At 45.1% G+C, this 72,089-nt stretch overlaps 1 protein-coding gene across 2 annotated transcripts; it reads right to left on the bottom strand.

Annotated features, from left to right (window-relative positions):
* Nucleotides 1–20,475: 20,475 nt before the first annotated feature.
* LOC125519103 (rRNA (cytosine-C(5))-methyltransferase NOP2C) lies at nucleotides 20,476–47,963 on the bottom strand. 2 transcript variants are annotated; one of them, XM_048683985.1, is made up of 12 exons: nucleotides 47,717–47,963; nucleotides 45,244–45,568; nucleotides 44,437–44,584; nucleotides 44,128–44,265; nucleotides 40,693–40,755; nucleotides 38,560–38,681; nucleotides 31,993–32,230; nucleotides 31,456–31,649; nucleotides 23,698–23,798; nucleotides 23,036–23,117; nucleotides 21,465–21,529; nucleotides 20,476–20,836 (listed from the first exon to the last, which is right to left on the bottom strand). In XM_048683985.1, the coding sequence occupies exons 1-12, from the start codon at nucleotides 47,896–47,898 to the stop codon at nucleotides 20,722–20,724; spliced, it is 1,773 nt and encodes a 590-aa protein (XP_048539942.1). In that variant the 5' UTR covers nucleotides 47,899–47,963; the 3' UTR covers nucleotides 20,476–20,721. The 2 variants fall into 2 exon arrangements, 1 of the variants encoding a protein (XP_048539942.1); XR_007288189.1 differs by lacking the exons at nucleotides 20,476–20,836; nucleotides 21,465–21,529; nucleotides 23,036–23,117 and adding an exon at nucleotides 24,043–24,296.
* Nucleotides 47,964–72,089: the final 24,126 nt, after the last annotated feature.

The raw sequence follows: 72,089 nt of genomic DNA, 5'->3' as shown, positions 1-72,089 counted from the left end.
TTGGATATCCTAGGCTGCGCACCACCCCCCCTTGGCCCTCCTATATATAGTGGGGGAGAGGAGGGATTTCATATCTCAGCCTTTGGTGCTTCCTCTCTCCCCGTTACGTCTCTCTCGTAGTATAGGCGAAGCCCTGCTACTGTGACGCCCTGCATCCACCACCACGCCGTCGTGTTGCTGGATCTTCATCAACCTCTCTTCCCCCCTTGCTGGATCAAGAAAGGAGGAGACGTCATCCGTTCTGTACGTGTGTTGAACGCGGAGGCACCATCCGTTCGGTGCTAAGATCATCGGTGATTTGAATCACGTCGTGTTCGACTACATCATCCCTGTTCTTTGAACGCTTCCGCTCGCGATCTACAAGGTACGTAGATGCATCTAATCACTCATTGCTAGATGAACTCCTAGATGGATCTTGGTGAAACCGTAGGAAAATTTTTGTTTTCTGCTACGTTCCCCAACAGTGGCATCATGAGCTAGGTCTATGCGTAGTTCTCTTGCACGAGTAGAACACAAAGTAGTTGTGGGCGTTGATTTTGTTCAATATGCTTGCCGTTACTAGTCTTATCTTGATTTGGCGGCATCGTGGGATGAAGCGGCCCGGACCGACCTTACACGTACTCTTACGTGAGACAGGTTCCACCGACATACATGCACCAGTTGCATAAGGTGGCTAGCGGGTGTCTGTCTCTCCTGCTTTAGTCGGATCGGATTCGATGAAAAGGGTCCTTATGAAGGGTAAATAGCAATTGGTATATCACGTTGTGGTCATTGCGTAGGTAAGAAACGTTCTTGCTAGAAACCCATAGCAGCCACGTAAAACATGCAAACAACAATTAGAGGACGTCTAACTTGTTTTGCAGGGTATGCTATGTGATGTGATATGGCCAAAAGGATGTGATGAATGATATATGTGATGTATGAGATTGATCATGTTATTGTACAAGGAATCACGACTTACATGTCGATGAGTATGACGATCTACAAGGATGATCATGGAGCCCCAAGATGGAGATCAAAGGAGCTATGTGATATTGGCCATATCATGTCACTATTATTATTTGATTACATGTGATGTTTATCATGTTTTGCATCTTGTTTACTTAAAACGACGGTAGTAAATAAGATGATCCCTTACAACAATTTCAAGAAGTGTTCTCCCCTAACTGTGCACCGTTGCTACAGTTCGTCGCTTCGAAGCACCACGTGTTAATCGGGTGTGATAGATCCTTTCGTTCACATACAACGGGTGTAAGAAGTTTTACACATGCAAAAACACTTAGGGTTAACTTGACGAGCCTAGCATGTGAAGACATGGCCTCGGAACACAGAGACCGAAAGGTCGAACACGAGTCGTATGGAAGATACGATCAACATGGAGATGTTCACCGACGATGACTAGTCCGTCTCACGTGTTAATCGGACACGGCTTAGTCGACTTGGATCGTGTAACACTTAGATGACTAGAGGGATGTCTAATCTGAGTGGGAGTTCATTAATAATTTGATTAGATGAACTTAATTATCATGAACTTAGTCTAAAAATCTTTGCAATATGTCTTGTAGATCAAATGGCCAACGTAGTCGTCAACTTCAACGCGTTCCTAGAGAAAACCAAGCTGAAAGACGATGGCAGCAACTATACGGACTGGGTCCGGAACCTGAGGATCATCCTCATAGCTGCCAAGAAAGATTATGTCCTACAAGCACCGCTAGGTGAAGCTCCCGTCCCACAGAACCAAGACGTTATGAACGCTTGGCAGACACGTGTTGACGACTACTCCCTTGTTCAGTGCGGCATGCTTTACAGCTTAGAGCCGGGGCTCCAAAAACGTTTTGAGAGACATGGAGCATACGAGATGTTCGAAGAGCTGAAAATGGTTTTTCAAGCTCATGCCCGGATCGAGAGATATGAAGTCTCCGATAAGTTCTTTAGCTGTAAGATGGAGGAAAATAGTTCTGTCAGTGAGCACATACTCACTGTGTCTGGGTTACATAACCGCTTGACTCAGCTGGGAGTTAATCTCCCGGATGACGCGGTCATTGACAGAATCCTCCAGTCGCTTCCACCAAGCTACAAGAGCTTTGTGATGAACTTCAATATGCAGGGGATGGTAAAGACCATTCCTGAAGTATTTGCAATGCTGAAATCAGCAGAGGTAGAAGTCAAGAAGGAACATCAAGTGTTGATGATGAATAAAACCACTAAGTTCAAGAAGGGCAAGGGTAAAAAGAACTTCAAGAAGGACGGCAAGGAAGTTGCTGCGCCCGGCAAGCAAGCTGTCGGGAAGAAGTCAAAGAATGGACCCAAGCCTGAGACAGAGTGCTTTTATTGCAAAGGGAAGGGTCACTGGAAGCGGAACTGCCCCAAATACTTAGCGGATAAGAAGGCCGGCAACACCAAAGGTATATTTGATATACATGTGATTGATGTGTACCTTACCAGTACTCGTAGTAACTCCTGGGTATTTGATACCGGTGATGTTGCTCATATTTGTAACTCACCGCAGGAGCTGCGGAATAAACGAAAACTGGAGAAGGACGAGGTGACGATGCGCGTCGGGAATGGTTCCAAGGTCGATGTAATCGCCGTCGGCACGCTACCTCTACATTTACCTACGGGATTAGTGATAAACCTCAATAATTGTTATTTAGTGCCATGTTTGAGCATGAACATTGTATCAGGATCTCGTTTAATACGAGATGGCTACTCATTTAAATCCGAGAATAATGGTTGTTCTATTTATATGAGAGATATGTTTTATGGTCATGCACCGATAGTCAATGGTTTATTCTTAATGAATCTCGAGCGTATTACTACACATGTTCATAGTGTGAGTACCAAAAGATGTAAGGTTGATAATGATAGTCCCACATACTTGTGGCACTGCCGCCTTGGTCACATAGGTGTCAAACGCATGAAGAAGCTCCATGCAGATGGACTTTTAGAGTCTCTTGATTATGAATCATTTGACACGTGCGAACCATGCCTCATGGGAAAAATGACCAAGACTCCGTTCTCAGGAACAATGGAGCGAGCAACCAACTTATTGGAAATCATACATACTGATGTGTGCGGTCCAATGAGTGTTGAGGCTCGCGGTGGCTATCGTTATGTTCTCACCCTCACTGATGACTTAAGTAGATATGGGTATGTCTACTTAATGAAACACAAGTCTGAAACCTTTGAAAAGTTCAAGGAATTTCAGAGTGAAGTTGAGAATCAACGTGACAGGAAAATCAAGTTTCTACGATCAGATCGTGGAGGAGAATACTTGAGTCACGAATTTGGCACACACTTAAGAAAATGTGGAATAGTTTCACAAACTAACGCCGCCTGGAACACCTCAGCGTAATGGTGTGTCCGAACGTCGTAATCGCACTTCATTAGATATGGTGCGATCTATGATGTCTCTTGCCGATTTACCGCTATCTTTTTGGGGCTATGCTTTAGAGACTGCCGCATTCACTTTAAATAGGGCATCGTCGAAATCCGTTGAGACGACACCGTATGAATTATGGTTTGGGAAGAAACCTAAGCTGTCGTTTCTAAAAGTTTGGGGATGCGATGCTTATGTCAAGAAACTTCAACCTGAAAAGCTCGAACCCAAGTCGGAAAAATGCGTCTTCATAGGATACCCTAAAGAAACTTATGGGTATACCTTCTACCTCAGATCCGAAGGCAAGATCTTTGTTGCCAGGAATGGATCCTTTCTAGAGAAAGAGTTTCTCTCGAAAGAAGTAAGTGGGAGGAAAGTAGAACTTGATGAAGTATTGCCTCTTGAACCGGTAAATGGCGCAACTCAAGAAAATGTTCCTGAGGCACCTGCACCGACTAGAGAGGAAGTTATTAATGATGATCAAGATACTTCTGATCAAGCTCCTACTGAAATTCGAAGGTCCACAAGGACACGTTCCGCACCAGAGTGGTACGGCAACCCTGTCTTGGAAATCATGTTGTTAGACAACAGTGAACCTTCGAACTATGAAGAAGCGATGGCGGGCCCGGATTCCGACAAATGGCTAGAAGCCATGAAATCCGAGATAGGATCCATGTATGAAAACGAAGTATGGACTTTGACTGACTTGCCCGTTGAACGGCGAGCCATAGAAAATAAATGGATCTTCAAGAAGAAGACAGACGCGGATGGTAATGTGACCATCTATAAAGCTCGGCTTGTCGCTAAGGGTTATCGACAAGTTCAAGGAATTGACTACGATGAGACTTTCTCACCGGTAGCGAAGCTAAAGTCCGTCCGAATCATGTTAGCAATTGCCGCATTCTACGATTATGAGATATGGCAAATGGACGTCAAAACGGCATTCCTTAATGGTTTCCTTAAGGAAGAGTTGTATATGATGCAGCCGGAAGGTTTTGTCGATCCTAAGAATGCTGACAAGGTGTGCAAACTCCAACGCTCGATTTATGGGCTGGTGCAAGCATCTCGGAGTTGGAACATTCGCTTTGATGAGATGATCAAAGCGTTTGGGTTTACGCAGACTTATGGAGAAGCCTGCGTTTACAAGAAAGTGAGTGGGAGCTCTGTAGCATTTCTCATATTATATGTAGATGACATACTTTTGATGGGAAATGATATAGAACTCTTGGACAGCATCAAGGCCTACTTGAATAAAAGTTTTTCAATGAAGGACCTTGGAGAAGCTGCTTATATATTAGGCATCAAGATCTACAGAGATAGATCAAGACGCCTCATAGGTCTTTCACAAAGCACATACCTTGATAAGATTTTGAAGAAGTTCAAAATGGATCAGTCCAAGAAAGGGTTCTTGCCTGTTTTGCAAGGTGTGAGATTGAGCTCGGCTCAATGCCCGACCACGGCAGAAGATATAGAAGAGATGAGTATCATCCCCTATGCCTCAGCCATAGGTTCTATTATGTATGCCATGCTGTGTACCAGACCTGATGTAAACCTTGCCGTAAGTTTGGTAGGAAGGTACCAAAGTAATCCCGGCAAGGAACACTGGACAGCGGTCAAGAATATCCTGAAGTACCTGAAAAGGACAAAGGACATGTTTCTCGTTTATGGAGGTGACGAAGAGCTCGTCGTAAAGGGTTACGTCGACGCTAGCTTCGACACAGATCTGGATGACTCTAAGTCACAAACCGGATACGTGTATATGTTGAATGGTGGAGCAGTGAGCTGGTGCAGCTGCAAACAGAGCGTCGTGGCGGGATCTACATGTGAAGCAGAGTACATGGCAGCCTCGGAGGCAGCACATGAAGCAATATGGATGAAGGAGTTCATCACCGACCTCGGAGTCATACCCAATGCGTCGGGGCCAATCAAACTCTTTTGTGACAACACTGGAGCTATTGCACTTGCCAAGGAGCCCAGGTTTCACAAGAAGACAAGGCACATCAAGCGTCGCTTCAACTCCATTCGTGAAAATGTTCAAAATGGAGACATAGAGATTTGTAAAGTACATACGGACCTGAATGTAGCAGATCCGTTGACTAAACCTCTCCCTAGGGCAAAACATGATCAACACCAGAATTCCATGGGTGTTCGATTCATCACAATGTAACTAGATTATTGACTCTAGTGCAAGTGGGAGACTGTTGGAAATATGCCCTAGAGGCAATAATAAAAGTATTATTATTATATTTCTTTGTTCATGATAATTGTCTTTATCCATGCTATAACTGTATTATCCGGAAATCGTAATACACGTGTGAATACATAGACCATAATATGTCCCTAGTAAGCCTCTAGTTGACTAGCTCGTTGATCAACAGATAGTCATGGTTTCCTGGCTATGGACATTGGATGTCATTGATAACGGGATCACATCATTAGGAGAATGATGTGATGGACAAGACCCAATCCTAAGCATAGCACAAAGATCGTGTAGTTCGTTTGCTAGAGCTTTTCCAATGTCAAGTATCTTTTCCTTTGACCATGAGATCGTGTAACTCCCGGATACCGTAGGAGTGCTTTGGGTGTATCAAACGTCACAACGTAACTGGGTGACTATAAAGGTGCATTACAGGTATCTCCGAAAAGTGTCTAGTTGGGTTGACACGGATCGAGACTGGGATTTGTCACTCCATATAACGGAGAGGGTATCACTGGGCCCACTCGGTAATGCCATCATCATTATGAGCTCAAGGTGACCAAGTGGTTGATCATGGGATCATGCATTACGGTACGAGTAAAGTGACTTGCCGGTAACGAGATTGAACAAGGTATTGGGATACCGACGATCGAGTCTCGGGCAAGTAACATACCGATTGACAAAGGGAATTGTATACGGGGTTGATTAATCCTCGACATTGTGGTTCATCCGATGAGATCATCGTGGAGCATGTGGGAGCCATCATGGGTATCCAGATCCCGCTGTTGGTTATTGACCGGAGAGTCGTCTCGGTCATGTCTGCTTGTCTCCCGAACCCGTAGGGTCTACACACTTAAGGTTCGGTGACGCTAGGGTTATGAAGATATGAATATGCAGTAACCCGAATGTTGTTCGGAGTCCCGGATGAGATCCCAGACGTCACGAGGAGTTCCGGAATGGTCCGGAGGTAAAGAATTATATATATAGGAAGTGCTGTTTCGGCCATCGAGACAAGTTTCGGGGTTATCGGTATTGTACCGGGACCACCGGAGGGGTCCCGGGGGCCCACCGGGTGGGGCCACCTGTCCCGGGGGGCCACATGGGCTGTAGGGGGTGCGCCTTGGCCTTCATGGGCCAAGGGCACCAGCCCTACTAGGCCCATGCGCCTAGGGTTTCCACCACGGAGCAGTCCAAGTGGTGGAAGGCACCCCGAGGTGCCTTGGGGGGGAGGGAAACCCTCCCCTGGCCGCCGCACCTAGGAGATTGGATCTCCTAGGCTGCGCACCACCCCCCCTTGGCCCTCCTATATATAGTGGGGGAGAGGAGGGATTTCATATCTCAGCCTTTGGTGCTTCCTCTCTCCCCGTTACGTCTCTCTCGTAGTATAGGCGAAGCCCTGCTACTGTGACGCCCTGCATCCACCACCACGCCGTCGTGTTGCTGGATCTTCATCAACCTCTCTTCCCCCCTTGCTGGATCAAGAAAGGAGGAGACGTCATCCGTTCTGTACGTGTGTTGAACGTGGAGGCACCGTCCGTTCGGTGCTAAGATCATCGGTGATTTGAATCACGTCGTGTTCGACTACATCATCCCCGTTCTTTGAACGCTTCCGCTCGCGATCTACAAGGTACGTAGATGCATCTAATCACTCGTTGCTAGATGAACTCCTAGATGGATCTTGGTGAAACCGTAGGAAAATTTTTGTTTTCTGCTACGTTCCCCAACATACCCAAGGGGAGCAAACTTCAAGCTTGTAGGGTATTCGGATTCTGATTGGGCGGGAGACAAAGTGGATAGGAAGTCCACTTCCGGAGGGTGCCAATTCCTTGGTTGCTCTTTGGTAAGTTGGTCTTCTAAAAAGCAAAGTTGTGTGTCTCTATCGTCCACCGAAGCAGAGTATGTAGCGGCCGGTAGTTGTTGTGCACAACTCTTATGGATGAGGCAAACTTTAAAGGATTACGGTGTCATTTGTGACAAAGTGCCTCTTTGGTGTGACAATGAAAGTGCCATCAAGATCTCTCTCAACCCGGTGCAACACTTCAAGACGAAGCATATTGAGATTCGATATCACTTCATCCGGGATCACATTAGGTGAGGAGAGATCGAGCTCAACTATGTCAACACTCATGATAACCTTGCAGATATTTTCACGAAGCCCTTGGATGAAGCAAGATTTCGCGAGTTAAGGCATGAGCTAAATATCATTGATTCGAGCAATGTGACTTGAACCCTTGCACACCCCACCACACTCAACTTGTTGTCTAGTTTAGATGTAGGCATGGACATAGGGGGTGTTGTTCTCTCAATGAACTCTCCCTCCCCCCATTATGCACAAATTGATCAAGTCTTTCACATTAGCCATTGTTGATGGTACTTGCGCTTCAAAGACGAGTTTTGGTCATGGGCCCAAGGTTAAAATATTCATGGCGCCATACCTCTTGACTCAAACATAGGTGGCCTCGGCCACCGCCCTCTCTTGAAGAGGTGTGTCTTGGCCTTTTGCTGGTGTGTTCTCTCTTCTTCTTGCCTTCTTTTTGTTTTTCTTTCGAGCTAAGCCGTGTTGTTTAGTTGCCGTGGCGTGCTGGGCGGTACTACCGCTGGTGGAGCGCGGTACTACCGCTTATAAGCGGTACTACCGCCCCCCAGCGCGGTACTACCGCTGAGGGACGGGACCGGGGGGTTATATCGGGGCAGGGGGACGTTTCTTCTCCCCCATACCCATTCGCTTTGCCCCCTCGTTCCTCTTCCTCTCTCCAGCCTCGCATCGCCGCGGGAGGACTCCGGCGGATCTTCGTCTCCGGGGCGTCCCTCTCCATTTCCTTCGGTGGAGTCGATCCCCACCTCGTTCTCTTGCCATGGATGCCGGTATTGCCCCTGTTCCTTCTCTCCTTTTGTCTCGTTTTCATATTTTGCGTCTTAGGGGCAATGGTGGTTGCATCTCTAGATTTTTGGCTAAATCTAGGCTTGAGTAGGTTGGAGAAGGCAACTAGACTATCTAGATTAGAGTTTGGTAGGAATATTTTTGAATTTGGCAGGCCGGTAGTGCCGGATCTGACCACGGTAGTAGGGAACTGTTGTTTCCCCGCCTCGAGCGGTACTACCGCTCTCTTTGGAGCGGTACTGCCGCTTGGGCAGTACTGCCGCATGCATGGCGCGGTACTACCGCTGCCTGCCAAGTTCCATCATGTTCCTGCCATACCTTGATCCTTTTGTTGTGTTTGTTGGCTTATGCTCGTTCTTTCTGGTTGTTTTGTGTTTTCTTGTGTTTGGTTCCAGGTGATGATCATCCTGAGCAGCAGGTCCGCTGTGTCAACCCCGGGCGTGCAACGTCAACGCGCTACCACACCTCTGAGCCAGCAGGTGGTTCCTCTAGCACTCAACCGCCACCAGCAGGCGCATCCGCAAGTGCACCTCCACCACCTCAGCAGTCGAAGAGATCCGCCAGCAAGCCAAAGGGAAAGACTGTGACTGAGATGACTGCCAAGGAGTTTGGGAAAAGCGTCGCCGCAACCCCTATGAGGCGGACCAAGATCCCACTTTGGTCAACCGCCCATTCTGGAACCGCTTTCAGTTTGCCATCTATTTTGATGTGATCAAGGCCAGGAAGAATCTCTATGTTGATGTTCGCTCCATCGACACTGATGCCATGTAGAAGGACCCTGAGTACTTTGGCAAAGCCCTTCAGATGTGTAATCAGCTGAACATTCTCAGGATCATGCAGTTCAACAAGGATTTCGATGCAGACTTGGTGGCCCAATTCTTTGCTACCGTTCATCTTGGAACTGATGCTGACTGGACTCTGACTTGGATGACCAATGGCAAGTTGCTTTCCGTCAAGTGGAAGGCCTTCATGGAGTTACTTGATGTGGAAGATAACGGGCTTGAGACTCCAGTAGGCTTCCGCCCTCACCGCAATGCTACATCCACTCACAAGCAAGCCCTTTGGCCCTACTGCACTGTGAAGGTTCACCCAGTGACCAAGAAGGAAACCTATGAGCTGTCTACGTATATGTACGTTCTTCATCGTGTCTTCCGTGAGATTCTCTTCCCTCGCATCGGGAATCTGGATCAGGTCCACTCCTATCTCATGGACATGCTTCTTTTCTGCCAGCATGAGAAGGAAGCAAACACTGGAGAGAGCCTGGACATTTCTCATGTTATGTGGTCTGAACTTCTCTCTGCCATTTCTGAGCGCAAGTGCCCGATATATGGTCCATTCATCATGAGGCTCATTGAGAAGGCCTGGGCTCGTGTCTATCCCAGAGTGTTGCTGGAAACTGGAGACTTGGTTTCTCATGAGATCAAGCGTCTGAAGAAGAAGGACAATTGGGGCACCCCAGCGCCTAAACCCGGGGGTCCATCTACTGCTGCTGCTGCCACGAAAGCTAAGGGTGAGGCTGCAACTGATGATCACGAGGAGGACTTTGGAACCGCTAGTGCAGAACCTTCTTGGGCAAAGAAGCTCAAACGCAAGATGAAGAAGCTTTTCTGCATGGAGTCTCATGGTCAGTACATGACTCATGTGGCTGAGAAGCAGGCTAGGGTGCGCCACAAGGAGCTCATGCGTCACCTGGGTGCGACCATTGTCAGCGGTTCTGAGGGATAGATCACTGAAGAGGAAGAATGGATTCACCAGCATTGCCCTTGGACTGATTCAGACGCCGAGCAGTTTCCGACCAACGACGGAGATGCAGATGATCACGCTGAGATGTGATGTTCGAGATCCTCAACTGGCCATCACCTGGAGCCGTAGCAACGCTCTTTGCCCTTTTGGTGTCTCGATGCCAAAGTGGGAGAGAGTTAGGGATTTGGGTTGTTGCTGTGTTGCGAGTGTGTCTTTGTGTCTTGTGTTTTCTCGTGTGTTCTCTAGTTGTCTTTGTTTGGTTTGGTTTGGTTTGGTGCCAGTGAGACCTAAGTTCTAGTCATATGGTGTGAGACATATGCTCCCTATCGCTACCTTATTACTTATGTCTATTCAGTACTGTAGTATCTTATGAGTTGCATGCTTATCCTGTGTTTTACCCTTCTCTCTTATATCATGTGCTTAGAATTGTTGGAATATAAAATATAGGGGGAGTGTTGATCCGGATGTGTGTGTCTTGCATTCCAAAGGCTCCACTAACTAGGTGCACACATTCAGGGGGAGCCCGTCTATATTTTGTAGTTCCAAGTATCCTTACTTTTATATCTTTTTTTGTGCAAATCCCTAGTTGTCATCAATCCACCAAAAAGGGGGAGATTGTCGAGGCATCTCTCTCTCGATGTGGTTTTGGTGATTGATGACAACGTGTTTGCGGACTAATCATGTGCTTTGAGCGTTTCAGAGATTCATCCTTGGCACGAGACGATTTCTTCCCCTCGGAGTGTCGTTCAAGACGGTGTAACTCTTTCATTTCTCTTTCGGTGGTCTAGTTGCGTAGAGGGCACCGTACTATCAAGAGGGGGTCCGCTGTGGTATTGCTTGGGTGGAATCAACACGTATACTTCCGCTTCTCACCCTCAGAGCTCTTCCGCTTCATGGATAGATCTTTTCTCTCTTGTGTGTCTTGTCTGGGTCCCCGCGGTAGTGCCGTGCTACCCAGCGGTAGTACCGCTGAGGGGTCACAAGCGGCAGTACCGCTTCGCAGCGGTAGTACCGTCGGTGACTCCGCAGTTGTACTACCGCTGGCCTGCCTAGCTCCTCCTCGACTTCCGCTTCAACGGAGAGATCTTTTCTCTCTTGTGTGTCTTGTATGGGTCCCAGCGATAGTACCGTGCTACCCAGCAGTAGTACCACTCAGGGGTCACAAGCGGCAGTACCGCTCCGCAGCGGTAGTACCGCCGGTGACTCCGTAGCTGTACTACCGCTGGCCTGCCTGGCCCCTACCGCCTTGACTCGAGGGCTCTTTTTCTCGTGCCGGGATTTGCGGCACTAGTTGCGGTAGTAGAGGTGGTAGTACCGCTTCTCAGCGGTAGTACCGCCCTTACCACCGCGGTAGTACCGCTCTGGGTCCAGGTCCCCGCTTCTCTCCTCTGCGCGGCAGTACCGCTAGTTGGTACGGCAGTACCGCTGGCTCAGTGGTAGTACCGCCCCCCAAGCGGTACTACCACCCTCTACGGGGCTGTTTAGTGGGGCAACGGTTGGATTGTTGCCCCCACTATAAAAGGGGGTCCCCTTCTTCCCCGTTAACCTACCTCTTCCCTCTCAAGCTCCATTAATGCTCCAAGCTCCATTTTCACCCGATCTATCTCTCTAGCCAATCAAACTTGTTGATTTGCTCGGGAGTGGTTGAGAAGGCCCCGATCTACACTTCCACCAAGAGATTTTCGATTCCCCCACCTATCCCTAGCGGATCTTGTTACTCTTGGGTGTTTGAGCACCCTAGACGGTTGAGGTCACCACGGAGCCATAGTCCATTGTGGTGAAGCTTCGTGGTATTGTTGGGAGCCTCCGATTAAGTTGTGGAGATTGCCCCAACCTTGTTTGTAAAGGTCCGGTCGCCACCTTCAAGGGCACCAATAGTGGAATCACGGCATCTCGCATTGTGTGAGGGCATGAGGAGAATACGGTGGCCCTAGTGGCTTCTTGGGGAGCATTGTGCCTCCACACCGCTCTAACGGAGACGTACTTCCCCTCAAAAGGAAGGAACTTCGGTAACACATCCTCGTCTTCACCGGATTCACTCTTGGTTATTTCTTACCTTTACTTGTGCAAGCTCTTTAGTGTTATTTCTCTTGCTTGCTTGTTTGTTTGTTGTTATTGCATCATATAGGTTGCTCACCTAGTTGCACATCTAGACAACCTACTTTGATGCAAATTTTAATTTGGTAAAGAAAAGTTAAAAATTGTTAGTTGCCTATTCACCCCCCCCCCTCTAGTCAACCATATCGATCCTTTCACAAGGAAACAATGTAACGAAAACAGAATCTGTCAAAAATAGAACAGTCTGTAGTAATCTGAATAATGACTATACTTCTGTAACTCTAAAAGTTCTGAAAATTTAGGACAATGTGGAAAATTGTGCATCAATCATGTGTAAAACAACCAGTTCAAAAACACTTTCCAGTGAATTTAAGGGCCAGTTCTTTTGTAGCTTCTAGCAGCTTATTGTCAAAATAAGCTAGAAGCTCAAAAGAACTCATTTTGGAGAAGCTATCTTAGCTTATTTCCACCTCCCCCTCCTTCATAATGGAAAAAGCTAGGGGAGGATAGCTTCCCGCAGCTTCTCATTTAAAAACGAAAGGGTATAGCTTGTTGCCATTATTGTTTCCCCCGAGGAAAATGATTCGCTCGTCCTCTTGCTCGCTCGTCTTGCACAGGAGAGGCGCTCACAACGACAGAGAAGCTAGGGTTCCTCCCTAGGCCAGCAGCCGCCGCCGGCCGCCGTCGATCCCATCCCTCCCTCCGCCGCCGCCACGATGGACGGCGGGTTGGCTACCCACCGCTGTTGCACCTCCCTCTCGCGCCTCACTAGGCAACCCGTCTTCCCCATCTGCTTCCAGCCTTCATGATTGCTCCGGCCGACACCCCACTCCGGCAGCCTCTGCCGCCAAGACATGGACGAAGAGTAGCAACTCCAGCGCCCTATTCTACCACTCAATCCGCAACATCCTTCATGCAGGAGCAGCAACTCGTCGGAGCAGAGGCTCCTCTGCCTTTTCTCCCCACAAATTTTTGCTTTTCCCCTTTAGATTAGATGTACTCCCGGATGTGCTGCTGCTAGATGTTGATGTGTGATGCTAGATGAAGCTGATTAGGTGTTAGTAGCCCTCATGTGGTCAATTTGATAAACAAATTTCAGTTTGGGATGTACTACTATATTTTGTTTTTCCTCTAGATTAGATTACCTCTGAACTGCTAGATGACGTTGATGCACTGGTAGGTGAGTATTATTTGTATTTGACAGTAGGCCTGTTTCAATAAATACGAATAAATTCTCTATTTCAAAGAATATCATTAATGAGACAACATTACACTTCAAGGGCATTATAGACTTTTCACTGGCTATACCACAGATAAGCTGCATTGAAAAGAACTCGCTAGCTTATTATCCGGGGCTTATTTCCACAGGAGCTTATTTGGGACTTATTTCCACAGGAGCTTATTTCCACATCATAGCTCAAAAGAACTGGCCCTAAACAATTCTGCTACTAGGCGCAAAAGTTTTTGTTTTTTCACAGAATCAAATCAACTATCATGCAAATCATCCCAAAGGCTTTACTTGGCACAAACAGTAATTTAAACACAAAAACACAACCATAACAGTAGCATAATTGTGTGCACACACGAAAAACAAAAAAGGATAACTATTGGGTTGTCTCCCAACAAGCTCTTTCTTTATATCCATTAAGATGGGCTTGAGATCTTACTGATGCTCACATGAAAGATAATAATTGAAACACAAATTAGAGCATTATGTAGCAAGTGAAAAACACATTTAAGTCTAACATACTTCCTATGCATATGCATTTTATAAGCAAATAAATTATCAAGACAACAAATATCTAGCATATGCAAGGGAGAAGAATAAAACATTGACGATCTCAACATAATGAGAGGTAATTTTGTAACATGGGAATTTCTTCAACCATATTTTCCTCTCTCGTAATAATTACATGTAGGATCATATTCAAATTCAACAATGTAGCTATCATAAACAATATTCTCTTTATGATCCACATGCATATTTTTTTATAATCTTCCAAGATAATGGGATTAACGTTAACTAAAGTCATGACCTCTTCAAACCCACTTTTATCGATAATTTCGTGACATCGAATACTCTCCAAATATGTGGGATTCTTTTTTCCTAAAGTTGACACTCTTCCAAACCCACTTTCAATATTATTGAAAACATTATTATCAATTTCATATTCATCATGAGGCTTAAATAAATTTTCAAGATCATAAGAAGCATCACCCTAATTATGATCATTACAATGAGTAGTGGACATAACAAAATCATCATCCCCAAGCTTGGGGTTTTGCATATCGTTAACACAATTACCATTAATAAAATTTATAATAACATCATTACAATCATGTTTTCCATTCAAGGCGCTATCGTGAATCACTTTATAAATTCTTCTTTTAACACTTCATCACAATTTTTAGATTCACGAATTTTAAGCAAAATTTCATAATGATAATCTAGTGCACTCAACTCACTAGAAATTGGTTCATCACGATTGGATCTTTTAAAAATATTAGCAAGAGGAAGAGGATCCATCTTATTTTTCTTATTTCTTTTCTGTTCTTTTGAGTGTTGTCATGAAGACAATAAAAGCACGCAAGCAAACGAACAAAAGGCAAGCGATTTTTTTTGTGTTTTTTTGTAAGAACATTTTAGAAGTGGGGGAGATGAAAATAAGAGGAAAATGACAAATAATGTAAATGCAAGGAGATGAAATTTTATGTGATGGTACTTGATAGGTTTTGGTGATGTCTCCCCAACAACGGTGCTAGAAATTTTTCCTGCTATTTGTGAGCTGCGTTGGGATTTCCCCAAAGAGGAGACGATGATGCAATACAGTAGAGATAAGTATTTCCCTCAGTTAAAAACCAAGGTTATCAATCCAGTAGGAGAACATCGCAACACCTCGTTAGCAGTACATACACACAAGATAACAAATACTTGCACCCAACACAAACAAGGGGTTGTCAATCCCTTGGCGGTTAATTGCAAGGATCAAATCTCGTAATGATGGATAGATAAATAAAATACAAAATAAATTAGAGTAAATAAAATTACAACAATGTATTTTTTGGATTTTAATATATGATAAAGATAAGACCCATGGACCATAGTTTTCACTAGAGGCTTCTCTCTTGAACATAGCATACGGTGGGTAAACAAATTACTGTTGGGCAATTGATAGAAAAGCGAATAATTATGACGATATACAAGGCAATGATCATGTATATAGGCATCACGTCTGAGACAAGTAGACTTACTCCTGTCTGCATCTACTACTATTACTCCATACATCAACCGCTATCCGGCATGCATATAGAATATTAAGTTCATAAAGAACGGAGTAACGCCTTAAGCAAGACGACATGATGTAGACAAAGTAAACTCAATAAATATGAATAAAACCTATCGTTTTATCCTTAATTGCAACGATACAAATATGTGTCATGTCCCCTTCTGTCACTGGGATTAAGCACCGCAAGATCGAACCCAACACAAAGCACCTCTCCCATTGCAAGACAAATCAATCTAGTTGGTCAAACCAAATCAATAGATCAGAGAGAAATACAAAGCTATCATAATCATGCATAAAAGAGTTTAAAGAAGACTCAAATAACATTCATAGATAATCTGATCATAAACCCACAATTCATTGGATCCCAACAAACACACCACAAAAAATGATCACATCAAATAGATGTCCAAGAACATCAAGGAGAATATTGTATTGAAGATCAAAGAGAGAGAAGAAGCCATCTAGTTATGATGTAGAGGCCCTCCGTGATCGATTGCCCTCCGACAGAGTACCGGAAAAGGCCTCCAGATGGGATCTCACAAGAACAAAAGCTTACGACGGCGAAAAAAGTATTTTGGGTGGCTCTTTGTTGGTTTCCCGATTTTAGAGAATCTACAGAGCTGAAATTAGGTCAAACGGAGGAACGAGGGGCCCACGAGGTCCCGGGCGCCCATGTGGCTCATGGCCCACTCCTTTGCCTTCTAGTCTCTTCCCGAAGCTTCTAGTGTCTCTTATGTCTAGAAAAAATCGTCAAAAAGTTTCGTGGCATTTGGACTTCGTTTGGTACTGATTTCCTGAAAAACCAAAAACAGGCAAAAAACAACATCTGGCACTTGGTGCTAAGTTAATAGGTTAGTCCAAATATATATATATAATTTCATAATAAACATCTAAGATTGATACTATAATATCGTGGAACAATCAAAGATTATAGATACGTTGGAGACGTATCAACGAACAGCAACGCCTCGACATGACAAGATGTCGGGCCCCAACAATTCATTGTAAGCTGCTAACTCGTAGCACACTAGGCCGACGGTCAGCGCGCCCTGATGGAAACACCCAGCTAGTCCCCCCACCACCACCCCGAGCACATGGGTGAGTCCACTTGGACAAACTCGTCGTAGGGGTGGGGATGACCGACACGGGAGGTGGCAGCAACATCCAAAGAGCGGTAGGCGCTATTCCTCACGCAAGGACAGCAACGGCCAGTCATCGGTGGCTCGGATCCAAGCACTCGCGCAGTCTTAGCATGGGTACAACCCTCTAGATGAGCTGCGTCTAGGGTGCACCTCGTTGAAGGAGGTGATGAGTCCAATTTTGCATCATATTTTACTTCTTGTTTTGCATTGCAGTTATAGGATTTGGGGGATTTTATTGTGTTCGTACATCCTCTTTGGTTGATTCTATCGGGATCCTAATGAAGGAGAATATTTGAGGCGTTAAAGAAGAGAACCTCATTATGTGGTTAAAACCGCACTAATTAGTGTGATAATAACCTACCAAACGAAGCAACAATGAAGTGGTAGGAAAAGCTGCAGCAATGGAGCTTTCGGAGGCAATACGGTGTCTAGTACGAGCGCGCCTGATGTACCAGCTCACATACCACGAGGCGCCCCCATCCCCTGACCGACTACTTCAACCCCGTGCCGTCGGATCGCGGATAGGAGACACAAATAGATCAGAATACGCACCAAAACCAATAACCCTAGCCTTCGAAGGGGCAATCTGCATAACTACTCTGCCATGCCATCAACCTGGTCGTGGAGACTCCAATATCAACAATCGTCATCATCATCACCCCTCTATTAATCTCTTTGAAGTACCAAAACCCTAGGTGGATTCTTACATGTTTTACATTGATCATGTATTCATCCATGATTGCCATGATTATGCCTATGATGCTTGTTGTATCTATGTCTGAGTAACTCCCCTAATTCTCGGGGATATGAAGGAACCCTAGTATGTTTAGGTGATGAACGATGATAGGATATGAAATCCTGTTTTGTATGTTTATGTTAATGTTCTTCCAATGTTGTGTAAGGTCAACCACTCGACATTTTCCTTTATGGATGGAAGCATATTACTATCATTGCAAGATGGTGGGTTGAGGAGGTACTGTAGTGACAGAAGCTAGCTCCCTCCTCCCTTGATCTCTTGATAGGTGATTATGGAAAACCTCTTTTAGCTACATCCACGGAGAGACCCTTAATCACTATTGTCGTAACCTAAATGTAGGGAGGAACAGTGGTGGCGTATGTGATATGTAGGGTTGCTACATGTATGCATGTATATGTACTTGGCTCCACCCACTCATAGAAACATGTGAAGTGGGTTGGTGATCTGAACCTAGAATTACCCAAAAAGTCACATGCCTGCTTTATAGATAAAGCATCGACCATCATACAACTCGACACCACAACACACACACTCAAGGCAAGATACAAGTGTGTTTATGAACATCTACACTACCCCATAATTCATGGAGGAAGGAACTATCACCGTGGTTGCCCTGTAAGTATTTGTCCGACAAATTTGGACATTTATTGAGTTTTACTAATCGATGGAAGGGATTGGATTGTTGTTAGGGTTTCTAAATCTATCAGGTGTGCTAAATTTTGTTGGGGTTTTCTTGTACTTGTAGATTTGAATTGGCAGTTTCCTTATCTGTCGGTCGGGCGTGGATTTGATACATTGAGCACATTTGCAAGGGAATTGACCGGTTTGTAGTGCAAAAAGTATTTTTCATTGTTGCTGGCTAGCTTCGTGTTCAATCCCACATACCAAGAACTAATGGAGCACCTTGAGGCCAAAGTGAAAGATGAGGGCATGAGATCTCACCTTCTGATTGATCATTTGTTACCCACCATAGCCGTAAGGAAGGCATATGTTGCGCCTGAGAAATTTCCAGGTGAGACACTCATCGACATTCCTTCCTTCCTAGCTAGCTAGCCATGAACAAAGATACTATTTGAACCGTACGCTAGCAATATTTGTTGGACTGTGTACTTATACTAACATAGGTTTGGTTAGGATATGGAATATGTCATATATTCCGATTCGTTGCGGCCAAGATAACGCTGAAAGCTCACATCTCACAGACACACGCAACAATACTTAAACTAACTATCAATTATTGTGTCTGATCATCGCTTGAGCAGGCGTGATAGTGGATGACATGAGCAAGCATTTATTCTTCTGTCCTTCCAAGGCGTGCAAGAGTAGAATGAGAAAACGTCACAAGATAGATGGTGTGACGACGTAGCACAAGACCGGCAATAGACTGGCATTGAAGGCCAACAACCTGACTGGTAAGAATAAGGTACTGGTGATCTACGCCAAGTCTGGTGGCGAGCAGGACAAGACCAAATGAGTGACACACAAGTGCCACCTCGGTAACGTCGAGGCAAAGGAGAGGGTTGGTCGTCTGCAAGAATTTCTACCAGATGGCGGAGCCCAAGAAAAGAAAGGTGTCAAGGAGGGAGCATTAGTCTTTTTTTTTGCGGGTAAGGGAGCATTAGTCTTACATGTAAGACTATGCTACCTTTATACCATACCTGGCCATGGGAAGCCCGGCCCGGCCAGCCCGACCCGGCCCGAAAAAGCCCGACCCAGCCCAACGCTGCTCCCGGGCCGGGCTCAGGCCTAGATTTTGAGCCCGATGGTCGGGCCAGGCCGGGCCTGGGCCGTCGTTTTTGCACTTTCCTGAAGGTTGGGCCAGGCCGGCCCGAAGTCCAATGGATTTTTACGTGTTCGGGCCGGGCTCAGGCCCAGAAAACAGGCCTGATGGCCAAGCCCGGGCCTGGGTTTTTTGCGTCAGGCTTGGCTAGGCCCGGCCCGAAGCCCGGCCGGGCCCGAGGTATGGCCAGGTATACTTTATACTAAATATCGATTCTGTCGCTCTACACAACAAATCTACCCCGTGTATTCAAAATCAGAGCGACATCCTTACTTGGAATAACACTTTACAAATGACATGTGTCCGGGCTCTGGCTGTCCCATAGCCAAAGCAACAACGCAGCACTTAGGCCTTGTTTGGTTCGGCTGTGGATTTCTAAAAGTAGCTGTAAAAAAACAGTTATGGAAAATCTGATGTGAAAAAGATGTAGGTCATTTGGCAAACCAGCTGATACAACTTTTTCAGATTTTGGCCCGCAGCGGAATCAGATTTTGGAAAGCACGTCCTGTGCTGCTTCCGCTTTTGGTTCAAATTTTGGCAGCAAATTTTTAGAATCGGATTCTGATGAGTTCGCCCTTTGGTTCAGATTCTGCTGCGCGCGCGGCAGCGAAATCCGTTGATAAAAGCTGAACCAAACAAGGCCTTAGAACACACCTCCAATAGATCGCGAGTCGACACCTGAGTTGCCCACTCATGACAAGCTCCGAAGGCATTCCTCCGAAGACCGAATGAAACTACATCAGCCCACTGTACCACTCATATTAGGTTACATCAAAACCCATCTTATATACCTACGTGTCCCTTAGAATAACTTTAATATACAATTTCGTATAGTTACTATCACTTCTTGGCCACATTTGTCTTTTTTACGCCACGGGCGCAACATGTCATTATGTGTATCTTTTTCATGGCTCTCAATACTAGAGACGGCACAACGTGGCCATCGTTGCTTGGCTAGTGCATGAAACTTAACAATAACCTATAGGGCTTCAAAACAAGATCTCAAAATCACGTACACATGAATCTTTTTTCAGTTAATAACCTATGTGAAGATATTGACTACTGGATTAACACCATCTGCTAGAGATGTTTTTAAGTAACCAAAAACCAAATAATAAGAAAATATTGTAGTTTTGCAAAACAATACACCATGAACAGTTGAACTAGTCACCTCTCCAGCGAAAGGCCTATCATGAAGGCCAACCCAACATTGTTCTTTAATTCTGTTCCAACCCACCACCCATCCCGCAATAACCTAGAAACACCTCGAAAATTTTCTATCATATCAAACTTACACATGTTTAAATCATAGTCATCTTGTGATTTCCTTACTACATAAGCCCCTAGATAACCAAAATTCTCAAGAAATGTTTGGATGCAATGCAGGTAGTTGCAACAATACATGCCAGTGACTACTGAAAATGCCTGCAATTTAACTGATTCTATCGAAGATTTTTAGTACCCAACATATGGTGCTCAACACAAACCGCCCTTTGCTCAGTCCTCCTTCTGCCCAACATTAAACTTCGCAATGAAGAAACCCATCGTATCCAGTGATGATGATGGATCAAACCTCTGGACAAGTTGTGCTTCATCCTCCGTCAACCACTGCCTGCAAGAGCGTTTGATTTTTAGAGTTGTCCAGGCAACTTTTACTGGAACACATGCAAAATAAAAGTCTCATGGATAAAGGGTAGGTACATGACTATTTTACACATAGTAATACAAACCATTTTATATACTGAAGCAAGATTAAACATATATTGATTCAGCCAAGTGTCGCCTGCTAGTTGTTATATGTCTGAACAGCTGAAAATGCTAATAAATAAAATGCCATAGACCAAAAGATCTTCCAACAATGTAAAATGCTTCTAGTACTACAGAGCAGCACGCTGCAAGAAGGGCCAGAATTATTAAAACAAACCTTGTCCAGCAGTTTGATTAACAAACCAGCTTATTTGGCCCAATACAGTCTTATGCACAAGGACGGCTTATCAAACTAGTGTAGATTGCTGATGCCTATGCATATGAAATGCCTCATGTTATTCTACTATTCGCAAAAGAAACAATGAAAGTTTGGGATGCAATCCCCAAATGTACCACATCCGACTGTAGCCATGTGCCAAATTATGGCATGGAGTTTTGCCAAATCATGAAATGGTCATTCCAGAACATAATCTAGATAACAGGTTCAGGAGCCAAATTCAAACAAAGATATAACAAAAATATTTCGATCTTACTCAGTATATGCCTTGTTGGGCAGCTTACACGAGCCAATAATACCAGGTCCTCCAACTTTTGGGTGCTGAAAAAGGGTTGACAATAGAAATGGTGTCGGAAGTTTAGCAATGAGTCATATAGCACAGCAAGTTTAATTGTCTCAAGTACACATATTATATATCCCCTTTGTTCGAAATTATAAGACATTTTGGATATTTCAATATGGACAACATACGGACTGAAATGAGTGAACGAACACACTAAAACACGTCTATATACATCAGATTCAAAAAAAGTTAGAACATCTTATAATTCGGAACAAATGGAGTATAAGAAAAGCACTCAGTTTCTCTACTCAAGTTAGAAATACGTATGCATATTTGAAGCAAAAATGCAGATACCACCAAAGGGTCCAAGACCTAATTTGCTTCTACATTGTCTTAAGGTGGCATGCTATCATTTTTAAATCAAGTTCACCAGCTTTAACATGCACTATAATGTTGAGTAAACTATTGTTTCGCAAATAACGAATTTCCAGTTTTATTTCACTTATGTTATGAACAAAGCAGGCAGAGGGATTCAAGCCCAGGCAGGTGAGCAGCTCAGTGGCATCTTCACAAACCGATCAAGCTTTTGCGCCAACTTTTGCAACAACCATTAATTTTAAACAAGTGATGAAATGCAACAGATGAATTAATGGCATATTTTCAAGTTTTGCGCTGCAAATATATAGCTACTGGGTTTTGCATTGGAGAAGGTGTCCCTTGCTTTTGCCACTCCTGTTTGCTTTTAGTACTTCTGCCGCTCAACTCCGTTAAAAGAAAATTGGGCACTCATGTTTTACCAGTCCTGGATCTCAGGACCAGGGGCCAGCGCCGTTGGCACACCGTCAACGATGGTAAACGAGCCAAGCAGCCATGCGGCATCCAACTGTCCAAGACGAAGACACCCTGGAGAGCACCAGCATGAGTGGAACTCAAGGCATCTCAGCGCTGAGGTGGCTTGACACGGCAGTAATACAGTAATGAGGCGAGGAGGCATACTTGTGGAATGTAGTGCCGCAAATGTGGATAACTCTGTGTGTCACGATGGCACCAAGATAGAGGAACAGATCCGCATGGCTGGGGATCAGGGTCGAGCAATCATGCCAGTTGGCTCCCAACAGCAAATGAATGAGAAAAAGAAGGGACTCGTGGGTGAAAGGAGAGGGACGGAGAGGACACAGAAAATGTGCTGGGTAACTTTTGAGAACAGACAAGGGGAAAAAGTAACATTACAAATTTAACGATCTGAGCTCACTTCTCACGGCTGCAGTTCTGCCAAAAATGTAAAACTCACATCCGTAGAAGGTGTCTGAGCTAACAAGGGTGACATAAGTAGAAAATGCAGAAGGGAGTTAAAATTTTCGAATGGCTAAAATAAGACACGTCTCTCCAACAGCAGAATCAAGTAGACACATTGCAGATAAAAGACATGCATCGCTTTTAAAGAGAAAAGGAAAACTTTACATGTGCAGTAGCACAAACAAAATCTTCTGACACATTAATCCACCGCAGCGAAGACACGACAACATACAAGTCATTGAACTTACCTGTGATCCTAGTGACAGGAATTTGTATGTATCCAAGGCATATCTGACCAAAGACTCATTTTCTCCTGGATTTATGGTACACCTGGAAGCAGAAAAATAAATAAGGTGCCAGTAGTAATCAACACTGTTCGTCGAGTTGTATTGCTTATTTGCTTCTCATTTAAATTGTAGGTCACTTAAACAATACACCAGCATAAATGGCGGGCATATGCAAGATAAAATGACTACTAGCAAGTTATCCAATTTATGGAGCAACTACGATTATCCATCAAGTAGCTAACATTGATATCGTGCACAGCAGTGTATGTAGATGGAACAAAATTGATCGTTTCACCCACTGAATACTAATAAAATGTTCGTGCATGACTAGAAAAAACATCATTTATGTTTTTTTTTGGTATTGCTACAGCAGTTACAATGAATCTCTGTTAGACCACTAGCTGCACTGTTTATAATCCAGGCTCTGTGCTTTTTATCCAAACAGAGACCCACTATCCCAGTACAGGAAATACAGTGGGTACTCAGTATCTCTTAGCTGTGTCAAGTAAGCAATGAAAACGTGAATCGAACTACTGTGTACCAGCACCAGAAAAAAGAGCAATGTAGCACGAGTTTTTGACCGTCCACCCCAGTAACAATAAAAAAAAGTTCAACATACTTACGTGGAATAAACAATTAACCCACCAGGGCGAACTAGCTTAACAGCTTGATCAAACAATCTTCTTTGATACGTCGCATTCTTTCTCAGCGATTCCAGAGTTTCCTGTAATAATGCAATTTATGAAACAGCAAATAAGTTAGCAAGTTGTACTAGAATTAGCCATCTAGATATTAGAGAATCTCCAGCAGGCCCCCTATTAGAGCCAGGAAAATGCGGGCCCCCCATAACACCCCTCCCACCCAGCCCCAACTCCCACAGGCATACCCTCAGGCCCCAAAACCTAACGACGGAGAGTGGGAGGAAACTTCCCTTGCACATGGCTCTCCCTCCTGCGTCGGGAGCTCACCAGCGGGCCTCCGCTGCGCAACACTCGCCTCCAACCTCCCCAGCCTCCCCCCTCGCCGTGCAGCTCCTCCTCTTACTGGGCTCTGCCCCTCCACGCAGCGCATGCTATTGGGCCAGAGCTCTGGCGTCCACAAAAACTGCCACGCGGACCTGGCATTCTCCACCCTCCCTCCATCTCTGTCACTTTGTCCCAAGGAACGCCGCCATGCCAGACCCGGCCTCCTAGTGCGCTGGCCCGAGGTAAATGCAGTCCTCCTGTTTTAGGTATATGTGAATTTGTCTGTCAATTTGCATGTGAATTTGTATATAAAATTTGCATACAATTTTGTAATGTCAATATAATTTTGATATCTGAGTTGGCTTAGATCTCCAAGGGAAGATTCCGGAGCTGTAGAAGATGTATTCGCACAGGACTAATGAGGTGTGGCTAGGATGGGTCGTTGGTCACGGGTCCAAGTCCATGTCGGGGTAGGTTTGGAACCGGATCCAACGAAAGATGGCAGGGGGACTGGATGTTGACTAGAAGATAGATATAAGTTCAAGTCCTAGTGGACTTCCACTTCGACATGGCCCGGAGAAAAGAAAATGCAATAGAGAAAATAAAATGTTCAATAATTTATTTTATTCTAGGCGAAAAAATTCCTAGCTCTTCTATTAACAACTTTTCTGGGGTTTCAAAAGTGGTATGTTATGATTCCAATTAATGAGCTGGCCATACGAGCCAACTAAATCAAAACATTTCTTGCCTTCCCCTGCCCATACTCAAATCAGATCAAATCTTACCAAAATCTAGAATATGATTGGTGTAAGATTTATGTTAGACACAATTGGTGCTGAACCACTAGAATATGTATTACCCCTATTGTAACACACAGGCAATTAGCTAGACAATGTTATAGACGAGATTACTACATTCCAGATCCATAATAAACAACTCATTCTTAACAGGTGCACAGCCATAAAACATATCCTTTAAATATATAGAACAACCATTGTTCTCAAACTTGAAATGAATATCCATCACGCAATAAACAAGATCCTAATATAATGTTCTTGCGTAAGGCCAAACACACAGTAACAATTACTAAGCTCTAATACGAACCCCAAAGGTAGATGTAGAACGCCGACGAGTTGAAGAGTGTCTGCACTCATTTTTGGCAAAACTCCTGCCGAACGAGGCATTCCTGCCGTGACAGACCCAGGTGAGGCGCACTAGGGAAGGTGCCCAAAACATGGAGAAACAGCCAGGAGGCATAGCACTCAAGAGCAAGGTACACACACGAGATATAGCACTCAGATCTGCAGTGACCAGTTAGAGCTCTCCCAAGGTGATACAAGTTGCCATGTCCCAATTGGCAAGCGGCTCGCTGATTCGGCATGCTCCACAGGCTGGCTGCTATGTGAAGGATAGCTTGAAACCATGGCAGTATAAGGTCAGATTTAAGTATGGAGTTTGCCTTTGGATGACCCTATTTGGGAAGATCAAAGTTGATATAAAGATGATCCAAAATAGAGTTCGGATGCGGAAGTAATAACAAGTTCAGAGGTGTGCACATTAACACTAGATTATGGCATGGCATAAAATGTAATTAATATGGCCTCAAATGAAGTAGTGCTCAACATGCAAAATTTTCGTCGTCGAAACGAATAAATTTGTCTTTGGATCATCTCAATCCAAGGTCGTATGCAACCTTTAGAGCCGAAAGAAGATCAGGAACACAGGCTGAAGGAATCCTGACGGATAAATCCAACCGAGTATTTAAATCCGAGTGAGGCATCAGTCGGGCAATTGGAGTGAAGCTACTGTCGGATGGCCCGATTGATCTCAAATCCGACTGAACGGTCCTAAAATCCGACTGGTGTCGGGCGATTCGACCTGAAGCTAAAGATGGGTCCTAAAATCCGACTGGTGTCACGCAATTCGACTTGAAGCTAAAGATGGGTCCTAAAGTCCGACTAGTGTCGGGTAATTCGACCTGAAGCTAAACATGGCCTTAGTTATCTCATAACGTTTGGACCTTGCTGCTGGAACAAAGCATTTAGCTCCACCGATCATATTGTAGGCACTATAGCTCTCAAAAAAGTTTTTGAAGCATGCATCAGGTACTGCACTAATATGGAGTCGTCACTTTTGGTCTAGACATTTATATCATCATCCGTAGCGTTGTCACCAGGGCACGCGCCTACAATAGCTGCTTGCAAAATATATTTTCTTTCTTAGCACTCCTGAGGACAATCCTGAGATGCAGTCTCCTGGACGACGAAGAGTTTGCTGAATTACTAATTCGGTACGCGTGGATACCGTAGGGGGGCGCCTACTTCGACTCTTGGTCGATGGAGAAATTCTCGCAGCTGGGACGTATAACCTAGCTACGGGTGTCGGGAAATCTTCACCATCTTCTTCCTCTCCTTTGAGTTCTTTTGGTGTAAAAGTGCATCTAGTGCCCCCTTAAGACAAATGGGTTAAGGGACTAATGTGTTTGTGAGTGTACACAAAAGATATAGTCCCTGAAGATTTGGTTTAACCAACAAAAAACGACACCTAAAAATGTATTTCTTCAGTGAAGAATTTGCTGCGTCCTTGAAGAAATTGATGTGAAGAATTGGAAGCTTGAAGACTTTGTTTTCATAGTTTATTGCTTCTTTATTTGAGTCAATGGGAAACACCATACTGTGAAAGAGGGTCTAGGTGATATATAGGTGTATTTCCGAAGTGATGCTCAAACCTAAAACATACCTACTTATTCGACTGAAGACTTTGGAAATCTCTTGCAGTGCAATCGAGTTCTTCAGTGACAGAGGCAAAGTTCTTTTGTTCGTTGACGAAATTGGTCTGACTGAAGAGTTAGGATTTCGCCAGTGTGATCTGCATACCATGTGAGGAAAATGAGAGTTCCGATGAAATTGTCGTTCCGACCGTTGTTGCGCAAGTGCCAGCTGTTGAGTGGATCCTTATCCAAGGGGATTTATGTCTTATCATGTCGGATTGCCCCTGGCTATAAATATCCCCCCCCCCCCAATTAGTAGTTGGTTGGCTGCTCCAAGAGAAAGATCGACAAGTGTCATTTGAGAGCAACCCTTCCTCTAACGAACTTGAGAAAAACTCAAGTGAGGAAAAACCCAAACACCCAAAGCCAGAGTGATTCAGCATCACTGAAGAGATTGTTATGTGTGATCCGACGCCTGTTACCTTTGAAGACTATCATTCTTCTAGACGGTTAGGAGTCATGTTCTGAGCATCCAAGAAGTATTTGTGGAGTACCATAGAACGAATCTGTGAAGGTTTTGGAAGTCTACCTTGAAGACTTACCATGAGTGATTGGGCGGGGTCTAAGTGGCTTAGCTCAAGAGGAATAAGGTGAAGACTTGGTGTCTCCTGAGTTCAATCTCAGCCTCCCTAACTAGACGTACAGTTGATACAACAACTGAAACTGGTCAAACAAATCACCGTGTCTTCACCGAGCCAACCTGGTTTCAAATTCCTCAACCCTTTACTTTCAGTACTTGTGCACTTAAAGAATTTGTGTCTTGCATTCTGAAGACTTTCATCTTGATGCTTTTCATTCCTTCAGTTCATCATGTTTACTTTTGAATGTATGTATGACTGCATGTTCTTCATTTGCATCTATCATGTGCGCCTGTTTTGCTTCACTGTGATGATTTAGTTTCCCTTCTGTTTCTATTTCGTCACTCTGTTATTCGTCAAACTCTACCAACTTTGATGAATTTGTAAAAATCTCCCATTCACCCCCGGAAGATTACCTGCGCTTTCAATTGGTATAAAGCAAGGTACTCCCTTGTTCTGTGTGATTTTGGTTTAACCACCTGGAGTTTTAGTTATGTCGACCGCAGGTATGATCAAAGTCTCCGTTGCGTGCCCTATCTTCGAAGGCACAAACTACCCGTACTAGAAGAACAAGATGTGCATGCATCTTGAGGCTATTGACAACGATCTCTGATTTGTCGTCGAGAATGGTATCCTCTGTTGGACCGAGTATCAATGCTAATGACGTGAAGAGATTCAAACAACTTGACTCTCAAGCGAAGAATATCATATGTGGGCATCTGAACAAAGGACGGTATGGCAGAGTGAGTGCTTTGGAGACCTCAAATCTTATCTGGGATATGATCTCCAAGGGGGTTTCAACTCAACGTGACTCCCGAGTGGATGTTCTTCGCAATCTCTTCAACCGCTTCAAGAAGCTCGACAATGAGAACGTCCAACAAACATTCGATCGCCTCACTGATATCTCCAATGAGCTTCAAGCTCTTGGCGCATCTGACATCACCGACATGAGGTGGTGCAAAAATTGTTGAGATCGCTTGACAGTTCATTTGACATCTTGGGACTGATGATTCAAGAGAGTCCTAACTACAAGCAACTTAACCTAGCTGATATTCTTGAGAGGCTCAATACTCATGAATTTCAACAAGCTGAGAAGAGAGACATGTATGGTCCAAGCTATGGACAACCTCGCGCCATGAAGGCAAAAGCAAAAGCCAAAGCAATTTCTTCATCTGAAGAAGAATCTGACTGCAGTTCCGGTGGCCCCGGAGAAATTGGCAGAGAACTTGCAATGATGGTGAAGAAATTTCAGAAGTTTTCAAAGAAAAACCGCTTTGGAAAGTCTTCAAAGTATGACTGGAAGAAAACTGAAGAAGATTTTGCTCGAGACTACAAGAGAACTTGCTACAAATGCAAGAAGCCTGACAACTATATTGCTGACTGTCCTCTCTGGGAAAAGGAATCAAAGAAGAAGAAGAGCAAGGATGGCAGTTCTGATGAGAAGAAATCCTATGTCTTCTTCAAAGTCTTCATCATACAAGAGAGCAGTTCTAGCAAGAACGTGCATTCATCAGCAAGGAAATGGACTCTTAGGAAGAATCCGATCAAGAGGGAGCTGAGGAATCTGAGGAGTCAGATTCTTGTGGCCGGCCTAGCTCTCGCTGCCGATTTTGTCACCAAGTCCATCTTCAACCATGAAGAAAATGGCTACGTCACCGACGCTAAGGCCTGTGACGACAACTCTGCTCCCATCTATTGCTTCATGGCAAAAGGCGCCAAGGTATCCTCACGTGTTGCCTACTTTGATACTTTCAGTAAAGATGACTCTGGATGTGAAAATAAACCTAGGTATGAAAAAACTTGCTAAAATTGCAACTGAGCAGCAAACTACTATGGAAAAGATTCAAAAACTGCTAGACAAAAGCGATGATCTGTTGGATGAGGAAATGGATCGAAATCAATCTTTGACTGGTGATCTTCAAAGTCTTCGATCAAAGTATGACGAACTTCAAAGTCGTCATGTGGCCCTCTCAGGCAATCATGAGAAGCTTTCCTATGAATTTCTTCAAAGGAGGAGATCTCGAAAAACTGAGAGCGTCTCATGATGATTTTCGAACGTAGAACGATGCCTTGCTCGCTCAACAGATCAGTACCGCTCATGAAGAATTTGTGTCACCATACTTGAAATGCCTTGAACGTGAAAACACAAATTCTTCTACTGAATGTTCAAATGCTTCTGAAAGAGCAATTTCTTCAACTGTTTCGGAGGCTACTAACCCCTCATCTGAGAAAGCCACAAATATCACTGACGAAAATGCAGGGTTGAAGGAATTGTATATGACAGGCATGTACAAAAGCCTCAAAGGGCATCAAACCCTTTGCGATGTGCTTAAGAAGCAGATCTTGAAGAAGAACCCTAGGAAAGAGGGTATTGCATTTGAAAGAAGAATCAATGGAGATGGATCCTATTGAAAACCTGAGCAGTACCCCCAAACCACCTGGATGCCTGCAAAACGACCTCCTGTCGATCCATCCACTTTGTTTGGCTATAACTGTGCTACTTATTATCTCTCTATTGAGTCATTTGACTCCAACTATAAACTGTTCAAAAATCAAAATGGTGAAGTATTCGCCAAATTTGTTGGAACTAACTACAGGAATGGTCCACCAATGAAGAAAATCTAGATGCCCAAAAGCCTTCTGGAAAGTATTCAGGTGAATGTCGTCATGACACCATTGATGAAGAAAAACCTAAGGGCAAATTTTTCATATGGACCAAAGTCTTCAAATGGTCGCAGACCCACTTATGGTCGTGCTAATGCCTCTGTTTCGTAGGGAAACAATCATTGGTCTAATGAATATGTGCATTATTCTTCGAACCACTATGTTCACAAATCTTCGAAGAATTTCTCAGTATATTTATTTGATTATACTAACCCCTCTATGAAGAGAAATGCATTTGCTTCAATGCCTAAATTCTCAATTGGCGCACTTAGATACAATGCTTCTCAGCCACCCTTACAAATGTGGGTGGTCAAGAAGAACTAATTTCTTCTACAGGGTCGGGTCTCCAGAAGGGATGCGCTAATGATGAAGAAAATCTCGAGAGACCTGGAAAATCTTGTTGGATGCAAGATAAAAATGAAAAATGGATTATCCATTACTCTCGTCCATGATATCACTGCACAACCACATAGAACCAGCAGCCACAGCAGCAACACAAGCCTCTAGTAGCAGCAGTTTCTACCAGCATAAGCGTCTTCCTCTGACCAAGCCACGTTGTCGACGTGTCTCCCGCACGGCCCCGCCACCGTCTCACGTGCCACTTCCACATCTCCCGCACTCGCACGCAGCCACTTGCGGACCTCCCCGCTAGCTAGCGCACAGCCGCGAGATGAGTACCCGCTGCCGAGATGAGCCCCTTAGCCGCCTTCCCGTCAGGCCCCGTTGTCGCCTGCGCCTGCCGGCGTCTGTTACCATGTTGAATGAGGAGAGGTGTACCAGCAGCTTGTCTCTATGCGCTCATCTCCAAACATTGATCAGCCCTCCTCTTCTAAGTCACTTACACGAGTTCGGCCCTATGGGCCTAAGTTGTGATGGACCAGGCCCATACAAGATCAACATCTACCAAATCATTTTCGTAGGGTGCCCGATTGGGTCCGGTACCTCCTGGTATGAGAAGTCAGGGACTTCAGAGTGCCTAGTTCTTTATGCTGATAGCGAGTTGTTTTGAAAGTACGTCACCTCCAAGCTTTGTTAATCCCAAACCTCTAGGCTCAAGTCTTGGCTTTCACATTTTAAATAAATATTTGCTTGCCCTGTTTCTTCCACATGTAGGTGTTCAAGTATATGTGAAGGCCCAACCTTCTCCAACTTCTGGTCCTACTAGTTGGTGCATGAAACTTAATAATGGATTGAAGCTTGACTAGCTGTCACTATGTTAAACATGAAAGATCTGAGTTTATTTTATAATATAAAATATAATACGAATAGTAATTATAAATTATGATTATTTGTTTTGTTGCTCTTGTATATAGGCAAACAACTGAAACATATAGTGATGCAAAGAATGTAAAGTGCAATTTAACGATCAACAACATACGCAATTTAGGTACAGTAGTCCCTTACCTCACCAGCAAAGAGACGAGGTCTCAAGCCAAGTGCAGAACATGGAGCATCAAGGAGGACACGATCAAAGCTGCTTGGAAAGAATCCTTTTGAGTCTTCAACTCTACCTCCAGAGCAGTTACTTCTTCCTGTCCCGTTCCTCATTCGCCTTAAATTCTTCCTGAGGTCTGCCTTGCTAACATACCTTTTGGCATCTGGTTTTCCATCATTTAAAAGAAAAAATAAAATTCCAAAATAGTGGAAAAGACCAACATATACAGTGTCCAACATGTACAACAAATACAATTGCTGCCGCTGCAGGAAATAGTGTAACAATTTAGGTTAGTGTCTAAATAATTCAAACAAATTTAGACACAGTTCTCAATCCAAACTAGAAATACGTAAGGAACATTAAAACATCCATGTTATCCAGAGATCTGAAAAATCCATATGATACCATCATGTGAACAAAAAGAATCCAAGAAACATGATGCACAGAATAGAGCTGATGTGGTGAAGAAAAATGAATACATGGGTATAAATTGGCATGCTGCTTACCAGTCTGCTCAACTATTGCAGTTGAGCTGTCTTCAGCTGCATTCGTAACCCTGGCAGCGATTATACTACGAATAGGGCCAGAGTTCTCCGCTAACGTCACAATTGCTTCAGAGCAATTATCAGCCACGCCAAGATTTCTTTCCTCATAAGCCTTCCGTACAGATTTGAGAGCATCAAGTTTATAAGCTCTTATACAACTTAGGCCCATCTCATCAGCCAACTTCAAAATACCCATCACCTGGAATATAATTTTATGTTATTACAATGACAATATGATTCTCGGGATAAAGATATACACCATCAGGGAACACATGATAAATGTTAGATACATAAGATATACACCATCAGGGAGCACATGCTAAATGTTAAATACATAAATAAAGGCATACTTTCATGTGCATGTGCACCATGACAGATTTTTTATTGCTCAGGTGCTGACATCTCCCAAAGCTTTCTAACACATCAATGTGAACATGACCTTAGGAGATAAACTAGGAATCCGAAAAAAGAAATACAAGAAACCTAGTACCATACATCTTTATTAGGACAGCCCCAACCCGTGCGTTTTCTGCATGCATCGTGTAGGTTAGTTAGAAAAAAAATTAGACATGGTGCAAATCGTGCAGCCGGCCCTTAGTTTTAGGAACCAATAATCTTGTTCCTTCCTTTTTCTTGTTCGTTCGTCTAAACAGATTAAGCAGCCGAATGTCTTTATTCCTTTCTTCCCATGGAAAATCAGCGCACCAAGGAGGCAACCTCCCTTCTCAAGGACGAGGAGATCAAGATGGCGGACTCTGTTCCATTGGACAAACAGCAGATCAAGCCGGCGACCGTGCCATGCGTCTTCAAGTGCCCGGGACGACGAACGACTTAATGAATTGGTTCTCGGACTTGGCATGCTACAAGTGTACCGTCTGCAGCAAGATACGAGTTTTGTTTGAGCCACCCTCAAAAGAATCTTCAACAAGCAGCTCGGAGTATAAAGGCAGCGCCGACAACAATAATGGTAGAGACTCGGACGCCGGATTGAAGATTAGAGAGTTTGAGAAAAGCAAATACAGAAACATGTAGGACTTGACCGGTACTCTACTTCTGATGTGTTCCCGATGTAGGAGTTGAAGATTAGAACATGCCGGTTTGAGCATGAATAAAATTATTGCCGTATCTCTACTTTCCTATTTTCGATGAGTTCCCGATTGTAGGAGTTGAAGACTATGACATGTTCGTTTGACTAAATTTATTGTCATGCATATACTCTACTTTGGATGTGTTCCCGATGTAAGCATACAGTTCCACATGACTTTGAGCGTGCACATGTTAATCACCATACACGTATTATTGCCACTGGGTGTAGAAAAAAAGTTGAAGCCAAGAAGAACAACATTAAGAGTTGAATGGGTAACCATTATGAGTAACACTAATCCTGTTATATTAGTGAAGACCCTTGAATAAACCCATTTAGAGTTCAACGGGAAACACTAAGAGTTGAACAGGAAACCGCTCGACAACGTTATCATGGTAGGCACTACACATCCGATAAAGATCCAATGGCCATTAACAATGCTTGCAACGCATTGTAATGCCACAGGGAGATCGCTGAGCCTCTAGCGAGAACCGGGACAGAGGCTCGGGAGAACCGGGAGAGAGGCTTGGCAAGAACTGGGAGAGAGGCTAGGCGATCTCCTGGTGGCATTACTATGCGCTCCAAGCATTGTTACCGATGTCACTGAATATTCACCGGATGTGTAGTGCTTACCATGATAATGTCGTTGAGCGGTTTCCCGTTCAACTCTTAGTGTTTCGCGTTGAACTCCGAATTGGTTTAGTCAAGGGTCTTCAATAATGTAATCGGATTAGTGTTACTCATAATGGTGTTCCATTCAATGTTTTTCTTCTTGGCTTTAACTCTTTTTTACACTCAATGGCAATAATATATATATGATGATTAACATGTGCACGCTCAAAGTCATGTGGAGCTATATGAATACATCGGCAACACATCAAAAGTAGAGTACACATACAAAAATAAATTTATTCATACTCAAACCGGCATGTCATAATCTTGAACTCCTACATCACGAACACATCGAAAGTGTTAGTGTGGACAGGAAAGTGGTTCACTGAAGCTGTTTAACATATTGCTGCCCTGAGGCATATATATAGTACCGGGGAAGTCGGTTCCTATGCAAACCGACCATGCGGCTCTAGCAACTGCTGGTACATGCAAAAACCAAATTGACTATTGTTGTCTAAATGCATGCACTAACTTACTAAGGAAGCTCCAGCCAGCCTACCACTAGTCTACTACTCCCTAGCTAAGTAAATACTCCCTCCGTATGGAAATACTTGTTGGAGAAATGGATGTATCTAGATGTATTTTAGTTTTAGATACATGTTCCCAAGGATTACTACTAACAAAAAGTAGAGTACCGATCAAATCCTACATGTTCCCATTAAGCTCGGGCGTTCAAGGAGAGGGTCATTAAGGAGGGCCCTTGGGAGGAAGGAGGGGATGCGGACAATGTGTGGATGAAGATGGCGACTTGCATTCGTAAGGTGGCCTCGGAGGAGTTTGGAGTGTCCAGGGGAAGGAGAAGCGAGGATAAGGATACCTGGTGGTGGAATGATGATGTCCAGAAGGCGATTAAGGAGAAGAAAGATTGCTTCAGACGCGTATACCTGGATAGGAGTGCAGACAACATAGAGAAGTACAAGATGGTGAAGAAGGCCGCAAAGCGAGCTGTTGGTGAAGCAAGGGGTCGGGCATATGAGGACCTCTACCAACGGTTAGGCACGAAAGAAGGCGAAAGGGACATCTATAAGATGGCCAAGATCCGAGAGAGGAAGACGAGGGATATTGGCCAAGTCAAATGCATCAAGGACGGAGCAGGCCAACTCTTGGTGAAGGACGAGATTAAGCATAGATGGCGGGAGTACTTCGACAAGCTGTTCAATGGGGAGAATGAGAGTTCTACCATTGAACTGGACGACTCCTTTGATGAGACCAGCATGCGTTTTGTGCGGCGAATCCATGAGTCTGAGGTCAAGGAGGCTTTAAAAAGGATGAAAGGAGGCAAGGCGATGGGCCCTGATTGTATCCCCATTGAGGTGTGGAAAGATCTCGGGGACATAGCGATAGTATGGCTAACCAAGCTTTTCAACCTCATTTTTCAGGCAAACAAGATGCCAGAAGAATGGAGACGGAGTATATTAGTACCAATCTTCAAGAACAAGGGGGATGTTCAGAGTTGTACTAATTACCGTGGAATTAAGCTGATGAGCCATACAATGAAGCTATGGGAGAGAGTCATTGAGCACCGCTTAAGAAGAATGACAAGCGTGACCAAAAATCAGTTTGGTTTCATGCCTGGGAGGTCGACCATGGAAGCCATTTTCTTGGTACGACAACTTATGGAGAGATATAGGGAGCAAAAGAAGGACTTGCATATGGTGTTCATTGACTTGGAGAAGGCCTATGATAAGATACCGCGGAATGTCATGTGGTGGGCCTTGGAGAAACACAAGGTCCCAGCAAAGTACATTACCCTCATCAAGGACATGTACGACAATGTTGTGACAAGTGTTCGAACAAGTGATGTCGACACCGATGACTTCCCGATTAAGATAGGACTGCATCAGGGGTCAGCTTTGAGCCCTTATCTTTTTGCATTGGTGATGGATGCGGTCACAAGGGATATACAAGGAGATATCCCATGGTGTATGCTCTTTGCGGATGATGTGGTGCTAGTTGACGATAGTCGGACAGGGGTAAATAGGAAGTTAGAGTTATGGAGACAAACCTTGGAATCGAAAGGGTTTAGGTTTAGTAGAACTAAAACCGAGTACATGATGTGCGGTTTCAGTGCTACTAGGTGTGAGGAGGTTAGCCTTGATGGCCAGGTGGTACCTCGGAAGGACACCTTTCGGTATTTGGGGTCAATGCTACAGGAGGATGGGGGTATTGATGAAGATGTGAACCATCGAATCAAAGTCGGATGGATGAAGTGGCGCCAAGCTTCTGGCATTCTCTGTGACAAGAGAGTGCCACAAAAGCTAAAAGGCAAGTTCTACAGGACGGCGGTTCGACCCGCAATGTTGTATGGCGCTGAGTGTTGGCCGACTAAAAGGCGACATGTTCAACAGTTAGGTGTGGCGGAGATGCGTATGTTGAGATGGATGTGTGGCCACACGAGGAAGGATCGAGTCCGGAATGATGATATACGAGATAGAGTTGGGGTATCACCAATTGAAGAGAAGCTTGTCCAACATCGTCTAAGATGGTTTGGGCATATTCAGCGCAGGCCTCCAGAAGCTCAAGTGCATAGCGGACGGCTAAAGCGTGCGGAGAATGTCAAGAGAGGGCGGGGTAGACCGAATTTGATATGGGGGGAGTCCGTTAAGAGAGACCTGAAGGATTGGAGTATCACCAAAAAGCTAGCTATGGACAGGGGTGCGTGGAAGCTTGCTATCCATGTACCAGAGCCATGAGTTGGTTGCAAGATCTTATGGGTTTCACCTCTAGCCTACCCCAACTTGTTTGGGACTAAAGGCTTAAACTCCGAGCTGCTCATTGAAGATTCTTTTGAGAGCGGCTCGAACAAAAACTCATATCTCGCCATAGACGGTACACCTGTAGGATGCCAAGTCCAAGAACCAATTCATTAAGTCGTTCGTCGTCCCGGGCACTTAAGACACATGATGCATGGCACGGTCATCGGCTTGATTTGTTGTTTGTCCAATGGAATGGAGTCTGCCGGCTTGATCTCCTCGTCCTTGAGAAGGGAGGTCGCCGGCTCCATGGGATGGGAGGTTGCCTCCTTGGTGTGCTGATTGTCCATGAGAAGGAAGAAAGACAACCGGCAGCTCGATCTGTTCACATGAACGAACAAGAAAAAGGAACAAGATTATTCGTTCCTAAAACTAAGGGGTAGTTGCAAGATCTACACCACGTCTAATTTTTTTACTAACAAACCTACACGCAGCATGCAGAAAACGCATGGGTTGGGGTTGTGCCTAATAAAGCATCTCCTTTTTTTCTAGGGACGTGATGCGTGGGATGTGATCAGTCGAAGGGTAAAATTGTCAACAAATACAATGAACCATATAATCTAGATTTTTCCTCAAAAACCTATACACCCTATATCTAGGAAGGGAGGGAGTACTACGTTGTGGCGCTGCATTGTAGTCTTCCCGCGCCGCAAACATCTTCCTTGCCATCTTGTACTTTGCTATGTTGTCTGCACTCCTATTCAATTGTAGGCGTCTGAAACAGTCTTTCTTCTAATTAATAGCCACATGGAAAATACAAAGGGTACGGCTATTTATATATTACTCTAACAGTAACAACCACTTTTCTAGGGTTTAAAAAGTAGTTGTTACTACTTTTGAAGCCCCTCGTCGAGACAAACTCACAGGTGAAGACGGGTCACTAATTGGATTAACAATTTGTGTGATAAATCATTTTGAAAACTTGGATTTAGCAATTAAAGCCGATGATGCAAGCATGAGGTCGACGATTATGCATGCATAACATGCATGCATGTGATCTCTCCATAGGGCAAAATTCCCTTGACATGCCACAGCGTCATAAGATTATCTATCACAAGAATCTCTGTTATTTAATTGGTCCTCCACCCTCAATAAATGTTGTGAACTCCTTTTGGAGACACATATATCTGACGTAGCGCAACAAAGTCCAATTTTTAGCAGACACTCTTTAGTTCCAATTTGCAGCAGCGCCAAGCTTTGAGGTGGAGCGTGCCGGACTAAGCAAAGTGGTTTGTTTTATAGGAGATAAAACCCAAATCACTGAATCTGGGTAAGAAATGGAATAAGGTCTAATAGGATGAGAGCACTAGCTTTAGCCTTTTGGAGAAGCAAACAGAAAGCATCCATGTTGCATACGAGTCAGATCATCGATTAGGAAAGAATGGAGTTAGAATTGAGTTATCCTACAGTAAGAGTCAGACTAAAGTCCTAGCCAGGATCACCCCAACCCATAAAACCAAGTTGTGGTTGGATGGCGGGAAGGCTAATTGTACCCCTAGCCCACCAGGGTTCAAACCCCAAGTTTGCAGCCATGTGTGTTTCATCAAGCATGATGTTCCTTCAATGAGAGGCTTCCTGCCGATAGCGAGGCGCCTGTGGTGACTTCATCAATCTTAAAGCTCTGTGACTATTCTTTTGTAGGTGCATGTACACGTGTGCTTTTAAGTTGTACTCGGTGTTTCTAAAGAAGAGGATCACCCAACCCAGAATAAATCAACCATAGCTCAGAGCTCATTGACACAGATGAGGGTGAGCATGCATTATTGTGTTACCAATCCGATCAAAGCCTAAGATTCGCAATCTTTTCTTCCCTTCTCTAGTTCCACAAAAGACCAGCACAAACCACTGTAGTTTATATTTGCCTTTTGTCATGAAAGAAGAATATTTCATGAAGCCATATATAACGCATCAAGCCATGACCCGGACACAACATAAAGGGGAGAAACATGACCACATAAGTTCAGATGGCAACGTTAACTCAAAGCAACATCATATGCTGAATCTAACATAATGAATTACCTTATTGTGAGATCTATCGAGGGCAACAATCTCCCCTTTGTCCCTCATAAGGATAGCAATTGCTGTTGTTTTCCCTCCTGGAGCAGCACACATGTCCAATATTTGCTCTCCTGGCTGGGGATCTGTTAAATAAAATAAAAAAATTGCACATAAACACATCAGGACAGGAAATACTGTTGTTTTTATGAAAAAACACTCAAACCCAGGATAATATAAGGTCTAGAGGCCAATATAATTACAGCAGCAAAATTCTAAAGCATGCAAGTAATATCTTGTAGGTCAACCATATGTGGACATGCATGTTGATAGGAGAAAACTAAATCAGATGTCCCACGATTCAACATTTCAACTGCTTTGTTTCTAGCAAGAGTAATTGGTTGACTATTCCAACAACTTCTTTTGTAGTTTCAGTTGAATAACTATAGCTCGTACCCTCTAACGTACCCCTACCCCTCCCGGTGCCTCCCCTCCCAACAGCCCCACGCCAGCTCCTACTCCAAGTTCGGTGGCCACCTCCACAGGAAACATTTCTATCCATATTTAAACAGTTAGAGATCGTAAGGACGAGCCGCAGAGCTGTCCGTCAGTGACATACACCTAACAGCATGGCCATAGCAAATGAGATAATCCAAAAGCAATCCCAACATGACACATAAGCAAACGGCTATAGGCCAGCAGTGATAACATAGATAAAGTTAAAAGAAACCAAAAGATTTGAAGGACACAAAGGAGCCCGTCCCACCAAGGCCATCAATCCACATCTTCATTGATAATCCTTGGAAGCTGAAGCTTTGCTGCATTGGAGGGATGCCACAGTAGCCAGCTCCCGTGGCCTGGATGGTGTCCAGGGGCAGATAAGGTGCAGGCTGGCAATAAGGTGGTGTGATGTCCAACTCCAGGTTTTAGAAGAGGGCTTCCTCTTGCAGGAAGGAGATGAGACCCCCGGGAGCTTGCCCTTCTTAGATTGCAGAGGGTATGGCGTCTTGAGACCATCATGAAGCTGGCTTATGTGAGGGCTCCTCCTGAGTGAAGCTTCAGAGACATGAACAGTTTGTGTTTGCACCTGAAGTAGGTGATCCGAACACCTCTAGCATACTGGAAGCGATCCTCAAAACGATCAAAGCAGGAAACATGCTGTGGGAGCAGTAGCAGCGGGTCCTCTGACAGATTCTGATCAAAGCAAAGCTTCTTAGAGGCAGTACGAAGGTCAGCAGAAGTACTCATATTGACAGTAAGTTTGAGGGAAAGGGTGGGCTGAGATCCTGCATGTCTACAGTGACCCTCTTTTCAGGAGCTCTGATGTTAACAATAGAAAAAGACATTTAAGAATCTGAATATTTTGCCATTCGGAGCAACTCCATCGCTTCCTAAAGACTGAAAGGAGAGTTAGCCCAAGCAGTGTCCACAGTGACACTCTCATGATCAGGAGCACTGTCGCTAACACTGTCTGAATATGCATCACTATTATCAATCAGCTAGATCTTAACAGAGGAAGGAGGCTCTGAAGACTGACCATCTTGCAGCTGTTGGTCTCTAACCAGGGTAGGAGGGTGTCCAGGGTCCACAGGCAATTGATCAGACACATTATCATTCCCATTGTTATTCTCAGCATGGTGGAACTGACCCCACACCATATCAACAGGATGGTGATACTGGACAAGACCATGGTAAGGATGTGGGACTACATGTGCGAAAGGGAGGTCCTTTAGCATATGGAATCTGTCCTAGAGGCCTGGGAAGTTTGGAAGCATTGGAGTGCCAGGGTGTTTGAGGGAGCTAGGCCAAACATTCATGCTCTTCTGCATAGGGTGGCCGACGGGTGTGCTTAGCGGTGCCTCTGCCCTCCACAAACACCTCCTTAGGTTGCTTGTCCCTGACTCTTAGTCGGTCTCAGTGAGGTCGCGACACCATCCTATAACTACTATTTCCTTAGCTGTAGCCATTCTTTTATTGTTTACCCAGTACCTTTATTTAATCCTAACTTGCTAGAAAGCAAGCAGCAGTTTGTTTTCAGATACATATTATATATACAAATAATAAAGACCACAGCAACAGATAAAATGAGTTGGATAAAATCACACTTCTGGTTGATGTAACAACAAAGAAATGTTCTAAAAAAAATACAAGTCATACCAAGGACACGAGCAGCCACAATACTTGGCAAATTTTGAAGAAATATCTCCCCTTCAAGCACGTCTGAATGATAAAAGAAAAGGACAGTTAGTTTTAATGAATCTGAAGATGTACAGTACAACAGATGCGAAAGGCATTTTGCATCATCCACAGTTCCATGCTATATCACTTTTTCTGAGCTTTGGAATGCATATCACCACGAACTAGTAGGTCAAACTCAAGATAAATATGTGTTAGTTACTAGTCCAGAACAACAGATATGATTTACAGTGAAATGTCCGATGGAAATATGGAAGCTAACTATGGCTAATGGTAATTTCGTGGGGATCATTGGCACTAGTTCTCGCTGCCACAGATGATTGCTCAGGTAAAGTTAGCTTCAGGCCAGATATGCTTCATGAAGATCATTGCCATGGTACTCCCATATTCAATATACTTCTTAAACCAATCTATTATATTGATTTTTCATTCTCAAAATATCTTACTAATTATTCTAAGATACCTCAAATACAAGTCCTATGAGAAAATATCATCAGAGCCCTAAGTTTACGCACAGAAAAGTATATTGAATATATATATATGGGGTGTCTATTAATTACTAATGAGGCACACTAAGAATGATAACAACGTATAATCACTTTATCTATGTGATTAACTTGGTGAAATTTCTTGAACCTCACTTCTCTATTCCTCTTCTTAAGTGGATCAGGCTCTGACAAACACACACACACATGGACGCGCGCACATTCAAGCCCCCTATTAACTTGACTTCCTAGCATCGTCGATCTGCAGGTCGTCATACTGACGCGCTGCCGGCAGCCATCAGGATAGAGCATCTCCATCAACCCTGCTCTGATACCATGTGGTTAACTTGGAGAAAAAATTGGAACCTCGCTTCTATATTCCTCTTCTTTTATACATGCATCTATATATTGGCCTTGACTAGGCTCCAATGGCCAACGGTCGGAGATGATTCCGGCAAATCCCTCGGTAGGGTATCCCGGCGTGGTGATTGTCGGAGGGGAAACAAGGAGGCGAGATTACCCAGGTTCAGACCCTCTTGGTGGAGGTAAAACCCTACTCCTGCTGTGTATATTGCGATTGGGGTGTACAAAGTACAGGTATGAACCAAGGGATTGTAATGTATCTATCAACTAGCTCGGCCTCGGCTTATATAACATACCGAGGTCCCTAGGGTTACACAACCTAGTCGGCTACGTACGTGGAGGGGAGTCCACCATGGCTCTGGCTTCCTTGTCTTTGACGGAAAGGCTTCCAGAGTCTTCTCTTACAAGGCCTGTGGGCTGTACTGATGGCCTAGGGCAAAACCGGCATAGGGGCACCCTTGGGCCGGCAACCAACAAGGTGCGACACCCCTGGGCGGTAACACCGCCAGTAACCCCCGAATCGGTCTACAAACTTGGTTGCACCTTGACCAGCACCGAACTGCACATTGTCTTCAGCTAGCCAAGGTTGAAACTGGTTCTTCGAGCTTTCCCTAACAACATCTGCTCGCACTCGGCCTTCGAATGACGGACTACTTCCGAAGTTGCACGAACAGCTTCGGTATTGAATTGTTGATGAAGATAGCTGACCAGCGCCACAAAAAGTTTCCCACGCATCCGATCCTCGCGGGCCGAATTCCCACATGACATTTAAAAATGCAACTTGTCCAGTCTTGCTCATCAGACCAGACCGGTCTCATCAGCTAGTCAAACCGGACCATGTGTCAGACTTGCTCATCAGACCAGACCGGTCTCATCAGCTAGTCAAACCGGACCATGTGTCAGACCTGAACCGCCGGTCAAAGTGACGTGTGGGAGTGGGCCCCACCAAGGCCACGTCCCATGAACTAACGATGTGCGCCTCAATTCCCACAAGCAGTTAACGGCAGACTCCGCGATCCCCATGCGCCTTCAACGCTATTATCAGGATACGAAGAGATAGCTTGCCACGTGGCGTTAATTGATGTCGTTGTTCAACCTCCCATACACCTATATAAGGGGAATGAACAGAGAGGGGAGGGCTTTACGCTCTCACCTCTTCCGCTTCCTTCTTCCTCGCGCCACTGTCTCGTCCTGCTGCTCCGCTGCATCAGCACACTACAGCCCCAATGCAGCACCACCACGCCACCATGGGCAAGCGCTGCCTGATGAACGGCGAGCCCATCAACACCGGGAAGGTCAACGCCTCCAAGGAGGTACCGTCGAAGACCAAGGGCAAGCGGATGTCTTCCACTAACTGACGGCCAACTAGAACGCCTCACAAACGGTGGCCGTCTCCCTCAGCCTACCGTCGCCTTATCAGGCTCTCCGGTCATCGTGGCGGAGAACGGCGATGTCCTGGCGGAGGCCGTGCCCAAGTCGGAACCACACGAACGGGTTATTTTTCATCCCCCTTCATCATCTACGGTCTTTTGCATGTCTACTGCCTCAAAATCCACCGTCTCCCCCCCCCCCCCCCCCCCCCCAGCGCCCACTTCGATCTTGTGCTTCATCACCCTTTGTGAGGCCTTTCTTTGTGTCAAAACCCACTTCGGCTTCTGGAGGAGGTAATTCCAAGTTAAGCACCAAACAAACGTGAGCGAGACCTGCGAGTGCGGAGGAGCCACCATCTACAAGCAGGCCGAAACCAATAAACATGGTAGGAAGATTGGTTCTACGTCCACAACCCTCCCCAAGCTGGTATAGTCACACCTTTTAGCTAGGTTTCCCCAATCAGTTCCCCCAATCAAACACCATTCGTGAAGTCCCAAAAACAATTTGGTACAAACAGCCACGGTGAAGAGACTTCACCGTAGAGTGTGCGATCTAGCCGACAAAGGTGTGACCCATGTGCACGTGACGCATGTGGCCCTAAGCCGAGGTATCCAGCCACTTCGATCCCAAGCTCACCCAATGCTCGTCGTTGGCACCGCAGAGGCAAGGCGGCCTGCCCTGTGCCTCTGCCAAAGCAGTCATGACCCAGGTTCCATCAGAATTCTAGGGCATCGTTTCGAAATGTTGTCTGCTCTCCACCACCGGGAGACTAAGAAGTCCTGGCTCAACCCCTTTCTAAATGACAACGAACGGGACGCCCTGCGGTTCCTAAAGGAGAAGGCAGACGGGTTGAACCTCGGCCTTAAGCGGATGACCAACGTCTTTCGACTGGCATGGAAGCGATGTTCTTTGCTCCTTTGCAGAAAAATGTTCAAAAAATGTATCAAAAAATACTATTTGGCAGGAGCTAAGTGGTTCATGCAGCTTAAGGCTACTGTCAACCGAGGCTGTTTAGTAGTTCAATTGCTTCGGTCATGGTCGTTTTGTTGTCGCTAGCGCATATGTAATTTGGTGTTGTTTGTGGGGATTTGTGGGGATTGTACTTCTAATCTTCTATACACTTTTTCTTAATGCAACTATATGCAGCTCTCTTGCGTATTCAAGAAAAAAAACATACCATTAAAAGATGGTAGTTTGTATACCCTCTCAGTCATCTCTACTGCAACTCCATGAAGAACACGAAATATTCCTGCCCTTGACATTGCAGCAATCCCTTGACCAATGTACAAACCCTTTCTCTCTTCATAATGTGCATCTGCAATGTTAAGTAGACTTTACAACTTATGACCTTGTATTTTGATCAGGGGAAACAACATTGTACACCAAACTATAACAACCATCTATTCTAAGGCGTATAAGAAAAAACATATCAATTTATTCAACAAGGCATCAAAGAGAACTGGCAACTTCCACTACAAAAACTCGCCTGACTGCAACCCCTGTAGAACGATTCCACGTGTTATACCAACAGCCCAACCACTATCCTTGACCGGTTGTTCAATAGCAACTGACACTGCAACCGTATCACCCTTTTCAACATGTGCACTGCAAGCTAAAACACCAGGGACATACACCTAAAGAAAAAGCAAATGAACAGGAGAGATCAAACATACAGAAAAGGGAGTGTGTACTTCGTGATAACAGTGAACTTGCAGTGAGATAGCATCTAGGAGTAGTAATTAAGGTATTCCAAATTTCAAATTCCAGGGGAAAGATGTAGATGGATGAAGACAATAAGATTATGTACACCACCCAGTAGCACCAAGGACTTCTGAGAACTTTTTTCAGTAATTTGTCGAATGCAGGTCAAAAAGCTCAAGAGAAAATAAATAGATGCAATAGTCAGTAAAGGCAAAAAACAATATAAGCATATTACATTTAACCAGAAAAAGGAAATAAATTAGCTTAACTGTAGAAGGGCAACAACAATCATTCCGAACTTGTTAAAGGTAGTTTAGTAAGATACAGTAGGTATTCCCAGTGCATCATGAGCATGTTTGTGACATTACGAACGATGTTTTGACTCACTGAGAAGTAGATAAATATGCATGAAAAAAATGTGGCAGCTAAATTTGGGATTGGGAGTGATAACGTAAAACTTGGACATCATGCAAGACTTGAATGGCAAAAAAGAAGTCTAATGTCCTATATCAATGTCGAAGGGTCTGAAAAAAATATGGAAGGAATAACCAACGGTGTCTTTTGAAAGATGGTGGTGGTTTTTAGAACACACCTGGGCTCCTCGAAGAACCGACTCTGCACATTTTCGACTTATAATTATCTCCTTCATAGAGTGACCAGGTTGGCCATCGTAATGCAGAGCATGTGGTCCTGAACCTCGAACAAATAAAACATTTTCAAGGCCTGAATACGGGCACTTGTGCACCAGGTAACTCCCTTCATGTGCTTGCTCTCCACCATTCTGCTCACCGATCTTCAAACCATTAAATCCACAAGAAAGTTCATTCTGATTTACCAATTTCAGCAGCTTTTGCATGACAGTATCAGTGGTAGACTTTAGAGTATTCACACGGATGCAAGAGTAGCAAGAAGGATGCCTGATCAAGAAAGTTAAACTTAGTTTAGTCATAACATAACATTAATACCGTAGGTCATTGGAAATTGGCAAGAAACTGCAAATTTAGCTCCTTTTACAACTGCTGCCATCAATCTCTACTTGACTGCATGGTGAAGTCATGAGTGACTCTAGTTTTCCACTTAGTATTTCCCAAGACTAAACATAGCAAAGAAAAGTATGTACAGTGTACTGTGAAGGAAGCCAAGGACACAAAGTACTATCCCAAGAAAACTCACCATAATCATAATATCCTTGAAGTGTTGCTACGATTTAGCAACATCCACATGCTCAGTGAAGTGATACAAATGGTGTTTGTAGTAATAAGTGGAAGCAGCGAAAGCATATGCACAACAAAGTTCAGTGGATGGGGTTTGAGCCAAGTTGCAATTACATGCTCAAACCTCACAAGCTTTAACTCTTAACCCAAATCATCTTGTTTTTCATCTCTTTCTCGAAACCCATTCTCCTCACACATATGAGTTAGGAAATTAACAGACACTCATGGGTCAGAAAATTTGACAATCAATACACTTTAGTGGTGAGTTGAAGATGAATTTTCTATAAACCAATTGGCCAAGTAAAAGCACACTTCTGTTCTTAAATACCCCTTTTTGAGTTATATTTCTCTCCAACTTAAATGTTCATGTTTTTTTTTTGAGAAAACGCAAAAGCTTTGCACCTCGTTGTACTGAAAAGGCAGTGCTAAAGTTAATTACACAACCAAGTTCGCAGGTTGGAAACTGAAAACAAGACAAGCAAAGGCAAATGCTCATGTTCCTCGTCCTTAAACCTAATCACATAAAAAATCCTAAACTTTTACTTACACAAAAAATTTCTTAATTAACTACTATGCAAAAAGACTTTTTTTCCTTCAATCATCAGAGCAACTAAGTAGAAAGTCTAAAGTCAAACAAGTATTGAGGAATCTTGAAACAGTAATTCTAGTTGTGTTTTGCTTTAGCCATTAAATTAAGAACTGGTCTTTCCATAATCATATCAGCACCTTGTTTCTGTTTGTACACAGGCACTGTAGTCTCACATTACTTCAGAATCATAGTTGACTGACTTAGGATAGAACAGTCTCAGAGTTGAGCTTGTTTTTCGAACCATGCAGGAGAGATCAGAGTTAAGCTTGTTTTCTATTTGGATTTTTAGGGCCTCTTTGTCTCTTTTATCCGCATGAATCTATGCAAACTGTGCAAAGTAATATGATATAAATGCATGTGCAAAATAGAGGAAGAGGTAAATGTTTTGATTCCTATGAAATTGTTTTGGTTTCATAGAAAGGGCTAAGTATTCCTATCATCCAATATAGGAGAAATTAAACCACAGTCTTCGAACCAATGAGACCTTTATTCTTTCAAGACATTAGAAGCTTAACTGAACTCTTTGGGCTCCTCCGCAGGTGAACCTTAACAGATGACCATTGTTAGACTGCTGCAGGCAGGCTCGCGAGGCATGGTTTGCAGCATGCCCCACAGCGCTTGCTTTGTGAACAGTCAGAGGAGACCATGGCCCACCTCCTCACTGGCTGCCCCTTCCCTGCACCTTATGGCACGAGGCCATTTCATGGATTCGATCGACCACCCGGCTGCCCATTATTGGAGAAGACTTCGTGGACTGGTGGCAGCAAGACATCCACTCTGCCGACACCGCCCCTCGGAAGGGCACCTATTCAGTGAGCATGCTGTGGCATGGTGGACCTCCAAGCAGCACAACACAATGCCGCCGTCTTCGACAATGTGCAGCCCAACACCCACTAGCTTCCTATACACAATCAGGGCTGAGGTCCATCTGCAGGCGAAAGCAGGGGCAGCCCCGCAGTGGGTCTAGCGATGTTGCTTCCGGCCCTTCCTTGCGCTCGTACATAACCATTCTGCTATCAACGCATCGAGATGAAAAGCTTTTCGAGTTTCCTCTTAGTCAGCGCAGCTGTTCCAGTGGAACATTGAAGCACACAAAAATAAAAAGCATAGGCACCGGCTGTCTAAGGGCAAGGCCGCCCGCAGAAAAATGTTTAAGCTTATCGCGGCAAAGACCCTAAGGATCTATTCCAGCTACCCTCGTCCAAACTCAAGGCAATAACCAGCAAGGAACCTAAGATTAGCAGGAATTTAACCGAACTCACGCGAGGGCTTCGGAGATGCGGGCGAAGTGGTCGCGGCCGTACGCCGAGGCGAAGTACTCCTCGACTTCGGGCTGCCACCGCAGCCCCGGCCTGAACGTGTACCGGTCCGTGGCGGCCGCAGCACCAGCAGCAGGCGCAGCCGCCGCCGCCGCCGCGGGGGAGGCAGAGGGGGAGGAATCCATAACTGCGAGGGCGGTCGGGATTCGGCACTTGGGCGGTTTTGGGGTTTTTCTGTTTCTCAGGCGAGTTTTTGGGTTTAGGGCCTTGGTAGTTTTTAAAAAATAAGCCGCCTTCTCTTCAGCCTTTTTCATAAACCGTCTCTTTTATTTATTGAAAAAAATTCTAAGCTAGTTATAAAATAACTAATTTATTAGTTTCAACAAATTTAGAGGATGGTTTATTTTTTAAACTGGGAAGAGGCAGCTTATTTTTTAAGTCGCTCGAAAAAACTGGCGTTGGACTTTCTTTGGGCAACGACTTAAAAAAAACTCTGCTCAGGCTTTGCCTCAAAAGAAACTCTGTTCAAGCTGACAATACAATAGAAATAATGTACAATTAAAAATTAAAAAAACTATAAATGTTTATGGCAGACATTTTCGTGTTATCTAAAAAATGTGAGAAAGGAACATGTGTTGCAACATGCGAAAGCAGCAAAATCCATGCTAGAAAAGGTAGCCTTTGAACATGTTTTTGTTGTTTTCTAAAATCACGGCACATGTATTCTTCGATGCAAATTTGCAAGCATGTAGAATACATGGACATGTTTGTTAAAAAGCACATTTTCTATAAAAAAAACCTATTAGTTTTGATTTTAGTCAAAACACTACCCTCCTCAAATAGTTGTCAAACTTATGCTTTTGTTGCTTTCTTCAAGGATAGAAAATCTACTCATCAAGGGTCATGGAGATGATCTGAGAGACTGGAATCACCCTTTCATGTGCATGTCGAACTGGTCAGGCTCTGCATGCTCTTGTAGTCCTTTGAAGGTGTGGTAGGCCGGAGGGGAACTTTTGGTTCTTGGGTACATATGTACCCTATATGAGAAAAAAATTAGCAATTCAACAAAAAGTCAAAAAAATCTGAAAATATTTTTGAAATAAACTTGACCTTTCATTGTATTAGTGAGAAAAGTTCCACAACAAGAAAATTTCTCTTTGACTTCTTTTCAAAAAAGACAATTTTTTGGTCAATATAGCATGAATAGTGACCTATAATAGCAAATAAATTTTGTCTTTTTCGCTGTGAAGTCAACATAGGTTTTTTTTGCGAAAATTCATATACTAATGCGCAAGTAAGTCAAGTTTAATCTAAAAATACTTTTGAAGTACTTTGACTTTTTGTTTAATTATTTAAAAGAAATACCCCATATAGGGTGTATATACATGCGGGAGTCAAAGGATATTTCCCGTGGTAGGCCATGGGTTCATACTAGTAGGTGTGGAAAGGTCGTGTTTTCTTTTGTAGGTTAAACCTAAATTTAGTTGTAAAATGTTCTTTTACAAATCATCGCAAGGGAGTTGGGAAAAGGGGAAAAGAATCTCCGCCCAAGCAAATGGGATGATCGTTTTGGCTCTCGGGCGCAAATACTCCCGGATGAATAATTAGCTCGAAATCAATTGTAGGTAAAAAAAAAATTAAAAAAAATGTTTTTATTAGATTCTTGTTAGTGTAACAAGCGTGCTTGACAATTTTCATGTGAAATGGGGTAGCAGTGCTTCATCGGTGAAAAGAAACAATATTAAGTGTAACATTTGGAGGTAACATTTAGCGTTCGACTTGGTTTTTTTTAAAGGTCAAAATGCTTAACTTTTCTCCCTAAAAATTTGTGGGTAGCATTTGGATGTCACAATGAACACATCTTTTTAAAATAAAAATATTGTCATTTGTAAAATAATATTTTTGATGCACAAGAGCATATACTCCCAAGAGGCGAATTGGTTTTCCACAAATTATACCACTTCAAAAACAACACAAAGGGTTGAGGATTACAAGACCACGATGCAATTGAGATTATCTAAATTAAGTCATGCTAGCAACCCAAATTCATCTCAATTAAGTCAAAGGATTCACATCCAACTAAGAATAAGGAGGTAATCTCGCCATGAGGAGGCGGCTACCTTGTCACTCAGTTCTTTAAACCGAAGGAAATATGCCTTAGAGGCAATAATAGTCGTTATTTTATATTTCCTTATTCATGATAAATGTTTATTATTCATGCTAGAATTGTATTGATCGGAAACCTAAATACATGTGTGAATACAGAGACAAACACTATGTCCCTAGTGAGCCTCTACTTGACTAGCTCGTTGATCAAAGATGGTTAAGGTTTCCTGGCCATGCACATGAGTTGTCATTTGATAACAGAATCACATCATTAGGAGAATGATGTGATGGATAAGACTCATCCATTAGCTAAGCATAATGAACGTTTAGTTTTATTGCTATTGCTTTCTTCATGTCAAATACATATTCCTTCGACTATGAGATTATGCAACTCCCGAATACAGGAGGAATGCCTTGTGTGCTATCAAACGTCACAACGTAACTGGGTGATCATAAAGATGCTCTACAAGTATCTCCTAAGGTGTTTGTTGAGTTGGCATAGATCGAGATTAGGATTTGTCACTCCGAGTATCGGAGAGGTATCTCTGGGCCCTCTCGGTAATACACATCATAAGCTTGCAAGCAAACGACTAAGGAGTTGGTCACAAAGTGATGTATTATGGAACTAGTAAAGAGGCTTGCCGGTAACGAGATTGAACTAGGTATGTAGATACCGATGATCGAATCTCGGGCAAGTAACATACCGATAAACAAAGGGAATAACGTATGTTATCATAACGGTTCGACCGATAAAGATCTTCGTAGAATATGTACGAGCCAATATGAGCATCTAGGTTCCGCTATTGGTTATTGGCCGAAGAGGTGTCTCGGTCATGTCTACATGGTTCTCGAACCCGTAAGGTCCGGACGCTTAACGTTCGATGACGATATTGTATTATATGAGTTATGTGATTTGGTGACCGAATGTTGTTCGAAGTTCCGTATGAGATCACGGACATGACGAGGAGTCTCAAAATGGTTGAGAGGTAAAGATTGATATATAGGACAATAGTATTCGGACACCGGAAGTGTTCCGGAGTGTATCGGGTATTTATCGGAGTACCGGAGGGGTTACCGGAACCCTCGAGGGGAATATATGGGCCATATGGGCTATGAGAGGGGAGCACACCAGCCCACAAGGGGTGGCACTCCCCCCTATGGCATGTGGCCGAATTGGAGAAGGAAAAAGAGGAGTTCGACCCCCCTTCCTTTCTCTCTTCGCCCTTTGAGGGAGTCCTGGACTAAGGGGTCCTCGGGCGTCTGGCCTGTTAGCCATGGACCGAACTGATGGGCTGTGAAGATACGAAGACCGAAGACTGCACCCTTGTCAGAATGGGACTCTTCTTGGCGTGGAAGGCAAGCTTGGCGATCAAATATGTAGATTACTTTCTTTGTAACCGACCTTATGTAACCCTAGATCCTCCTGGTGTTATATAAACCAGAGGGCTTAGTCCGGAGGGGGAGATTCATTATCATAGTCATACAGGCTAGACTTCTAGGGTTTAGCCATTACGATCTCGAGGAAGATCAACTCTTGTAATACTCGTACTCATCAATATCAATCAAGCAGGACGTAGGGTGTTACCTCCATAGAGAGGGCCCGAACCTGGGTAAACATCGTGTCCCTTGTTTCCTGTTACCATCGACCTTAGACGCACAGTTCGGGGGGGGCCTACCAGAGATCCGCCGGTTTTGACACCGACATTGGTGCTTTCATTGAGAGTTCCAATGTGTTTTCGACGAAAGGTTCGATGGCCCCTTCAATCGTCGATAGTGACGCTGTCCAAGGAGAAACCTTTCTTCCCGGACAGATCTTCGTGTTCGGCGGCTTCGCATTGCGGGCCAACTCGTTTGGCCACCTAGAGTAGATTGAGAGCTACGCCCCTGGCCATCAGGTCAGGTTTGGGAGCTCGAACTAAGTTGCGGACATCCGTGGAGATTTGATCTCCGCCGGATCCGAGACCGCGGCGACCGCTCCTGGTCACCTTGACGAACATGACCTAAATCTCTCGTCAGACCGCATCCAGGAGATAGCTCATGTGACCACTCTGGCTTAGATCCAAAGCACACTGCGACATCTAAGGATCGGAGGCTCGACCCCACCACGGAGGCCACAGACTCCCCGGCGTTGGAGTCGCATATGAACTTAACCTCACACAATATATGTGTCACCAAAATCCCTGACTCGTCTCCGGTTATAAGTTCCAAACCATGTGAGCCCACGGACGCCGAACTCGATCGTTCATCGATTTTCGAGTTCAGCACCGCAAACATCTTCCAGCACTCACCCTTGGGCAACGTGCTAAGCTCATTAAAGAACCTATCCTTGGCGGGGGACTCACAGCCGAACTATATCCGGTTCGAACTAGAAGCTGATGATAGGGAATTTCGCTCCCCACCCGCCACCCACTTTATAGCCACTGTCGAAGACTTAACCGACATGCTCGATTACGACTCCGATGACATCGACGGTATGGACGATGATGCCGGAGACGAAGAGGCCCAGGACCCGCCGTTCACCGGACGTTGGACGGCCACTTCCTCGTACGATGTGTACATGGTGGATGCACCAAAGGAGAACAGTGGTGATGACAAGGAAGATCCGGCTGAGGATAAACCTTCCAAAATACAATCCAAGCGTCGGCGTCAGCGGCGCCGCTCTAAGTCACGCCGCAGTAAAGACAGCAATACCGGCACAGGAGAATATAACACTCCAGAAGGTGCCGAAGACAACCAAGACCCCGTTGATACAACTAATGAACAAGATGAGCGGGAAGATGGGCAGGTCAACCTTGGTAAACAGGCCACACATGAAGACTCAGAGGACGGAAGATATCTTCCGCTCTCTGAGGACGAGGTGAGCCTCGGCACCGATGATTTCATCATGCCTGAGGAACCTCTTGAGTAGGAGTGCTTCAAGCGCCGGCTAATAGCCACTGCAAGGAGCCTGAAAAAGAAGCAGCAGCAGCTTCAAGCTGACCAAGATCTGCTCAATGATAAATGGACCGATGTCCTAGCAGCCGAAGAACACGGCCTCAAGCGCCCAACAAAAATCTACCCAAAGCGCAAATTGCTACCTAGTTTGACGAGGAGGCGCCGGAATACATACCACCATCGTACAATGTGGCCGACCGACCACCACGTGGTCGGGACAAAACGGCAACTCACGCCGAACACCAGCCCGCCCCGCCTCATCGCACAGGTAGAGGTAAATTAGCCCATGGCCATACATATGACCTCCGGCAAAACCTGAACAATAAAACAGGACACACCAGATCAATCTACGGATCTCAAGGACGTGCCTTGACACGCGACGACTGCCACCTATTCGGACGTGACAAACTTAGTCATGCGCAGGCTGGAAACCGCAGACGGACTCCATCAGAGCTACGCCGCGATACGACCCGATATAGAGGCGCCGCACACCCTCATTACTTCACTGATGAGGTCATGGATCACGAATTCCTAGAAGGGTTCAAACCCATGAATATAGAATCATACGATGGAACCACGGAACCCGCGGTGTGGATCAAAGACTTCATTCTCCACATTCATATGGCCGGCGGCGATGACCTCCACGCCATCAAATACCTCCCTTAAAACTCAAGGGGTCAGCTCGGCATTGGCTCAATAGTCTGCCTGAAAATTCTATTGGCAGTTGGGAGGACTTGGAGGAGGCCTTCCTCGATAACTTCCAAGGTACATATGTTCGACCTCCGGACGCTGATGACTTAAGCCATATAGTTCAGCAGCCCGGAGAGTCCGCCAGGAAATTCTGGACTAGGTTCTTAACTAAAAAGAACCAAATCGTCGATTGTCCGGATGCCGAAGCCCTAGCAGCCTTCAAACACAGCATCCGCGACGAATGGCTCGCTTGCCACCTAGGCCAAGAAAAGCCAAAATCCATGGCGGCCCTCACGGCACTCATGACCCGCTTTTGTGCAGGCGAGGGCAGTTGGTTGGCCCATAGCAAAAAAATGCAAGCGATGCCGGCACCCCTGAAGTTAAAAATAACAAAGACAAGTCTCGACGCAATAGATACAAGCATCGAAACAACAGTGACAACACCGAGTATATGGTGGTCAATGCCGGATTCAGTGGCTCTAAGTCCGGTCAGCGGAAGAAGCCATTCCGAAAGAACAATTCAGGCCCATCCAGCTTGGACCGCATACTTGATCGTCCGTGCCAGATTCATGGCACCCCGGACAAACCACCCAACCATACAAATAGAGATTGCTGGGTTTTTAAACAGGCCGGCAAATTAAACGCCGAGAACAGGGAAAAGGGATCGCAAAGCGAGGATGATGACGAAGAGCCCCGGCAACCGAACATAGGGGGACAGAAGAAGTTTCCCCCTCGGGTCAAGACGGTGAACATGGTATATGCTACCCACATCCCCAAGAGGGAGCGCAAGCGTGCGCTCAGGGACGTCTACGCGATAGAGCCAGACGCCCCAAAATTTAATCCATGGTCATCATGCCCGATCACTTTTGATCGCCGGGATCATCCGACCAGTATCCGTCACGGTGATTCAGCCGCACTGGTCTTAGACCCAATAATTGATGGGTTTCACCTGACTCGCGTCCTTATGGACGGAGGTAGCAGCCTCAATCTGCTCTATCAGGATACAACGCGAAAAATGGGCATTAACCCATCACGGATCAAGCCCACCAGGACTACCTTCAAAGGAGTCATACTAGGTGTAGAGGCCCGCTGTACAGGCTCAATCACACTAGAGGTTGTCTTCAGATCTTCGGACAACTTCCCAAGCGAGGATTTAATCTTCGATATCGTCCCCTTCCGTAGCGGCTATCACGCACTGCTCGGACGAACTGCGTTTGCTCGATTCAACGCAGTACCACACTATGCTTATCTCAAGCTCAAGATGCCCGGTCCACGCGGCGTCATAATGATCAATGGAAATACGGACGCTCCCTCCGTACAGAAGAGCACATAGCTGCCTTAGCAGCAGAAGTGTAGAGCGACCTTCTCGAGCAGAACCTTAATTCGGCTGCCGAGCCCATGGACACCGTTAAGAGCATCCGAACTACTCTGCAACAGGAGAGCTCGGCTCGTCAGGAGATCGACTAGCAATCCGGCCTCCGTCTCAGTCCCGATCGAGTGGTGGCATTCGTGCCACGCGTACATAACTACGCACTCAAAATCCCATGGGCATCGACGGAGGCATAGCTAGCTTGTGGTCCATAGTACGGCTCAACCGACATCGGATACACACATACTTTCACTTTTCCTTGCCTCCTTTTCAAGTCTCAATCCCATAGGCCCCATCTGGTGGTCTGGTCATCGGTCCTCTTGAAGGAAAAACGCACCAAGGCGGCAAGAAGCACAGGCATATGGGGGACTCCTCTAGGTGGTTTCGTTAACGATCACTCTACTTGTTTTTCAGGACCCACGTGCAGCTCTCCCTTGGTCAAGGCATAGTAACTAGCCTCCTGCTTATTGCATTACTTGTATAAACGAGCTTTAACGCACCAATGAAATTATAATAAGAACAGTTTGCGGCTCAAATTTTACGGCCCTAGCTTATCACTTGTTCTTCTTCTTTCTATTTTGTCTTTTCTAGTAACTTTATCAGGTAGCACCCGTACACTTTGGTACGTTTGATGTTTGGCAGGGGCTTCATAGCACCCCACACTACAGCAACAAAAGTCCGAACACTTTTTATAAGTATAGTTTGGCACCCTGAATTTAGCATTATATGCATTGGCTCCGAATCATGTCTTTGGTCAATAGTTGGGTTGCCCGGCTCCTGTGCTTGCTACCTTACGTTCTGCTATATTGGCTAAGGTAGTAAAGGGAGAACTACTGCGATTGTGCCCCGGTTTATCCAAAGGAGCACCTCAATAGAGAAAGCCGAAAACTGACTGTCATGATGCAGTGAGAGCCGATCAGCTGTTCCGAGGTTGCAAATCGTTGGAGATTTCTTCCACGTTGCGCGAAGGATCGGTACTTCCCGATAATACGCTTATAGCACTCTAGTTCGGAAACTAGGGGGTGCGTCCATGTTTTTATTGTCGAACTCCTATGGCTAAGTGAGGGCGTTACAGCCGCATAGTCTGGTTGCCTGGTTCGTTGCGCTAAACAACTTCTTCAAGGACCATCTAATTGGACCAAGATTGTTTAGATTCCATCCTGAACACCCCCGTACTACCTACGTGGGGGCAGAAGCCGACGACTGGTTAACCCTCAGATTTCATACAACACGGCCGCACAGGAAGTAAAAATTGAAAAACATAACCAGCATTATATTGCACAATCACTTTGTTTTATCATACAAGGTAGAGGGAACTCGAATACATTCATTCAAAGATAGTGTCTTTTGCACAATGATCCGCAACAATGCGGGGCCCCTCCAAGACATCGCCGAAGTATCGCTCGGGTGTGCGGTGCTCCTTGCCCTCCGGCGGCCCCTCGGTCGCTAATTTGACAGCGTCCAGCTTCGCCCACCAGACCTTGCAATAGGAGAAGGCCAGACATGCGCCCTCGATGCATACGGACCGCTTGACGACGTCCAGCCGAGGACAGGCATCCACCAGTCGCTTCACGAGGCCGAAGTAACTGCCGAGTATAGGTTCGGCTGGCCACAACCGGATTATTAAATCCTTCATGGCTAGTTCGACCACCCTATGCAGCTCGACCAGCTGTTTTAGCTGATCGCTGAAGGGCACCGGATGTTCTGGCGCAAGATATTGCGACCAGAACATCTTCTCCGAGGAGCTCCCTTCTTCGGCTCGGAAGAACTCCATGGCGTCAGCCACACTGCGTGGCAGATCAGTAAAAGCCCCTGGAGAACTCTGAATCCGGGTTAGTAAATGATATTTCATCTTCACATTCTTGCTTTGCATATTGAATTCCTTACCCGCCGCGATCTTCCTGGCCTCCTGGATCTCCTGGACGGCGCCCTGGGCCTCATTCAGGGCTGCATCCGCACTCTGACGAGCCTTGGCGAGTTCGATCTCTTGAACCGACGCATCGCGCTTCAAGGCCTCACACTTCTTCACCACGTCCTCGAGCTCCTGTTGGACCTCATTGACCCGAGCCTTGAGCTTCTTTAGAGCGGCCTGCTCTTTGACTGCCTTCCCCTCGGCTTTGACCAGGGCCTCGACCTCGGTCGTCGCTTCTGTACATATCATGGCACTTTGGTCAAATGCATGTCATTTTACTTTTTTCGAATACATAACAGGTTATTACTTACCTTTTTTTCCTGGAGCTTCCTCTTCACCTGGCCTAGCTCCTCCTCGGCCTCCGCCAGTTTCTACTTCAGTCCGGAGACTTCAGCAGTATGCAAGGCCGTGGCCAACAGCGATGCCTGTGCATACATTTCAGACAAATTTAGTTAGTTTCCTGCAATAGGAGATTGATCCTCTGTCCGGTTTTTTCTTTCCGAACACCGGACAGTGTCTCAGGGGCTACTGTCTATATTGGGATTGTCTCCTTTTTTGCGCCGCTTACCTCAAAACCTGTCAACAGGCTGCTGCAGGCTTCGGTTAGTCCGCTCTTGGCGGACTGAACCCTTTCAATTACCGTGCCCATATGGACACAGTGCTCATCCACAATGGAAGCGCCTCGCAGTGCTTCCAGTAGATTATCCGGTGCCCCTGGTTGGACAGGGGTCACCGGGGGAACAGGCATCCCCCTTCTTTCGAAGGAGGTTGCGTGCCGGATTCCAGAGCCGCATCGGACTACGGAATCATGTCCGGCTGAGGGCCAAACTAAATACGGCCCTCCCCACCAGTCTCCATGGGGATTGACTCCCCCTGGTGTCCAGCGACGGGGGTTTCGCCTTCTGGCGCCTCCTGAGCCTCTCCCCCGCCTGGAACAGTCCTTCGGGACAGAACCTCCGCATCATCCTTGGCCTTGGGGGAGTGAGCGGCCGGCGGTGAATTGCTGGCCATCACCTTTGAGTCCATTGAACCTCATGATGAGGATCGCTAGGAGCTGTCGTGGGCGGGACTGCAATAGCATAATTAATCATGTCCATACGACAAAGAGGAGAGGTTATGTAACGCCCCGGACACACCCGCCGGTGGTCGTTACTCCTGGCGGGATCTAGACTGGCCCCACAGATCAATACTAGTATTTTCTGTGCACTTTGTCCTCACTCATGCGCACCCGGGAGCAACTTCCCGGTCGGTCACCCATCCTGACACTACTCCAAGCTGACCACGCTTAACTTTGGAGTTCTGTCCGAATGGGCTACCGGAAAAGAAGGAATTCCTTATTAATATGAGTAGTCTACCATCCCTAATAAGCCAGGCTATCACATACACCCCCACTCAGAGGAACCGACGTCCTCGTCGGGCCACAGGAACGTTCCCTCTTGGCACAAACGTCTGTACTTCCAGTCTGGTACATGTGCCATGCCGGGTGCCACGACGGGTCACAAACGTCATGAACAACATGACCACGCACCTGTCCGCAACCATCCGTGTAACCGCGAGGGTCGGCTCTGATACCAACTTGTAACTCCCCGGACACACCCGCCGGTGGTCGTTACTCCTGGCGGGATCTAGACTGGCCCCACAGATCAATACTAGTCTTTTCTGTGCACTTTGTCCTCACTCATGCGCACCCAGGAGCAACTTCCCGGTCGGTCACCCAGCCTGACACTACTCCAAGCTGAGCACGCTTAACTTTGGAGTTCTGTCCGAATGGGCTACCGGAAAAGAAGGAATTCCTTATTAATATGAGTAGTCTACCATCCCTAATAAGCCAGGCTATCACAGTTAGATTTATGGGCATGTACGAGTCTTAGCACTTACGATGCGGCCCGAGGCTTGGTACGGGGGCGTCGCTCCGGACTGCTGTCGGCGTCCATGCGGAGCTTCCCGCGAGCGGGCCTTTCCCATTCTTGGGAGCCTCCGCCTCCAGAATTGTGGAGGCCGCCCTCTTCTTCCTCCCTCCATCAAAGGGAGAGTCGCTCTTCTCCTCCTCATCGTTGTCGTGTTCAGCGACGGAGGAACGGGTCTTGTCTTCGGACGTCGCATCAGAAGCACCCTTGCGTCGGGGGCCACTCTGGACCCCCTTGGCCTTCCCCGTGGCCTTCTTCGCGGGCACCGTATAGGGCGCCAGCACCAGCATCTTCGCTAAACGCGAAATGACTGGTTCTTCAAACAGCGGAGCCGGATACCAGATCTGCTTCGCCCTCTCCATCCATTCCTGAAGAAGCAATAATAATAATAGCTTAGATATCATCCTTGAAACAATCAAGTAGGGGATGCGTTAGAAATAACATACCTCGTTGGCGAGGTGATTGATGCCGTGCCCGCGGGCCGAATCCGTGGCCGGCGGTGTCTCGTTGCCCTTGAAGAGCAACTTCCAGGCGTCTTCGTGAGAAGTTTCGAAGAGCCTCTTCAGAGTATGGTGCTTCTTCGGATTAAACTCCCATAGAGGGTGGCTTCAGCTTTGGCAAGGGAGAATCCGATGAACTAGCATCACCTGGATTATATCGACAAGCTTGATATCCTTGTCCACCATACTTTGAACACACGTCTGTAGTGCTATTAGCTCATCTAATGACGACCAATTCGGGCTCTTCTCAACCTAGGAGGTGAGCCGCATTGGAGCACCGCAGCTGAATTCGGCAGCGGCGGCCCAGTTTGCGCCGCGGGGTTCTGTGATGTAGAACCACTGTTTCTGCCATTCCTTGTCAGTCTCCGCGAAAGTGCCTTTCGACTAGGAGACATTAGTCAGCTTGCCCACCATGGCGCCTCCACACTCCGCGTGCTGGCTATCCACCACCTTCGGCTTCACATTGAAGACCTTGAGCCACAACCCGAAGTGAGGTTGAATGCGGAGGAAGGCCTCACATACGACGATGAATGCTGAGATGTTGAGGAAGGAGTTTGGAGATAGATCATGGAAGTCTATCCCATAATAGTACATCAGCCCACGGATGAAAGGGTGGAGTGGAAACCCTAGCCCACGGAGGAAATGAGGGATGAATACCACCCTCTCATTGGGCTTCAGTGTGGGGACGACTTGCCCCTGGATAGAAGACGGTGGGCGATTTCCTTCGCCAGGTACCCAGCCGCCCGAAGCTCAGTAATGTCCTCCTCCTTGACGGAGGAGACCATCCACTTGCCTTGACCTCCGGATCCGGACATGGTTGAGTGCTTGATCGAGTGAGAAAAAGATGAGAACCTGGGCATTGGAGCTCGAGAGTGGAAGGGCAGAGGAAGAGAGAAGGCATGGGAGAAGAAAGGGGATTCTTATTTCCTTATAAGGGCAGTGAATATTGAACGCCTCCCCACTCGCCTTAAAGCTCGCCTACTCCCAAGGGCTGTGTAAACGGCTCGGTTGGGTTACACATGCCCGTATTGATGAGAATCCCGCAATAAGGGGACACGATCTCTGCTTTGACAAGATGTGCCAATGGCAACCACGTCTCAAAACATGGAGTGGCAGACAAAAACGGTTCAAAATTATGGCCGGACTGACATGACGTCGCGTTACTAAAGTTGTCAGCAGATTAGATTTGTGAAATATTATACCCTCTACGGCTGTGTGTTACAGATCCGGACACGTTTATTACGTCCGAAGACTATCTTGGAGTTCGGAAGGAGGAACCCGCCTTACAATGCCGAAAACAGATCTACACGCTGGATACCTTGTCATTGAAGCCAGGTTCAGGGGCTACTGAGGGAGTCCTGGACTAAGGGGTCCTCGGGCGTCCGGCCTGTTAGCCATGGGCCGAACCGATGGGCTATGAAGATACGAAGACCGAAGACTGCACCCGTGTCTGAATGGGACTCTCCTTGGCGTGGAAGGCAAGCTTGGCGACCGAATATGTAGATTCCTTTCTTTGTAACCGACCTTGTGTAACCCTAGATCCTCCCGGTGTCTATATAAACTGGAGGACTTAGTCCGGAGGGATACTCATTATCATAACCACACAAGCTAGACCTCTAGGGTTTAGCCATAACGATCTCGTGGTAGATCAACTCTTGTAATACTCATATTCATCAAGATCAATCAAGCAAGATGTAGGGTATTACCTCCATAGAGAGGGCCCGAACTTGGGTAAACATCGTGTCCCTTGTCTCCTGTTACCATTGACTTTAGACGCATAGTTCGGGAACCCCTACCCGAGATCCACCGGTTTTGACACCGACACCCTTCCCTTTCTTCTCCGGTAAAATAAGGAAGGGGGGCACCACTTGGGGAAACCCCAAGTAGGATTCGGATCCTACTTGGGGCGCCCCTGGCTACCTCTCCTCCCTCCCACTTATATATATGTGGGGAGGGGGCACCTAGAACACACAACATCAATTGTTAGCCGTGTGCGGCGCCCCCTCCACAGTTTACACCCCCGGTCATATTCTTGCGGTGCTTAGGTGAAGCCCTGCGCGGATCACTTCACCATCACCATCACCACACCGTCGTGCTGACGGAACTCATCTAGTTCCTCGACGTCTTGCTGGATCAAGAAGACAAGGGACATCACCAAGCTGAACGTGTGAAGAACTCGGAGGTGTCGTACATTCGGTGCTTGATCGGTCGGAGCTAGAAGAAGTTTGACTACATCAACTGCATTGTCAAACGCTTCCGCTTTCGGTCTACGAGGGTACGTAGACACACTCTCCCCCTCATTGATATGCATCTCCATGGATAGATCATTGCGTGTGCATAGATTTTGTTTTTTGTTTTTCCATGCAACGTTTCCCAACAGTGGCATCATGAGCCAGGTCTATGCATAAATGATATGCACAAGTAGAACACAAATAGTTGTGGGCGGTGATAGTCATACTGCTTACCACCAACGTCTTATTTTGATTCGGCGGTATTGTGGGATGAAGCGGTCCAGACCAACCTTAGATGTCCACGCACATGATACCAGTTCCACCGACAAACATGCAACTAGTTTTGCATAAAGGTGGCTGGCGGGTGTCTGTTTCTCCTACTTTAGTTGAATCGAATTTGACTATGGCCGGTCCTTGAAGAAGGTTAAAACAGCAAACTTGATGAAACACCATTGTGGTTTTGATGCGTAGGTAAGAACGATTCTTGCTAGAAGCCCGTAGCAGCCACGTAAAACTTGCAACAACAAAGTAGAGGACGTCTAACTTGTTTTTGCAGGGCATGTTGTGATGTGATATGGTCAAGACATGATGTGATAAACATTATTGTATGAGATGATCATGTTTTGTAAGATATCCGACAACCGACAGGAGCCTTATGCTTGTCTCTTTATTGTATGAAATGAAAACGCCATGTAATTGCTTTACTTTATCACTATGCATTAGCGATAGTTAGAAGCAATAGTTGACGAGACAACCAGGACGCTATGATGGAGATCAAGGTGTCGAGCCGGTGACGATGGAGATCATGGCGATGCTTTGGAGATGGAGATCAAAAGCACAAGATGATGATGGCCATATCATCTCACATATTTTGATTGCATGTGATGTTTATCTTTTATGCATCTTATTTTGCTTAGTACGGCGGTAGCATTATAAGATGATACCTTAACTAGATTTCAAGGTATAAGTGTTCTCCCTGAGTATGCACCATTGCGATAGTTCGTCGTGTTGAGACACCACGTGATGATTGTGAAGGAAATATGCCCTAGAGGCAATAATAAAGTTGTTATTCATATTTCCTTATATCATGATAAATGTTTATTATTCATCCTAGAATTGTATTAACTGAAAACTTAGTACATGTGTGAATACATAGACAAACAGAGTGTCCCTGGTATGCCTCTACTAGACTAGCTTGTTAATCAAATATGGTTAAGTTTCCAGACCATAGACATGTGTTGTCATTTGATGAACGGGATCACATCATTAGAGAATGATGTGATGGACAAGACCCATCCGTTAGCTTAGCATAATGATCGTTTAGTTTTATTGCTATTGCTTTCATCATGACTTATACATGTTCTTCTGACTATGAGATTATGCAACTCCCGAATACCGGAGGAACACCTTGTGTGCTATCAAACGTCACAACATAACTGGGTGATTATAAATATGCTCTACAGGTGTCTCCGATGGTGTTTGTTGAGTTGGCATAGATCAAGATTAGGATTTGTCACTCTGTGTATCGGAGAGGTGTCTCTGGGCCCTCTCGGTAATGCACATCACTATGAGCCTTGCAAGCAATGTAACTAATGAGTTATTTATGGGATGATGCATTATGGAACGAGTAAAGAGACTTGCCGATAACGAGATTGAACTAGGTATGAAGATACCGATGATCGAATCTCGGGCAAGTAACATACCGATGACAAAGGGAATAACGTATGTTGTTATGCGGTTTGACCAATAAAGATCTTCGTCGAATATGTAGGAACCAATATGAGCATCCAGGTTCCGCTATTGGTTATTGACCGGAGATGTGTCTCGGTCATGTCTTCATAGTTCTCGAACCCGTAGGGTCCGCACGCTTAATGTTCGATGATGATTTGTTTTATGAGTTATGTGATTTGATGACTGAAGCTTGTTCGGAGTCCCGGATGAGATCACGGACATGACGAGGAGTCTCGAAATGGTCGAGAGGTAAAGATCGATATATTGGAAGGTTATATTCGGACACCGGAATGGTTCCAAAGTGTTTCAGATATTTTTTGAAGTACCGGGAGGTTACTAGAACCCCCCGGGGAAGTAGTGGGCCTTAATGGGATTTAGTGGAAAGGAGAGAAGGGCCTCAAGGGGTGGGGGCGCCCCCATGGCTGGTCCGAATTGGACTAGGAGGGTGCGGCGCCCCCCTCTTTCCTTCTCCTTGTTGGAATAGGAATGTGGGGTCGGGTCCTACTTGGACTGGGAGTCCAAGTAGGACTCCCCCCTTTGGCGTGCCCCCCTTGGGCCGGCCTCTTCTTTCCCCCTCCTTTATATACCGTGGGAGGGGGGCACCCCAAAGGACACCAAGTCTTCTCTTAGTCGTGTGCGGTGCCCCCCTCCACAGTTACACACATCGGTCATATCGTCATAGTGCTTAGGCGAAGCCCTGCGCCGGTAACTTCATCATCACCGTCAACACGCCATCGTGCTGAAGGAACTCTCCCTCATCCTCAATTGGATCAAGAGCTCGAGGGACGTCATCGTGCTGAACGCGTGCTGAACACGGAGGTGTCGTACATTCGGTGATAGGATCGGTTGGATCGCGAAGACGTTCGACTACATCAACCGCGTTACTAAATGTTTTCGCTTTTGGTCTATGAGGGTACGTGGACACACTCTCCCCTCTCGTTGCTATGCATCTCCTAGATAGATCTTGCGTGATCGTAGGAAATTTTTGAAATACTGCGTTCCCCAACAGTGGTATCAGAGCCAGGTCTATACTTAGATGTTATATGCACGAGTAGAACACAAAGAGTTGTGGGTGATAATAGTCATACTGCTTACCACCAATGTCTTACTTTGATTCGGCGGTATTGTTAGATGAAGCGGCCCAGACCGACATTACATGAACGCGTTCATGAGACTGGTTCTACCGACGTGCTTCGCACACAGGTGGCTGACGGGTGTTTGTTTCTCCAACTTTAGTTGAATCGAGTTTGACTACGACCGGTCCTTGTTGAAGGTTAAAACAGCACACTTGACAAAAAATCGTTGTGGTTTTGATGCGTAGGTAAGAACGGTTCTTGCTAGAAGCCCGTAGCAGCCACGTAAAACTTGTAACAACAAAGTAGAGGACGTCTAACTTATTTTTGCAGGGCATGTTGTGATGTGATATGGTGAAGACATGATGAGATATAAATTGTTGTATTAAGATGATCATGTTTTGTAAAAGATATCGGCAACTAGCAGGAGTCTTATGGTTGTCGCTTTATTGTATGAAATGCAATCACCATGTAATTTCTTTACTTTATCACTAAGCGGTAGCGATAGTCGTGAAAGCAATAGTGGGCGAGACGACAACGATGCTATGATGGAGATCAAGGTGTCAAGCCGGTGACGATGGAGATCATCACGGTGCTTTGGAGATGGAGATCAAAGGCACAAGATGATGATGGCCATATCATGTCACATATTTTGATTGCATGTGATATTTATCCTTTATGCATCTTATTTTGCTTAGTACGGCGGTAGCATTATAAGATGATCTCTCACTAAATTTCAAGGTACAAAGTGTTCTCCCTGAGTATGCACCGTTGCTATAGTTCGTCGTGCCGATACACCATGCGATGATCGGGTGTGATAAGCTCTACATTCACATACAACGGGTGCAAGCCAGTTTTGCATGTGTAGAATACTTGGGTTAAACTTGACGAGCCTAGCATATGCAGATATGGCCTCGGAACACTGAGACCGAAAGGTCGAACCTGAATCATATAGTAGATACTAGTAGAATGCCCGTGCGTTGCTACGGGCTTTTGAAATATTTTGATGGAGTTATATAAACATAATGTCACATGTATAGAAAAGTTATCTAGTAACAATTTGATACTAATTAAAATCCACTTAACTTGCAATGTAAGTTTGTTAAAAGATAATTTGATGATGTATACGAGGATCCATCTATGAATCTATTACGAATTAAGATCCGCTTGATGCGTTTAATATATTCTCGCACAATTTAAAAGACGTTGTCTTTGACCTTATTCACACGATATTTGAGCAAGTATAATAAATATTTCTTTCTTAACTTATAACCATCTTGTAAAAGCAAAGGTATAAAAATGTGCAATAGAGAATACTCATCTTGCAAATCGGACGTACTTCTTTACCGTTTCACAAGAGCATAAAGTCAAAAACAAAATAGCCAGACACATCCCTGTAATTTTCTAAATTAATCGTATATCTTGAATATAGTGAAGAAGAAAAAATAATGCTTGTATCTTGAATGTTATGAAAATGAGAAATTTATCTATCTGTATTCGTCGGAATACCAACCGGAAATATATGTTGTCATCTAGATATATCCAAATTTCAGCCGGGCCGTGCAATTTTGAGTGTGTCCTTGAATTCCCTCGCAAATCTTCGTAATTCCACTAAATACTTCGATGTTTTAGTCTCAAGCGACTATAATGTATGGGTAGGGTCCAGAATATATACACGACTTGCATTTTTGTGGCTCACGTACCAGATTTATGGGCCGATGAATTCATATGGAAGATAAATATTAGAAACCATAAATCATCACAATAATGGACAAGGGACCTTACTTACCAAGTTGCATGATGAGATGTGTGCTATCAAACAGTGGTGCCAACATTCGAATATTTGCCTTCATGCAGAAATATCTTCCCTTATAGCCGCCCGTCCGCTCCCGTCCCCGCTGCCTTCCTTAAATATGGCGTCGCCGCATCCTCCTCTCCCCTCCATGGCGTCGACCGACCCCTCCTTTTTTGGCCATAGGCCGAGCCCGTCCCCTATTGTCCCCATAACCTACCTTCTCTCTGTAGTGTCACCCACAATCTCCTCTGCCTGCCACGTCATCGCCGGCCGCCTTCTCTACCGACAACCTCTCGCGCCGCAACATCGGCACCGAGTCTGCATGCCCGCCGGTCTGGTATCCTGGTCAGCCAAATCCGGCTAGTCAATGTAGAAGAGCTTGCCGCTGATGGAGCCATCATCATCTAAATCGGGCACAAAGGTGTGACGCAACAAGGAGGGATGGCGCCCTTGTCGTCTACATAGGGCACAATGGTATGACGCGGTGAGGAGAGACAACACCATCCTCGTTTAGATCGGGCACAACAGTGTGTTGCGGTGAGGAGGGACGGCGAGAAGGAACAACGCCCTTGTCGTCTAAATCACGCCATGTTTGTTTCCCGCCGCAAATCTTCATCTTGTCTTCCTCATCTCATCTCCACCCAGACTTGGCTCTACTCCATGTCTCTCCGCCCTAGCATGCAGTTTTTCATCACATCCTAAATATGCCCATTCTGGTGTGCATGTCCTACTTCTTCCCTAACATTTCTCTTCTTTGCACTAACTCTATTTGCTCTGTTGGCACCGTAGACGTCACTTGGAAACAATTAGCACCGCCTTGATGCATCAATAAAATGAAAATATACAATACAATGGGATGACGGTCATACAATACAGTGAGATTACGGCACTATATTGGGCATTACATCAAATGTCAACCGCGATGAGCGGCTACACCACACCCATAAGCTTCACCATTAGATATGACTATTGTGCTACACTACCCTCGTCAGCTCACACTTAAATGTAGGGGAATTTACCTTAGCTTAAACTGAAAGGATGAACATATGTACAATATCGCTAGCCTAATATACCAATTAGAAACATCATGTTTTATTGTCAATTTAGCTAAGGAAAAATAGAACATACAATTTGTTGAGATTTTTCTTATGACAATTTGATGCCATGTCACAAGTTTTGATCTGCAGAGCTGTCACGAGATAATTTGGTTGTGAAAAGGATCACAAATAAAATATTTTGATGCCATCAAAATTTTCCAATGAATAAAAAATAAATAGAATGGTATAGAACAGATTGCTAAATTAATAAATGTAGAGGAGCTTCATTTTACAGTCTTATCTATAGATGTCTACTAAACTAATTCTGAGTCATAGGGACAAAAACATAAAGCCTGACAAGGGAAAAAAGCGAGAACACATCCTACAATCTTACCTACAGATATCGGCACATTGTCAGGTGTTGCCTCTTTGCTAGAAGTACAGTTAGACATTTTAGAATGGCCGGCGCATTTCTGCTCTTAGAAACAATAGAAATCGGCAATATGTACAACACCTAATATTATCATGACGACAATAACTATTCCGATTGATGAGAAGGATATTTCCTGGTATCCCATTATGGCCAAGTACGAACTGAAGATAATATCTACATTGAAATAAAGTCGTCATTAAAACACTAAATCCTCAATTGCACATAGCTGCTGACTTGAAATAATTATTTGTTGCGAAGGTGATATATGTACAGTAATTCTGAACCCTAATGCATGAAGAGTGGAAAAGATGTGTACCATGATTGTATATGGAAACTTTACCCAAAATCATATTTTTTGACTCTTATTAAAGTAAATATTTCAGCATAGGAGTTGAATTGGTATTCACAAACGTCAATTTGTCAAGGCCCGGAAATCATTCTAGCATTATCACGGATTCAAAATAAAACATAGCTAGATACCTGGAGTCTCATTGGAAATCCCTTTCGACTGGTATAGAACATCAGATCAATTTTTACCTAGAAGGCTAGAACTATACCACAATATACATATACAAGTTTATTTCAATCGCGCGCATCAAATTGGTGACAAACACGACTATAGAAAAGAAACAAAATGGATGGCAGAGAGACCAGTGGAGATATATGCATGTATCTCGGTTTTGGGCTATCATCTTCACAATCAGAGAGACCATAACTTGTTGGGGAACGTAGCAGAAATTCAAATTTTCCTACGTGTCACCAAGATCTATCTATGGAGAGACTAGCAACGAGGGGAAGGAGAGTGCATCTACATACCCTTGTAGATCGCTAAGCGGAAGCGTTCAAGTGAACGGGGTTGATGGAGTCGTACTCGTCGTGATCCAAATCACCGATGACCAAGTGCCGAACGGACGGCACCTCCGCGTTCAACACACGTACAGCCCGGTGACGTCTCCCATGCCTTGATCCAGCAAGGAGAGAGGGAGAGGTTGAGGAAGACTCCATCTAGCGGCAGCACAACGGCGTGGTGGTGGTGGAGGAGCGTGGCAATCCTGCAGGGCTTCGCCAAGCACCACGGGAGAGGAGAAGGACTTAGGAGAGAGGGAGGGGCTGCACCAAAGGCATAAGGGGTGTCTCAAGAGGCCCTCCTACCCTCACTATATATAGGGAGCCCAAGGGGGGGTGCGCCAGCCCTAGGAGATCCAATCTCCTAGGGGGCGGCGGCCAGGGGAGGTTTCCCTCCCCCCCAAGGCACCTAGGAGGTGCCTTCCCTCCTTGGGACTCTTCCTTAGGGTTCCCCCTTCACCCTAGGCGCATGGGCCATAAGAGGGAAGTGGCGCCCCAGCCCACTTTGGGCTGGATCCCTTCCCACTTCAGCCCATGGGACCCTCCGGGATAGGTGGCCCCACCCGGTGGGCCCCCGGGACCCTTCCGGTGGTCCCGGTACAATACCGATGACCCCGAAACTTGTCCCGATGGCCGAAATAGGACTTCCTATATATAAATCTTTACCTCCGGACCATTCCGGAACTCCTCGTGACGTCCGGGATCTCATCCGGGACTCCGAACAACATTCGGTAACCACATACAAGCTTCCTTTATAACCCTAGCGTCATCGAACTTAAGTGTGTAGACCCTACGGGTTCGGGAGACATGCAGACATGACCGAGACGTTCTCCGGTCAATAACCAACAGCGGGATCTGGATACCCATGTTGGCTCCCACATGTTCCACGATGATCTCATCGGATGAACCACGATGTCAAGGACTTAATCAATCCCGTATATAATTCCCTTTGTCTATCGGTACGATACTTGCCCGAGATTCGATCGTCGGTATCCCGATACCTTGTTCAATCTCGTTACCGGCAAGTCTCTTTTACTCGTTCCGTAACACATCATCCCGTGATCAACTCCTTGATCACATTGTGCACATTATGATGATGTCCTACCGAGTGGGCCCAGAGATACCTCTCCGTTTACACGGAGTGACAAATCCCAGTCTCGATTCGTGCCAACCCAACAGACACTTTCGGAGATACCTGTAGTGCACCTTTATAGTCACCCAGTTATGTTGTGACGTTTGGTACACCCAAAGCACTCCTACGGTATCCGGGAGTTGCACAATCTCATGGTCTAAGGAAATGATACTTGACATTAGAAAAGCTTTAGCATACGAACTACACGATCTAGTGCTATGCTTAGGATTGGGTCTTGTCCATCACATCATTCTCCTAATGATGTGATCCCGTTATCAACGACATCCAATGTCCATGGTCAGGAAACCGTAACCATCTATTGATCAACGAGCTAGTCAACTAGAGGCTTACTAGGGACATGGTGTTGTCTATGTATCCACACATGTATCTGATTTTCCTATCAATACAATTATAGCATGGATAATAAAAGATTATCATGAACAAGGAAATATAATAATAACTAATTTATTATTGCCTCTAGGGCATATTTCCAACAGTCTCCCACTTGCACTAGAGTCAATAATCTAGTTCACATCGCCATGTGATTAACACTCAAGGTCACATCCCCATGTGACTAACACCCAAAGAGTTTACTAGAGTCAATAATCTAGTTCACATTACCATGTGATTAACACTCGATGAGTTCTGGGTTTGATCATGTTATGCTTGTGAGAGATGTTATAGTCAACGGATCTGAACCTTTTAGATCCGTATGTGCTTTACAAATCTCTATGTCATCTCCTAGATGCAGCTACCACGTTCTATTTGGAGCTTATTCCAAATAACTATTCTACTTGGAGCTATTCTAAATTGTTGCTCCATTATACGTATCCGGTATCTCTACTTAGAGCTATCTGGATAGGTGTTAAGCTTGCATCGACGCAACTCTTTACGTCGAACTCTTTTACCACCTCCATAATCGAGAAAATTCCTTAGTCCACTAGTTACTAAGGATAACTTTGACCGCTGTCTTGTGATCCATTCTTGGATCACTCTTGTACCCCTTGACTGACTCATGGCAAGGCACACTTCAGGTGCGGTACACAGCATAGCATACTGTAGAGCCTACGTCTTAAGCATAGGGGACGACCTTCGTCCTTTCTCTCTATTCTGCCATGGTCGAGCTTTAAGTCTTAACTTCATACCTTACAACTCAGGCAAGAACTCCTTCTTTGACTGATCCATCTTGAACACCTTCAAGATCATGTCAAGGTATGTGCTCATTTGAAAGTACCATTAAGCGTTTTGATCTATCCTTATAGATCTTGATGCTCAATGTTCAAGTAGCTTAATCCAGGCTTTCCATTGAAAAACACTTTCCAAATAACCCTATATGCTTTCCAGAAATTCTACATCATTTCTGATCCATAACATATACTGATCAGAAATTCTATAGTGCTCCCACTCACTTCTTTGGAAATACAAGTTTCTCATAAACTTTGTATAAACCCAAAATCTTTGATCATCTCATCAAAGCATACATTCCAACTCCGAGATGCTTACTCCAGTCCTTAGAAGGATTGCTGGAGCTTTGCATACTTATTAGCATCTTTCAGGATTGACAAAACCTTCCGGTTGTATCACATACAACCTTTCCTCAAGAAAATCGTCGAGGAAACAATGTTTTGACATCCTATCTGCAAGATTTCATAAATAATGCAGTAATCGCTAATATAATTCCAACAGACTCTTAGCATCGCTACGAGTGAGGAAGTCTCACCGTAGTCAACTCCTTGAACTTGTCGGAAACTTCTTAACGACAAGTCGAGCTTTCTTAATGGTGATACTTACCATCATTGTCTGTCTTCCTTTTAAAATCCATCTGCACTCAACAGCCTTACGACCATTGAGCTGTTCTGCCAAAGTCTACACTTTGTTTTCATACATGGATCCTCTCTCGGATTATATGGCCTCGAGACATTTATCGGAATCCAGGCCCACCATCGCTTCTCCATAGCTCGTAGGTTCATTGTTGTCTAGAAACATGACTTCCAAGACAGGATTACGTACCACTCTGAAGTAGTACGCATCCTTGTCATCCCACGAGGTTTGGTAGTGGCTTGATCCGAAGTTTCATGATCACTATCATAAGCTTCCACTTCAATTGGTGTAGGTGCCACAGGAACAACTTCCTGTGCCCTGCCACACACTAGTTGAAGAGACGGTTTAATAACCTTATCAAGTCTCCACCATCCTCCCACTCAATTCTTTCGAGAGAAACTTTTCCTCGAGAAAGGACCCGATTCCAGAAACAATCCCTTATTGCTTTCGGATCTGAGACAGGAGGTATACCCAACTGTTTTGGGTGTCCTATGAAGATGCATTTATCCGCTTTGGGTTCGAGCTTATCAACCTGAAACTTTTTCACATAAGCATCGCAGCCCCAAACTTTTAAGAAATGACAGCTTAGGTTTCTCTAAACCATAGTTCATACGGTGTCATCTCATTGGAATTACGTGGTGCCCTATTTAAAGTGAATGTGGTTGTCTCTAATGCCTAACCCATAAACTATCGTGGTAATTCGATAAGAGACATCATGGTATGCATCATATCCAAATAGGGTGCAGTTATGATGTTCGGACACACCATCACACTATGGTGTTCCAGGCTGTATTAGTTGTGAAACAATTTCCACAATGTCTTAATTCTGTGCCAAACTCGTAATTCAGATATTCATCTC

The sequence above is a fragment of the Triticum urartu genome, chromosome 7, assembly GCF_003073215.2.
Source record: "Triticum urartu cultivar G1812 chromosome 7, Tu2.1, whole genome shotgun sequence".
NCBI classification, from domain to species: domain Eukaryota; kingdom Viridiplantae; phylum Streptophyta; class Magnoliopsida; order Poales; family Poaceae; genus Triticum; species Triticum urartu.
Note: the sequence above shows the minus strand (reverse complement) of the source record. Positions and strands in the feature narration are given on the sequence as shown.

Bases quoted from the DNA above. Each gene is read 5' to 3' on its own strand.
- LOC125519103 (XM_048683985.1), bottom strand. From the start codon at position 47,898: ATGGATTCCTCCCCCTCTGCCTCCCCCGCGGCGGCGGCGGCGGCTGCG. The intron at 45,569-47,716 runs GTGAGTTCGGTT...TTTCTTGATCAG, and splicing joins CGCATCTCCGAAGCCCTCGC to GCATCCTTCTTGCTACTCTT. The intron at 21,530-23,035 runs GTAAGTTCAATG...ACCCTTTTTCAG, and splicing joins TCCTGTCACTAGGATCACAG to CACCCAAAAGTTGGAGGACC.